General features: G+C 38.0%; 1 protein-coding gene and 1 long non-coding RNA gene across 2 annotated transcripts; one reads left to right on the plus strand and one right to left on the minus strand.

Annotated features, from left to right (window-relative positions):
* Positions 1-20,705: 20,705 nt before the first annotated feature.
* TDRD15 (tudor domain containing 15) lies at positions 20,706-28,755 on the minus strand. Its single transcript, XM_057427688.1, has 2 exons — positions 28,678-28,755; positions 20,706-26,717 (listed from the first exon to the last, which is right to left on the minus strand). Exon 2 carries the CDS (start codon positions 26,710-26,712, stop codon positions 20,809-20,811), a length of 5,904 nt encoding a protein of 1,967 aa, XP_057283671.1. The 5' UTR covers positions 26,713-26,717; positions 28,678-28,755; the 3' UTR covers positions 20,706-20,808.
* Positions 28,756-29,754: 999 nt separating this feature from the next.
* LOC130609047 (uncharacterized) lies at positions 29,755-54,378 on the plus strand. Its single transcript, XR_008974705.1, has 3 exons — positions 29,755-29,810; positions 40,830-40,915; positions 54,266-54,378. It is a non-coding gene; the product is annotated as an uncharacterized LOC130609047 (long non-coding RNA).
* The last annotated feature ends 14,907 nt before the right edge of the window (positions 54,379-69,285 follow it).

Raw genomic sequence — 69,285 nt, forward strand, 5'->3', positions numbered from 1 at the left:
CTCCATTCTTGTGTGGCTTGAGAGCTGCACAATCCAATGTGGTTTTCAGTCTAGACATCAGGCAACCACCGATTTGTAAGACTGATATTTAGGGGTTTTTGCCCTTAGAGACTATTATACATAGGTGTCAGAGGTGACATTTTTGTGTCCTTTTTGCTCATGGCTTATTTCAAGGGTGGTTGATCAGGAGACTATGCATTAGTTTTTTCACACACATATATGTGTATATACATATATACACACATATATTAAAAAAAAATAATCCAGAAAATGTCGACTTCTGCATTACAGGTTTTGTGTGTGTGTTTGTTGTTTTTTTTTAACCTCTATTCCAATCATCCACCTTACAAACTGAATTATTTTCCTTGTTTGGGAGAGCAGAAACTCTGAAGTGCTGCAGTTCATGTACAGCTGTATTATATTTTTCATGAACAGTAATGACTTGCATAGGCATAACACTATTCAACCCACAGAACTAAAAAAAAAAGAAGTGGTATCACCTCCAGGTGCAGACATGATAAATGCTTCAGCAGGTAAAAACAGTAAATAAGGAAAGCAAAATTCTAAAAATGTAGCTGAACCTGAGTGAGATGTTTGTTAAGGTGAACTGCATGTATCCAAGCTGAAATTTGAGATGTCTTGACTGTTAAAAGTAAAAAGGGGCAAAAATGACCTAATGATTACAAAATATTTTAAAACAAATGCAATAAACATTTATGGTAATTAGTAGAAGGAAAAATATTCCTATAATTTCCTATCCTAGATTTAGGAGTATTATGGTATGTGATCTATACTCACAAGTGAACTTACCTGCCCAACTTTTAGGGGCCCATATCCCAGATGGCATTAGTAGCTCTGAGCATTCACAGCAACCAGCAAAGTGCTACGTACATAAACAACAGCAAATACCATGGTGGGATTTGTGCCTGAAAACATCTGTCCTCGGGGCTCAGGTGTTTACACCTCAGTTTATCTCATGCTTCTTTAGAGGCATGCAAGGAAAGTACCTAGTCTAATCTGGAAGCTGACGCACCCTTTGGAAGAACACAGAGTGATTCATCTCACTGGAAGACCTGAACAAGCATTTAAAGAAATTTCACTGGCAAAAATCTGTATACCTGGGGTATTACATAAAGATTTTAATGAATGTACTTGGAAGTCAGTGTTTAATTCCAATCTCCTAAAATTCAACTTTTTCAGAAAGGTCTGTGAACTGAACATTAGTCTGAGAGCCCTAACCGTCCAGCAAGGTAACCAATATGTCACTTTCTTTCATAATGCAAACTTAGGAGGAGAAATATATTTGTGAATTATTCAGATTTTGCAGCAATGGACCATATAGGTACCCAAGAGAGATACTTTATGTCAAAGAAAATTGAGATTCTTACTTGGAACCTGCCTTCCAGCTAAACAGCTCTTCAGTTCACCAGTAAGGACTTTACCCTTCCTTTACAAAAGCTAAATAGAAATGCCAAACTGCAGCTAGCAAATGGTATTACTTTATTCTATCTCTGCATCACACAGTCAAGGCAGTGCCTCTGAAAAATAGCACAGATCTACTAAGCCACATCCTCTTAAAACATTTAACTTTCTGCAAAGTTTGACCGTTATTCTTTAGGAATAATGGATGGGGAAAAAAAGCCCTGTGCATTGGTAACCCGTACAGTGTGTTGAACTGTAGGCCCAGCAAAGTCAGCATATCACAGAATCACAGCATGGTTTAGGTTGGAAAGGACCTTAATATCATCTAGTTTCAACTCCCTGCCATTGGCAGGGACAAGGAAAACCGCTCTAGGGAACTCTAAACATCATCCAGAAGACAGAAAATTTGCATACAATGTATATACTGTACTGCCTGTCTTTCCATATTGTTATTGCTAAGCTCTTTACTGTTTAAGCTGTGTGGTAGGGTGCTTGTCAGTCTCTGTTGTACCTGAAAATTCATGTAAACAAACAGCATTATGAAAAATCCCTAGATTTTCCCTGAGGCATTTTTGCTGTTGCTGGAAGCCTGAAGTCACTGTGCAGTCAGTCCTGCAAAGATCCCCCATGACTACCAACTAAGAGGGCATAAGTCTGGATGCTGTGACACTGGAATGCTTCAATAAAAAAACTCACAAAACAGAGCTTCGGGAATCAGCATCTATTAGCACGTTTGAGAAATCTTTTTATTTCTTCTAAGGATTGGGAAAAAATTCATGTCTGTCAAACTGTCAATGTTCAGAAGAAACTGCCCCTGAGCATACACTGTTAGTCAGCAGACAGATCTAGCAGCGAGAGTCCTTCTACTTTATCATGATCCACTGACAATTCACACAAAGATGCTTGCCTCCTCCAAGGCTCAAGCTACAAGGAAACTAATTACCAGGTTGGATTAAATAGATAAATGAATAAAATTGGACATATTTTTTTCACTGATAGAGGCTGGAGGTCAGACTCAAACAACCTAAGGCATGCTAACACCTAAAAATGAGATGGTTAGATTTAGCATGATGATTCAGATTTTATCTTAGGCTCTTAATGCAAAGCTACTTCTGAAGAGCAGCCATCATAGCCTGCACTGACTATGGAGCCTTCTAGAGCTGGACAGTGACTAATGAATTTTCATGTCTAACTCAGGGTTACATACTAGAGATAGGGTACAACTACCCTAACTTTAGGCATCTAAAAGTCAGTTTTATGTCTCTAGGCTACCCCTGTAGTCCACACAGAAAAGCAGGACAGTTAAATCACCTTCCAGGAGAACTGTTCCACAAGATGAAATATTTCCTTAGATGTGCTTATTTGTCTCCACTGGCTTAAGCAGGTAATTTCTGAACGTGCGTATTCTAGAGAGATGAAAGTCCTCATAGCTGGCTTAATCAACTTCCCATCAAGTTACATAAGTGTAATTTACATATATAATGCATAGTACTATGAGAAAGATGTCAATCATGTGCAGACTGGACCTTTATGAGTATTACATTTGTCTATCTATTTACTTGTGTCTGATTTTTTATTTTTTTTTAATGTGAACCTAAAGAAACAATCTGTGGTTTGCTCAGTTGCCAGTGAAGTTCTGTATTTCCCCAAGTATATCACCCTGAGAGAAATCCTGAAATTCCTGAGATCAAAACTCATGAGAAATTTCTAACTTGAGAAAGAAAAGATAGGTATTTCCATGTATGAAGCTGTGACTTTATCCCAGTGGCAAGTTTAAATCAATACTTCAATGGCCATGCTGTGGCTTTGTTCCCTTCTTCCCCTCTACCTCACCCAAATCAAGATCCCTACTGAAAGTCACTGTCTTGCAGCTTAGTTTTCAAAACTATCTTATGTCACAGAATGACTCACTTTTCCTATTTTACAATTTAGGTGTATGACATGTAATATTATACCATACATCATTAAACATATGAAAACATGAATATGTTCTACTTAGAAATCTTAACCATGAAATGAGAAACCATCATTATCCCAGTTTTCAATTCTGAGATAGGCAATAGAGAAATCAATGTGGAGACTGCTTAGACATGTGTGTAAAGAAAGCAATATTGTTTTATTCACAGAAAACCCTTGAAAAGCTTCCAAGGACCTTAAAAAAAAGTCTTGCTTCTAGTTACATTAGATATTATAGGACCAGGAGGAAGAGAAAACTGTTTGTGCCATTATGAGGATATCAGTAAGATCAGCGTAAAAATGTTCCCATTTCTTCAGGACTTATGTCCCATGACTTAAAACAGCTGTAAGATGAATTTGGTGATCAAGGAAGAGTCATTCAGTCCATGTTTGCAGGCTAGCCTGGCACAGAATGAAATACGGAATCTGCTTTGAAAATCTGAAACCCTGAAACCTCAGAGTAAATCTGAAAGGATCTGCAATGCTCCATTGCCCATCCATCTCTGTGTCCTTGCTCCCATTAGTAAAGCTTCCTCAGGCAACTACCTGGGAAGCAATGCAGAGACCTGTATAAACTGATTATATAGCCAATATTTTTTATATTGGCTGTATTACTGTCTGCTAACAAGAATTTACACAGACCCAAGCCTTTCTCCTATGCTCACATTTTTCCATGACTGCTCACTGCAGACCATGTGGGATACGCTCACACTGAATGCTATTACAAGCTGCATGAAAACTGGTGGCCCTCTGAGAACCATCTCAAAACATACACAGTGCCTTTATAAAAAGAATACATTTCTGGTCACTCAGGAAGCCCAAACAGGCAGCTGTAGTTCTTCTAGGTGCTTGCAAGAACCCCTGGCCATCTTTGAGGCTGCAAGACAGAATAACCAAAATCTTTGTAACATACTGTAGCTATCTCTGACACAGACGTGCACAATGTGAGCATCTACCACTGTCCCCCTCTCTGCAACTCCATTACCCAAAGGCACTTCTATCAACAACTAATGTAGATGCGCAATTCTTACCATGCAGAAGCAGCCTGCTCAACAGAGTATGATGCAGCCAAGCACTCTCACCAGCTAAGCTCTTTGGGGTGGTCAAGAAGTGTCTTGCATCCATTGAGGAAGAACAAAATTCTATGAAAATCACACACAAAACATTCTTTGCATGCATACATGCTGTTGTTCACATCTCACACCTAATATCAGGTGTACCTTGTTCTTTACGATCCAAGAAGAAAAAAAGAAAAGCACACATATCATATATGTGTATCTTTGTAAATATAGATCAGAATGTACTTTATGTGTGAGTCATTTTTTGTCCTGTAATACAGGAAATAATAGCCTTCCCAGAAAATGGCATCATGCAGATTTCTAATATTTATTACCCCAAGTGAGATGATGAAGTTATTTTTGTTCTCCACACAAAAGTGGGCTCAGTGAAAACTGTGTGCGAGTTGCCTGCATATTTGTGTTTTGAAAGGTTATTGATGTGACTAGCCGGTAAACTGTAAAGAAAAGGCTCCAGCAGTTTCTTGCTTTGAATTCTTCCTTGGTGCAAGCACCAAGAGTAAATACTGGAATGGGAAAAGTTAAAACTCGTAAATGTCCCAGTTACACTCAAAAGGAAAAGAATTAAAACCCTTACTTGTTGGTGTGCTATGCAGTTCTGCAACATTGATTTTATTCACACATAGTGAGCAGCTGTTTATTGAGTCTGACCCTTGAGGGGACGCGAAGAAACACTGAAAATGAAACTACTCAGAAAAAGGCAGTTTTCCTTTCCTGTTTACTTGATAGATGTTTCATATTAAAAAAAAAAATAAGGAAAAAAAAATCAAAAAAGAAAAAAACAGAAAAAGAAGGAAGCATTTCTTATATAACAGTGACTTGCAAATCGTTGTTTCAAATATTAGCATAATTATTTCAATACTTCTGATGTTTTCCCCATCTTATCCTCCAGAACAATTGCTTTCACTAAAAATGAAAATAGTGGAGAAGCTACTCCTGTTATTGTTCAGGAGATTGTAAAATAAAACTAAGCAATGCTGTCCTTTATTAAAATGATTTAGTAACCAGACTGTCTCACTTTTTTTATACTGTCTTAAATGCTACTATAAACCAGCCTTAAATATGTCATTCCTATTCTGTTTGAATGTTTTGTCAGAATAAAAATATAAAATACATAATGGATTCAAATAAAGAGAGACTGAAATGCAGTGAGCACATTAAAATCCCTGCAGATCTGATTTTGTAGGTAGGGAGGAAGTCTGGGAAGTTGTTGCCTGACTACTTTTAGCTAGACTCCTGCAGAATCTCCCTTACTTAATACAATTCTCCTTGAACAATACCATTATAGGAATGCAAAAATTTAAATATAAATTTAATAAAGCAGCATCAACTGAAACTTTAATTATATTGAAGACAATAAATGTACAAAAAATGATACCTTCAACCCCTCTTTCTCCTTAGGTGCTTCTAACCAGCCAGTGGCAAAAGCTGCACAGCTGAAAGCGATTTCCACAGCCTCCAGTTCTATACTGATTCAGTGTTGGACAATTCACCACCACAAGAGAAAGGTAAAATCAACTTGAAATGGGAGATGCCTATACTTTGAGGAGAATTCAGATTTAAGAATTCCCTTTCCTTTAGTTTGTGTTGCTATAGATTCAGTTCTCGTATATATGGCAAAAATTGAAATCCTAAGTCTTTGAGTGAGAGTGCTCTAGTGAATGCAGAAAAGAGAAATCTACTTTTCCTGAAGCACGGTGTGATAAAATCGTAAACTACTGTGAAGATGCTACCAGCAAAACTAGTGTTTGAACCTCTGGAAAGTTTAAAGAGCCAGGTCAAGGGGACTCAACAGAACACGGAATCCAAGATACAACCAGAGACAGAGCTGTTAAGAGGTCTGAAGACAGTTCAAACAAGACTGATAACATCAGAAAAGCAGCTTCTAGATCTTTGAATTAAGACTGCTGAATAAATGCAAAACATTACTTTCCAACAGGATAGTCATCACAGGAGTGGTATGAGAAATGCTAATTTTAATTTAAGAAAATAAGTAATTGGCATAACTAGCTCAGAGTTAGTGAGAAATTTTTCCCAGTGTGTTAACTTTCACATTACTGCAGCAAGACAAAAGATTACAGGTTTTTTTTCCTCCTTTTTAAGCTACCTAAACTGGAGGTCAAATGTTTGGATAAAAGTAAGTGCATGCAAATTTGCCTTTTCTTGGAGGTAGACTATCTTTTCCCATTATATTATTTCTAAGTTTTATGTTAAAGTTATAATGCTCTTAATCTTCTCCTCTGTGATATCTACAGGAACAAGGACAATGGTAGAAACCTTCAGCCTGAATAGCTCAGCAGCTTAGGCCAGCACATTCATTGACCAAATGGAAATAATGTCCACGACAGTCTACATTACTCTGATTTATTTCAACAAATCTCAAAAGCTGTATTAAAAAAAAAAATGATCACAATAAGGGGTTTAATATTTTTCTACAATTAATGCTCTTCTTTGGCTTAAGAATACTGTCCAATCATTAAATATGCTCTGTCAACCTCACTGCCTTTTAAAGAATCTGTTGAAAGTCTTTTCCTCTGACACACACAGATGAAAATTGCGCAAATTTAAAAAGAAAGGAAAAGAGTAAGCTACACATCCAAACCTGCTGATTATGTAACATTCCACATTTATAAATTAGACCTCAGTACAACAGAGCCTCACCTTGAAGAACTGTGAACTGCATCATCATAGAAGTTCTAATGTAGATAAGAGGATTAACCCTACAGATGTGAGCACGAGCTTTCCTCCACTTAGCATTTCACACTAATGCTGGCACCAAATGAACTGCTTTTCACATACTACGGTATGAGGGAGCAATTTTCAGCTCTTACTTTAAGGGCTAGATCCTCTTCCTTCTAACAATGTTGAACTATGTTTTACTGGACAAGTGGTCCATTGAAAGAGAACCTGCCCTAAGTGTTAGACACAGAATCATAGAACAGTTAGGGTTGGAAAGGACCTTAAGATCATCTAGTTCCAACCCCCATGCCATGGGCAGGGACACCTCACACTAAGCCATATCACCCAAGGCTTCGTCCAACCTGGTCGTGAACACCACCAGGGATAGAGCATTCACAACCTCCCTGGGCAACCCATTCCAGTGCCTCACCACCCTAACAGGAAAGAATTCCCTCCTTATATGCAATCTAAACTTCCCCTGTTCAAGTTTTAACCTGTTACCCCTTGTCCTATCACTACAGTCCCTAATGAAGAGTCCCTCCCCAGCACCCCTATAGGCCCCCTTCAGATACTGGAAGGCTGCTATGAGGTCTCCACACAGCCTTCTCTTCTCCAGACTGAACAGCCCCAACTTTCTCAACCTGACTTCATACGGGAGGTGCTCCAGTCCCCTGATCATCCTCGTGGCCCTCCTCTGGACTTGTTCCAACAGTTCCATGTCCTTTTTTATGTTGAGGACACCAGAACTGCACACAATACTCCAGGTGAGGTCTCACAAGAGCAGAGTAGAGGGGCAGGATCACCTCCTTCGACCTGCTGGTCACGCTCCTTTTCATGCAGCCCAGGATACGGTTGGCTTCCTGGGCTGCAAGCGCACACTGCCTGCTCATGTTCATTCTCTCATTGACCAGCACCCCCAAGTCCTTCTCTGCAGGGCTGCTCTGAATCTCTTCTCTGCCCAACCTGTAGCTGTGCCTGGGATTGCTCTGACCCAGGTGTAGGACCTTGCACTTGGCATGGTTAAACTTCATGAGGTTGGCATCAGCCCACCTCACAAGTGTGTCAAGGTCCCCCTGGATGGCATTCCTTCCCTCCAGGGTATCAACTGAACCACACAGCTTGGTGTCATCGGCAAACTTGCTGAGAGCGCACTCAATCCCACATCACTCTACAAACAGCACTAAAGCCCATGGGTTTATCATTAACTACTTACTTCTGGTTTTATTTTAAAACTCTCTCGTTATTTTTTCTAATGATTCATAACTAACTCCTTACACTGCCAAACTGCCAAGCAGCAAAGACCACCAATGGACTGAAGTTAAAAAAGGCAAATTCATAACAAAACTGAAGTTGAATATTTCTAATAACAACTGGTCAACTAGCCATTCTGTATGATGTCATGTGACAAGTTTAAATTCAAATGTAATACCTTTCCAAAATTAATTCTGTATCTCAAGCAAAAATCAGTAGATTGATGGGGATAATAGAGAAAAAAAATCCTTAGTCCTGTACTGAAAACTGAAGCCCAGACAGACCTACCTGACCTAAGGCACTCCAGTTCTTTTCAACAGCACACAAGAAATGAATGTGACCTAACATCATATCTAGATGCAGTAGTAACCCCAGAATAGCTCACTGGGTACCTACTCACAGCTTTACAAGTAAATGCAGGTTTCATACAAAATCTAGAGCAAATCAAAATCTGTTGCAAACTCCTTAACTGCCCAGATACCATGCACTAGAAATCTAACTACTAGATCATAAAAGCCCTTTGGGATCTTTAAAACTGATTTTCTAGTATTTATTTGTTTAGCTTTCTTTTTCCTTCTTTTGAAACACTGACAGCTACCATTTTTCTACCAGAGCATCTCCTTTCATTCTACAATTCCCTCTCACTGCTACAGACATATACTGCATCTGTCCCAAGGCCAAAGGCAGATGTCACTCAACCGGGCTTGAGCCTTAAGTCCACTTTGTTTGAAAATGAACAGTTTTTAAATGTGTCTGCTGAGGGGATATGACAGAAGAAGCAATAGGGTTGGCATCCCTCCTTTTGCTCAAAACCCTTCAGGATGAAAAATGGGGAACAAACTAGGCACATCAGAGTGCAGAATACTGCTGTAATCTCTATGAGACCTCTCTGCTCCCCATTCCCACTACAGCCTCATTCCTTACCTGCCTGCAGCTTTCAATGCTCTATCACGTAAGATACTCACATGCACCCTTTTAAACTATGTCTATATGGATTTTTTTTTAATCTATCTAAGATCACCTCATCCACACTTTTTGGGGGGTAAGCTTCTGCACAAACTAATCTGATTCACAGTTCCAGCCTTTCATTGCCTTTATTCACTTACAACTCAGCACCCACATATACTCATCCCTTCACAACTAAATACTCTGCAGCTGAAAAATAATACTCCTGCTGATCAGAGAGAAACAGAATGGTTTTATGTTCCTACTGAAATTCTGCAGCCAGATTAGCTACAGGGCAATGGGTCTTCACCTCTTTGTGTGTCCTCTTCATTGCATAAAAATAGAAAGATGGTGGAGCTCCAATTAAATAGTCTTCTTCTCCTCCATATTAATAAATAGCTAGCCTGGAAAACCAATTTCCTCCATAAATTTGCAGATTGTTACATATGACACTGCCTATTAGTATTTGCATTTAGAGACTTCCACTTATAAAAAAGCATGCAATTATGTCTTTGCTATTAACTATGCTACACAAAGATAAATGCTGTTTAAACCTGCTGTAGATTCTAAAGGCCACAGAGTTTTTGTAAGTAGGTCATTTTAAATGACAGTAATTCAAGATTGGTCAATTCCCTGCCACTACAAAGACAAATCAGGCAGATAGAACATATTTAACTTTAACAAATTCCATCATTGCGTGAAACAATTCAGCATTATGCTGCTAAATCTTACACTATATGCTTCTCTTTTTTCAAAGAATTGCCTCCTCAGATCAGCCTGGGAAACTTTTCATTGACAGAATTATCTGCAAGACCACCTAAAAAATAAATGGGATTTTTTTTTTTTTCTTTTTGAGGAAATGGCTTCTTATGCTGATATCTTCTTTTGTAGCTTCAGTTTAGGAAAAGTTAATGCAAAGTCTCCACCTGGTGGCCAATCGCATTTGGGTGAAATCGAAACATCTTGCTACCTGGTCAACACAGTATTTTCATCTCCATAGTCAACCTATTACTTAAAATTGGTTGTTACGGTTAAATAGGAAAACAAAACAAAACAAAAAACCAAAGCAAACAAACAAACAAAACCAAAAAGAGATTTCAGAATCTATCACTAATCTACTGACTACACAATGCTATACATAGGTACCTCCCTGGTTTGTAATTTTGCAGATTAGCACTCTACTGGCCATGCTGAATGATGTGGTAACTTCAATTTAAGAGGTGATATCTTTCCAAAATCTGTTCTGCATCTCAAGCAAAAATGAGAAGACTGATGTGGGCAATAGGAAAAAGTGTCAGTGTCTTGATACTTAGTTTTGATACACACAGTACCCAAGGAGACCAAGCATGCAGAGAAAAATGTGGGGAAGGGCTTAACAGGGTAGTATGTGATACAAAATTAAAAACTCTATTTCCCATCAGAAATTGAAAAATTCATAGCAGAGGTAGAGGTAAGGAATGGGACAACTGAGCTAAGGAAAAAAAGAAAGGTAATTAGAGGAAGATGACAGTTCATCAAAGAACAAAGCTCAGTGTGGTGGGTTGAGCCCAGATGGAGCCAGGTGACCACCAAAGCGGCTCTGTCACTCCAGTCCCCAGCTGGTAGGGGAGAGAAAACACAGCAAAAATCCTTTGGATGCCTTTTGGATAGTGAGAGACCATTCACCAATTACTGTCATGGGCAAAACAGATTAAACTTGGGAAAATTTAATTTCATTTCTTAGCAATCAATTTCTTAGAATAGAGTAAGATAATGAAAAATAAAACTGAATCTGAAAATACCTTCCCTCCACCTTGCTCCCCTCTTGGGCTCAATTTCAGTTCCAATTTCTCTACCTCCTCTCCCCAGCAGTGCAGGAGGATCGGGAATGGGGATTGCGGCCAGCAATTCATCACACACTGTCTCTATCATTCCTTCCTCCTCAGGGGAGGACTCCTCACAGTCTTCCCCTGATCCAGTGCGGAGTCCCTCCCACAGGAGACAGTCCTCCATGAACTCTTCAATATGAGTCCTTCCCACGGGCTGCAGTTCTTCACCAAATGCTTCAGCATGGGTCCCTTCTGTTGATGCAGCCCTTCAGGCACTGACTGCTCCAGTGTGGGTCCCCCGCAGGGTCACAAGTCCTGCAGCAAACTTGCTCCATGGGGCCACAGCTCCTGCCAGGAGCCTGCTCCAGCATGGGTTTCCCACAGGGTCACAGACTCCTTCAGGCATCCCCGTGCTTCAGTGTGGGGTCCTCCATGGGTTGCAGGTGAAGATCTGTTCCACCATGTACTTCCACGGGCTGCAGGGGCACAGCCTGCCTCACCATGGGCTGCACCACAAACTGCAGGGGGGTGAATCTGTTTCAGCACCTGAAGCACCTCCTCCCTTTCTGCATTGACCTGGGTGTCTGCACGGCTGCTGCTCTCACCTGTTCTCATGCCTCTCTCCCACTGAAGTTACACATAAGTTTTTTCCCTGTCTTAAATTCATTATCCTAGATGTGCTACCACCGTCACAGCTGGGCTCCATCTCTGAGCCAGCTAGCATTGGCTCTTTCAGACATGTGGGAAGCTTCTGGCAGCTTCTCATAGACGCCACCCCTGTAACTTCTCCCCCTCCCTCCCCCAAAAAAGCCCCCAAAACAAAACCCGTGCCATGCAAACCCAACAGATTCAGAAAATGAATCTATCAGTTACCATAGAATGGTTTGGGTTGGAAGATCACCTTAAAGATCATCTAGTTCCAATCCCCATGCCATGGGCAAGGACACCTAACACTAAACCATGCCCCCCAAGGCTCTGTCCAAACTGGCCTTGAACACCGCCAGGGATGGAGCATTCACATCTTCCCTGGGCAACCCATTTCAGTGTCTCACCACCATAACAGGAAAGAACTTCTTCCTTATATCCAGCCTAAACTTCCCCTGTTTAAGTTTTAACCCTTTACCCCTTGTTCTATCACTACAGCCCCTAATGAAGAGTCCCTCCCCAGCATCTCTATAGGCTGCCCTATAGGCTTCAGATACTGGAAGGCTGCTATGAGGTCTCCCCACAGCCTTCTCTTCTCCAGGCTGACCAGCTATAGGTTTACTGGGAACTTGCGTTTTATGAATGACTGCTCAGTGTGTTGAATGAGCTATCTACAGAGATGCAGCTCAGGAAAGACTACACAGGCAGAAGTCCCTCCTTAGACTCCACATAAAGTGCCTAGTTCTAGAAGGCGTAGCATTTAGAATAGATTCGCACCCTCAGTTTTCCACAGCCAGTTTCTAGACCATTTTAAATACCACATTGAGAGGTGAAGACTTTTCCCAATACAGGAAGCCCTGGCATTCCCCAAAGGTTTCTGTGCCTGGGACAGGAAACCCAAAACACAGCTAGATGCTAGATTTAGAGCTGTAAATTTTTTGTAAGGCATTTGTGTAAAGCACAAAATAAGGCATACCAGGTTTCAGTCAACTTTTCAGTCTGGCTATAACAGCAGACTCCACAGCCCACACCACAGCACAAGGCAGATGTTTCAGAATATGCCCTAAATGCCTCACAAGTCCCATGGAGAAATGCGTAAACCAGCCAACCAGAAACACTGAGTACAAGCACCTGAGATGCCACTCTACTTTAACCAGCTTATGCTGCAGGTAGGTTCCTCCATCCACTCATTCACATCCCTACAGCTCCTAATAAAATGAGAGGTCAAATCTGTCTCATACACTAATGCCCTTTATCCTTTAAAACAGAAAAGGAGAATACACTCTATTATGAAGCAGTTCGGTGCATTCAATCCCAGTGAAGGAAATGCAAAGCTAATTCTCTATTACAGACCAAAGTTGTTCGTTTGTTTTTTCTTATTTTTAATTTCTTTCAGATATGTGCTTTAATCCCAGAACTATTAGTTATTTGATCTCTCTTGCTGAAGGTGTCCTGCTTTGCAGAAAAGGATCCAAGATTAATTAGGAAAATAAAGGGTGTAAAACACAGGGAACATGACTGGATCATGGAAGTCCAAGTGTCTGTTCCCAGAGTTGTTTCATCAATGAGTGTTTCATATAAAAAAAAGTAAGAATTCCTTTGAGGAGAAATTGGAGCATAGGTTCTCCCCTGCCCAAGAAATTGCCTAGCTCCTAGACTGAACTCCTGTGGCTAAAGAGAGACATATCACAGCTCTTTAATACTTTTTGTACAGTAAAACAGCTTCATGGGGGTGAGCAGCAAGCTTATAGCTTGAAGGTGGGAAATGAGAGATGAAGCTTTGAACCCCTGGAGGCAGAAGACGGCTTAATGCAAAAGTAAGCAAAATTCAACATTATATGGAGGAGATCAATGGCTCCATGGCTTAAAAGAAAATGAACATAATTGAAGAGCTTGATCATATATTATGTGTTAAGTTCATACTCCTATGAAATCAGGGTGATTAAACACGAAAGAATTAATCAAAATCAAAGTCTGTCAAACAGTGTTTTCTCTCAACACCATGGTATTCTTTTAAAGTAAAAAAAAAAAAAGACTAAATCCATTTAAACCCCACTTTTATTCTTATTTTTTTTTTAATGATTATTATTTTCAGCAAGATAAATTTTACAGAACTAGGTCCAGTTATATTTCAGGATCACCTAGTAAGATTCCTGATGCTTGCTGCTCACTCAAATTACATCACAATCATAAGTTTAATTCCTTCACTATTCAGATCTGGATGTGGCAGTCCTAGAAACATTCCTATTAAATTTGCAGGAACCAAGTTAGCTGTCCTTAAAGTCAGTTCAGAGCTGAATACATATTTTCATTATTTGTTTTCACAGTGTTTATTATTATGTGAAAATTGATTTCTGAAAAATACAAAAAAAGGTATTTTCAAATATGTCTATGAAATTTCATTAATAAATAGAAATCTACTGGGCACTAATAGCAATGTGCATTTTTAAGTGCTCTTGAATAACGGCCTGAAAATAGACTATGTATCTACAGAAATCAGGAACTTGCCACCAAATATTTTCTTACATCAGAGCTTCCCTAAAACAGCATCCCCAACCTTCTTCTCCTACTCTGTTTATTCTAACGTTTTGTCCTTTCTCAGAAAAAAAGCAGAGAGATCATGACTTGAAGGAAACTTAAGAGGGGTAAACATCCCAAAGACAACTGCTGGAGCGATGCCAGCGTGCAGGGAGTCACTGGGTGTCACTGCAGCTCACTGGATTCACCAAAAACAAGCAGTAAACCGGTAAGAGCTCAGAGCAAGGTGGCTTCCAGAGGCACTACCACCATACAAACACCTCCTAAGTGAATCCAAAGAGGAGTTAAGCTAATATAACTGCTTTCACATCAAGCGTTTCCTCCTGCCCCACACATGCTGAGGTCTATAAAGCATTCCCAGCTCTAACTGGAGCAGCTTTCCGAGTCTCAAGTCAGCTGGTAAAGCTTTCTACAATAGCATAGCTGTCATTTTGGGGGACTCCCTACTCCCTCAGGAGTATGCAAAGTGTATCCTGATGCCTTTGCCCTGGCAGACTGCATTGTCTCCCACTTACAAACAAGTCCTTGACTTTCCGAGTACAGTCTTTCCTCCCCTCTTCTCATACCTCTACATATTTCTATAGCACATACACTCTACAATGTCTCCATTGAAGCTCAATATAAATTATAAAACATAGCTGACAAAAGCCTTTAATACCTATGGCATGGAGTCTAAGATCAAATAAAACATTCATGGATCATGCTGGAGAGCAAAAACACTTAAGATCACTGACCCACACCAAATTTATTGTTAAGCATTTCTACAAGTCATATAAACAGGCGTCTTAAAATTCACAAATTACCTATGTAACAGATACTTGCATGCCTCTAATTGAAGCATTTCTTACAGAAAGACTGCAAAACTGGGACAATGAGTAGGTGAGCATATATATTCTCAAGAATAGTTTATCCCTTCAGATTTAATCAATTAGCCAACGTATGAGTACTCCTGCACACTGTCACAGACAGCTGGTGAAAGAGACAAGTACACTGGTGAGTCTTCAGCAAAGGAATTACAGAGAAATGTTAAACATCTGGGAGAAGAAGGGAAGATCAGAGGACAGAAGAGATGAGGCAAAAGGAGAGAGTTAAGCTTCTATTCGCAAAGCCACTTCTGAGTTATCTAAAGGGACATGAACCACCTGGCAGGCTGACAGGCCTTCTCTGTACCTCAAGGTACACAGAAGGAGGAGGGTCAGCTATGAAGTCAGACAAGGTATGTCAGGACTTTATCCAGTTGTGTTTTGAAAACCATCAAAGATGAAGGCTACACAATCTCTCTGGGCAACCTCCTGCAAGGCTTGACCATCCTCATTCTAAAAAAGTTTTTCTTTCCAGTCTCAAGCTCTCATTTCAATTTATGGCTGTCTGTCCTCACTACATTTCATTGCATTTCTGCTGATCCATTCCTCCAGCTTCTCCCCCTGGACTGCAGCTTGGGATCCTCAAGGTGTATCAGCTGACCCTCTCAACTTGGTATAGTGTGCAAACTTGATGAGCAAGTACTCCATTGCCTCTTCCAGGCCATTAATAAAGATACTGAATAGGACAGGACACAAGAAAGTATTCCACTTCTTAACAGTACTCCACTTCTGAACAACCTCCAGACAGAGCATATCTCTTTAACCACTATGCTCTGAACCCAACTATCCAAACAGCTTTTTACCACTTCTTGACCCATCTAGAGGGTAATATTCTATTCCAGATGCAAGAATATTATGGTAGAATGTTGAAAGGCTTGCAGAAGTCACTGTAAATTATGTATTCCATTCTCCAGGAGTCGCATTCCCTACCCTTATTTCTCCTGGTTTAAAGTTTTCCACACAACAGCAGCTGACTTGTTGGCATAGAAGCCCTTTCCTCACTTTGTCAGGTGTATCCCATCTTTGCCCAGCAATCCTCAATTATCAAAGAGGATCTTGCTGCCATAAAACCAAAATTCCCGTCAATAACATCAGCTGCATAACCAGGTATTAATCCAGAGGACCAATCTGCTCCTCCCTCAGACTCTTCTCCATAAGGACTAAGAACATCACCTGGATCACCAGGTATGAGCAAAAGGTCCTGACAGAGCACTAAGTCTCTCAATTAGCCAAGGCTTTTGATAGGAACTGGGAGGCTCATGAAAACTATTCAGCAGTGAAGATATCATGTGAACACAAACAAGATTATTCTCTTGCTCTGGTATTGGAAATTGCACATAAGAAATTACTTGTGCTTAATTATTTTGGTAGAAAAGTAAACACCAAGTCAGATAATTTTCTCTAGGAAGCATATAAAGTAAATGAAAGGTAAGCAGCCTTGTGGGGTACAGGGCTGCTGACACCTACGTTACTGCAGAGTAATACCATATAGGGCCCAGGCTGCTTACTACTGTCAGAACTACCAAAATCTAGGCAGGGATGCAGGACCAATGACCAAAAAGTAATTTGGGATGGGTTGTTTACATGGGAAGAGTGTGAGAAAAGACATGAAGGCACACAGGCAGCAAAAGGGCAAGTTGAGAGGAGGGGGGAAGAATGAGGTTCAAGCACCACTCCCACTGTAGAAGTGAAGTAGTCCAGACTTTGGTCTGCAGCTAACAAAGCACATCCAAGAATACTTATACAGTCTTCTGCAGACATTAAGGGTAACTAAAAGCATCAGAGGATCTTTTGCATTCTTAAGTTTGCTTTTATGGAATAGATTATTTTTTGTTAGTTTCTATGAGCTCTTCTTCACACTCAACACTCATATTTAATATCCTATCTTTTTACTACAAACTTTAAATATCTTTACACACTAGGTTCGTACTGACACCTAAACTTCTGTCTGAAAGCCCAAACTTCTATGATTCCTGGAATATAAGAACATTCAATAACTAGTCAGCCATTTCAGAATTACTGAGCTACTCATCCCATATCTCCAGCGAAGCCTTTTCCTTCTCCCCCTCTCTTTCTATAGGAATCCTTAATGATCCCAAATTTCCTCCTCGCAGACTCACTATTTCTGCTGGCCAAAGTCTGAACACATTTCTTTCTGGAGACAGTATAAGGTTACTCCTAAATCGGCCAGAAAGGATCAGTGAAATCAGGAAGAGATGCTCTTCCTCTAGTGAGTAACACTGCATGTGGTAAGCTACTAAAACTCAGACATCTTATTGTACAGTTACAGTACCATAAAGCTCCCTCAGGAAAACAAAATAAAAATTACATACACACATCCCCTGTCCCATGTGTCTCAATCATACCACCCCACCAGTATCAGGTGAGCTTTATGAAACATTGTAAAGTGCCAGAACATTAGAAAAACATCTAAGTAATAATTTTAAGTAATATTTTTAATCTAGTTTAAATCTTCAGCAATGCACATCTTTAAAAATAAATAATGGAAAATGTTTCTCAAACTAACTGCATACAAATCTAAAAGTGTTTTAAGTAATGGTACTATAACAGCGCCCCTATCTGGCACGTAAGGCCTGGCTGCCTTCATAGACAGTACATCTGACCAGCACAAAGCAGACAAAAACTATGGTACGCACCTCATCTAGAAAGCTGTATAGGCAGAAAGCTGATGCCATTCATACAGCATTCAAAAGCTAACCTTGATGCAGCACAGGACAAATAAAATCCACACCACACTACTACCCAGAGGGCAAGGATTGTTGCTTGGAGCTATCCCACAAAGAATGCACTCATCTAGCTTGAGATTTTTCACAAGGTGTTCACCAACCACAAAGGTCACAGAAAGCTTCAAAATATTCTGAGTAATTTAGGTATGGCAAGTTACACATGGACTATAAGCATTTCATTATTCTTGACAAAAAAGGCAGAATACTGAATACATCAATATACACAAGAACATTTTTAATTACAAACAAATGCAACCAGTTCTCTATCATTATCATGGATTAAAAAAGTAAAAATAATCAATGACACAGTATAAACAAATACAGAAATACATTTAGTAAATACAACCAAATGATAAGCAGTAGTTTCTATTGAAGTTTTACTAAATCATAGTAGTGTTTTTGCTCAGAATTATACTTGCACAGTAACAAATAGGGTATCACACCTAAACTTCCAAATCCTAAATAAATTACATTTTTTTTTTCAACTAGATTACAAGTATAGCCTCTTCTAAGAAAAATTATGTTACATCTGAGGTTGGGGCAGGGGAAGTACACACCAGAGAAAGGCGACTGGGAAAAAAAAAAAAATCCATAGCCAGACATCCCAGCAAAATAATCTAAAAACCGTAACATTACCTTGCAATACACTTCTGAAAATCCATGTCAACAGTGGCAACGAGAGACATTCTATATATTTACAGGTGCAGCACAATCCTGAAAATACTTTCAGTTATCTAGTTTTTACCTTAAGCACTTTGGGTTATCAGACCTTCAGCAAAGGAAATACTTTATTATTGCAAGATAGACTCTACGAGTTGAGCACAACACACACATTCTTGCAAATAAATCTAACATCTGCAAATTGCAGAACGTAAAAATAGTACACACAAAGCTATTTTTTTCTTAATCATCATTTTTAGGCGCCGTTTTGTAACATTAGTCAGTTTCTACAACTATACAGAAGTTAAAGCACAATATACTTTACATTAGTGAAAAAAAACAAAACCAAATCAAAAAAACCTAATATAAAATTTGCCAGTCCTGTTCGTGTAATATTAATATATAACTTGCATTTAGGGTACCCGGATGATCTTTAAAAATAAAAGACACCCAAGCACCTGCTGTTACAACTGAATGATAGCCAGAAGGTACAATCAGAGTTAATGAACTCTTAGGTGTCAATGCCTCTACATGAAAGTATTACCTGACATTACAGTGAAGGTAGCCCAGTGAAGTACCTAACATGCCAGGTAAGCTTGTAATTTTAACTAAGAAAAATTTAAAATTCTGCAACAATAAATTAAAATATTGCAATATAAAGAAAAACATTAATCACAAATGGTTACAAAAAAAACTCAATTTAAATCAATACATTAATGTGACTTCCGATACTTTAGCTAATATTATCTTACGTATTTTCTCATTTACTAATGGGCATCTTTCACTTGTATACAGAACTAACTTTGTAAAGATCTGCTGTCATTGTCTTATTTCTTACTTATTCAGATTTCCTGGACATGTCTCTCTCCTTTAAAAATAAAAGGGAATCCGTTTTCCAGATAAAGCTTTCAGGTTTTCACACGAATTAAATACATCATGATATGCAGGGCTAGGTGTTCCTAGATCTTATTTTCAAATAGAGATGCATTAGATATACTGTCTATCATTAGGGCTGTGTTATTTTTCTCATTTAAATTCAAACAATCACAGGGCACAGAAAGAAACCCCTTACACTTCAGGCCTCTCCATGCTTATCATTGTCGCAACACCTGAGGAAGGAGGCAGGGGGGAAATGTAAAATTAAAAATAATAATAAGAAAATAATCAGAGAAACACCTAACAAATTCTTGTAATTTCAGAATGGTTACTGAAAAACACTTACTGAGACATATGCAGCATACCACCACTTTTCAGTTCTGAAATTTCCACCTACTACAAAGAATTAAACAAAAAAAAAACAACCAAATAGGCTCTAAATATTTCAAGATATAAATGGCCTAAAGCACAGAGAAAACTTCCTGTCTTCATTTTGACAGGTGGGGAGGATGGAGGAGAGAACAGGGGCACACTCAGCAGAGAAAACACCCCCAACTGCGATGCAACTCACAACAGCAAGAGAGCTCTGAGACAGGTCAATAACACCTTTGCATCAAGAGCTAAATGAAAACCACCTAATGGGCATCTCTCCCATAAATGGGGATCCAAGGTTTTGGCTTATCGTTTAGCAAACATTCTCCTAACAGGAGCAAAGATACTCATAGGGAAACTTTGTAATTAGGAACAAAGAGAAGAGTAAAGCACTCTGACAGATGTTTGCCAAAACCATGATTGTCTAATTAAATAAATATGTCTAGAGATCTTGGAGAGAGAAGAAAAAAAAAAGTACCTGGAGTAATACCTTTTTTGTTGTTGGTGGTTTTTTGGGGTTTTGGTTTTTTTTTTTTTTTAGACGAATTGACATAGTACTTCCCTGACTGCAGTCTACTTATTCAGATCTTTTGATAGTATCTTCACAAACTGCCTTTCCAGACTGTGGAGCGCAGAATCACAAGTCTCATCCAGTGCTTCTGGTAATATTAAGTCATTCTACTTATCACAGTGCTGAAAAAAAAAAACAACTTCTTCACAGTATTGTCCACCTTTTGCAGCTTTTCTTTCAGTGTTGTATATGAACTCGCATCCTTTGTTAATGATATTCCAGCACCCACTTTACCAGATTTCCTTATTCGAAACTTCATCACAGATAACCCTATGGTTTGGGTAACTTTGTTTGTTTGTTTGACTCTTGCTTTATTTCTGTCAGCAAATCAGAAGTTTTGTTATAATTATAATCTGGTTCATAAAGGGAAGCACAGTAACTAGGATTTGGATGCTTAGCCTACAAATCTGTTTTTTCCGATTTAATTCTGTCAACTGGAATAAGACAGCACCTACTTCTAAAGCAGGCTGCATGGCCAGCAGCAATTAAGGCATGAGCTATATTGTTCTCCTTGTGCAGAACATCCACCTCTAACTTCATTTCAGAGCCATAGTGTTTAAAATGAAATACCAGACCAGGATTACTAACAAGCTCCTGAAACAGAAGTTTAGCTTCATCACTCCAGTATTCCCCCTTGGCAGGAACTACATCATGTAAAGAGCAAGAGTGTGCCAAGTGTGGTAAATAAGACAGACTTTTTGTTATGACTTTAAGTTTATGGATATCAGAGTAAGGGATGCTCTTCAGAAAGCCATAATCAATAAATCTAAGAACAACAGACTGACTTGTTACTTCACTAATTTCTGCCCTGTTCCACTGTGCTTCCAATCCAGACTTGATCAAGCAGCTAGCACCAGGAGCCACAAGTTCTTGTGGCAAAGCTGGCAAGTTGTCAGGAAGGTCAGAGAGCAGCAAAGACAAGTTTTGCATGCAACCAAATAAGCTTTCAAACTGGACGCAGAAGTTTGAAGGATCAGTAACTGCAGTTACAAACCCAGGATACCTTCTGCCACTCAGCAGCAACCATGTGATTGAATTTTTTTTGAATGATGTATCACACTCCTTACAATCTGTAATACTGGATTTTTCTGGTCCAACAATAGTCTGACAATGACTTAATAGGGTCTCCAAATACTCCTGAAGCAGAGTTTCCCCTATTAAAATATCTACTTCCCAGATATGAGAGCATTCCAAGTATCTCAAAAACAAGATCCTAATTCCATGATCCAGGAGTGCATTTACTACATGGACAAACTGATTTTTCTTCATTTTCTTAAACCAAACCCATTTACAAAACACAGCTTGTTTAGGAATACTTCTAATCTCATCACTGAGCATCTTTGCATTATATAATGATACCATCTCATACCTTCCGCAATCCATGAAAAAAACTAGCATTAGCTTCTCTTGGACAAATTTCTTTATCACTCTTGACCGATACCACTCCAAGTTAATTTCAGATTTTGTCATGCATTCTAATCCTTCTTCAATGTCATTCACTCTAAGCAAATCACTTCTCTGTGCTTCTCTGACAAGCAGTACATTTAACTCATGCAATACTTCCACATTTCTAAGTAACTGCACATGAAATTCTCCACTCTCTAAAATATTAACTACTTCTGCTCCTTCTACCTGTCCAGAATTTACATATTGAGGAAGGACATTTAAGGGTGTTTTGAAAGTATTTTTCATCCTAACAGACTTAGTTTTGCTTTGATCAACTAAACCATTCCTAGACCTCCTATCTTGAGGATTACTGCTAGTAACCAGAATCTGGTTTGGCCTATTTTCCTGGTTATGTATTGGTGGGTTTTGCCACCTTGCCCTGCATTTTTTCTGCAGAAGGTCATTAGACACAAATTTTCCATCACAAATTACATCTATTTCCCATTGCTCTCCATGTTGCTGTAAGAACTTGCAAATGACTGGCTTGTTATTTGTTTTGCTTACTAAACAGGAAGTAGTTTTGTTAGTCCAGCTTTCACTGGGAACACTTTTTACTCTGCTAAGGAAACAATGAACACTGAGCCTTGGCAAAGTTAAGAACTTTCTCTGAATCCTGCAGATTTTTGAAGGACTTACAATCGCTGCATTACCATAGTCAATGAACTCTATCTCAACAGAGTTTCTCCATTTCAGAGCTTTAATAACTGCTCTATAGTAAAAACAATCAGTGTCATGCTCTGCAACAATGAGGTCCCCTAACATGGGCTCATCTAAGCCACTTTCATGACCCATGTTCTTCATAGTTTCATTTAACTCTTTTGCTAGTTGCACTATTAAGTTTTCATCCTCTGCAAACTGAACATAGAAACTTGATGGACTATTCACATGAGAAATATAACCCACTACTTCAGAATTTACCCGAATATCACGTTGAGGAAGACTGATTAATTTAGGTACATTTTCATTACTCCTTTCCTGCTGACCTGTATAATTCGGTCTTTCATTATGAGATCTGGAGACAGCATTTACAATTGCTTCTTTTGAATTTAAAACAGGCTCTCCAACCAGAGGTTCCTCTCTGTGCTCCGGAACAGCACTGACAGTATTTCTATGAACTGGTTCTTCCCTGTCCTTTGAAGTTGGAGGTTCTGGGGACCCATTACCCAACTTTTGTGTGATACATGCAGCATTCTCTTCATCTCCAAGATTCTGTCCAGTATCTGTCTGACAGTACTCACTACATCCGTGGCATTTCACTTGAGTTTTCAGTGCAACTCTTTTAGGATTTTTAGCAGTTACTCTGTTACTTTCTTTATCATCTTCCATGTGACATACCACTCCTCTGTTACTTCCAATACATTGTTGTGTATAATTTTTCAGTGCCAACTCTTCCAATACTTTTTCTTTAATTCTCTGACTTACTTTGAGCTGTCCATCATACAACTCCACAAGAATCTGTCCATCTGATTCTCTGGATACAATTACAGCCTTCAGCAGTTTATCAAGAAATGTTTCCTCAAACCATCTAGTAACTCTTGCTGGAATTTTTGTCTCCCTAAGATCTGACAGACAACATTTAATAGCTTGCATAGGTGTGACTATTAGGTCAGTGGCAAAGTCTGGAATAGGCATCAACTGGTCTCTCTCTACCATACTCTGATTTCCAAAATCCACAAAGTCAGCACATAAGTAGGATGTCGATTCCACAGGAAAAGCCAAAGCTCTATAAAAGAGACCATCTCCAAAATATCTGGCTATACATAATTGCGTACTGCTGGTATCATATTTTGCATTATTTGGCATTTTACTTATGGCACTCACCTTCTTCATCAATGTCTCTAGAGTTTCAGTGTTTCTATTAAGCTGGCAATAGAATTTTGTGGGACTATGTATGTGAGTTATATAAACTTCCTCCTCATCTCCAACTTTTAAATTAAAAGATGAGTAGCAAAAACTGTACAGAGAACCCAAAGATGCAAGGTTTCTCAGACCAGTATATTCAGACTGACCGAGTCCACCACCCAGTTCTCTGAAGAATTCCTCTGCACTAGTAAATGGAGTCTGTAAGTCAACTATATTGCATAAACAGTTGGGGCTTACAAGAGCAAGAGCATAAATTATACAAGTCAGAGGTCCTCTAGAAGCAGAAATGAAGTCTTCAAAACATCTACGCATTTCTTCAGACCAATTAAGCGAATCAGTCTGTAAAAGTACATTTTTAAGTGCACATCGAAATGCTTGACTTTCCAGAGTAAGGAAATCAGGAAGAACACCCTGAAGATCTTTAAGTAAAACTCTTTCTCGATAACCATAGTCTACAAATATCACATCAACTTCATCTGTGGATACTTGCTGCACAACAGTTGCTCTGTACCACTTCCCATCTTTGGGACATTTAACAATACAGGCAAGCTGTCCAGTTCTGTAAGGACTGGTATGCTCTTCATAGTAAGTCTGGATTTGTTCCATTAAGTTATTTAGCTCTGGCAGTTTGCTTTGCAACTGGCATGAAAAATCTCCTGGAGAAACAATGCAAGAACACACCACTTCAAAAACAGCTCCTGGTTTAAACACAAACTCCTTATAAAATAATTTTTCCTCATGTACCGATTTACACCTTTCAGCAACAGCATCTTTTCCAAAACAGGACAGCACAACAGATTCTCTTGGCGCTGAAGGCACACTTAATGATTTTTCCTTATGCAATATCTCTCCATTTCCAGATACCTTATTTTTACGAGTATTACATGTGCTCTGCGCATTTAGTTTTTGTTTCTTAATTTTGTAAGAATTCAGTGCTTGACTTTTTTTTGCTGAATTTTGAGCAGGATCTGGTGCCCTTGCCCAGTATTCAGCATATCCAGCTTGAGCCATACATGTGGCAACATTTCCTTGCTTCAAACCGTTCCTGTAATGCACATTAACAATATACTTGTTGTTTTCCTTTCCAACTACATGAAGTAGCAACGGCGTATTAAACACAGTATCTTTGAAGAAATCAATTTCCTTTTGAACCCATACCTCATCCACAGGAAATGTGCAAGCAAGTGCACAACACACAGCTAAAGATGGTAAACTGGAAAACTCAGGAAGCAATGTTTTCACATCATAACAGGGTACTGTATCTGTATTTCCAAAATCCAAAAAATAAACAGTAATGTTTACATGAAGTACTTCAATGACAACACCACGATAATAATGCATGTCTTTGCTATACCGGGCACAGCACAGCACTCCAGGCTCTGGGTTTTTAAGGACCATTTCATCAGCTCCACATTGGTTATATGTGGCTGCAATATTTTTCATCAAGGTTTGAAATTCATATTGATATTCACAGGTTTGAATCCAAAAGTTAGATGGATTTATGACATATACTACAAAAGCAGTGTGGAAGGAATTAATTTTCATTTCTACCCTTTTGCAGTGGCTTGACAAAGAAATATCCCTTTCGGGTAAGCAGTTTTTTGTACATTTATTTTCAGTACAATTCTTTAATGAACTGTACCTCTCATAACACGGTTTGTAGTTTACAGCAATACTTGTGATTTTTGCTTCTGGAAGTGAGACACATGAAGCAAGTGCCTCGTTCAGGTTTTCTGACTGCTTAGCATGAATTCCAAGGGTTTGTTTTTGCAGCGTAATATAATACAAGCATTTAATGTCATTGAATAAATCAACACGAACATACACAGAAGTTTGTGCTATCAAGGCCTGTGTAAGTTCTTTCAGCTGGGTTTTTATTACTGTTTCATCCTGACTATCAAAACAAGACAGTGCACATGGAAATGAGATCACAGGTAATGCCATGAACTCTACTTTAAGTTTCTGAATGCAACTAGATGGCACAGCTTCAATATTGCCAAAATCCATAAACCAGACTTCCACATAGTCAGAGAGAAACCGTTTTATCACTCCTCTATGCCATTTCCCATTTTGACTTTTGGCAGCACAGAGTAGCCCTAAACTATCAAAAGATTTTGTATTTTCTGTACTAATAGCTTCATAGTATAAATGCATAGCTCCTGTCAAATCTTCCAGCTCTTTCTGCCATTTCTGTATCTGACAGTAAAATCTATTTGGGCTAATTGCAACAGTTATTCTTACGTTTTCTTGACTGCCAACAGGTAGACGTGGAAAGAGATTACCTGGAACTGGCCAAAAATCTGTCGATTTCTCAGAATTACTGAAAGTAAGCAAATCCTTGACTGGAAGCTTCCGTTGTAACAACTGTGGCACTCTATTACAAAGCATTTCTTGGGGAAATGCTCTTAACATTTCTACAATAAGACAAAATGAATCCACATCAATAAATTTTCCTAACTGCAGTTCAAGAACATCACTAATTATCTTTGGCACTTCTAGAATAAACACCTGGTATGGCATAACAGCTTTCACATGACCTGTAATCTGTAATCCCACCAGAGATGAAAAATAGTTAATGGCTTTTGGACCCCATTTTTCTCCAAGAGGAAGTACGCTTGCAAAAACACCCAAAACCACCTTTGGAGGCAGTTTAAACAATTCATCACAAGCAGAAGCAAGATGTGTTTCCTTAACTACTAGAACTTGCCCAGTATCTATAAGAAAAACCTTAGTGTTATTCTCTCTCTTTTCCAGAACTCTTCCCCTATGCCATTTTCCTTCTGTGTCTTCCACCAAACAAGATCCACCAACACTGATCTTATCTTTTACTTTGAATACACGCTGAATTTCATTTTGTAGTATGTAATAGCCAAGTTCATATCCTGCCTTGTATTGGCCTTGGAACACTATAACCAAGCATTCAGGATGGCATTCTATGCAAGTTATCTTCAGTTTCATATCTACTGTGTTTGGTGAGGGAGTCAGAGATTCCATCCTGTCTGCAAAGAAAAGGAGCAAGATCAGCCTCATAATTTTCCAAATTTTTTGTCATCTAATTCCTTACACAAAATTTGTGTATGCTTTAATAGCATATTATTACACTTCCCGTTAAACTGTATACTAAGTATTTAACAATGTCATGTTTTATGCAACTGGGATACACTTGAGAATTTTCTTTGTAAACACATGTTCAGGTAACATCTGAAAAGAAGTACCTCTGGACTTGTTCTTGTGGCTACAGACCAATTTTATCACTTGAGAATAATTCATAATCAAAAAACTGCTCCCAGAGGAACACAGAGAACTAAGGATTATATCAGAAAACAAGCGAAGGCAGACAGTCATAGACAGGGGCAAAGGACGTGCAAGAATGCGGAACAGGACAGGACAGATGACTAGGAAGATAACTGTATTTCTTCTCCAATAAAAGTACTTCTGCTTGAAGAAACAAAAGAGTGGAAAGCAATTAATGTCATTTACGTAATCTCTGCTCATCTCACAAATATTATCCACATTCAGTAAACTTAACTGCACATCACTCCAAAGAAGATCCAATTAAGTATTTTGTTGCACTGGACTTGTTACAAGTTTTGCAGGAGCTTACCACAAAAGTACTTCCAGTATGCTTTACTCTCTCTTTATAAAATGTGAAAGATCAACCCCTATTTACCCTGCATTTTCTCTGTAAATCACCTCTTCAAATTAATAGTATCTTCTAGCTCTGTGCTTTACTATTTACATAATCTGGCTGCCTATACATTATCAGTTATAGCTGCAGCACATTTTACGCTCTTGTACTTTCAAGGACATACATTATTTAAGTCCAACACTTCTGCACCGTGCATCAAGCAACAATTGTGCCAGGTGTGTTTTGCACCATCTCAACATTCAGGTTGAGATGTACCTTTAAACCCTTCAGTTACTTCTCTGAACTTCATCTATAATCTGCTCTTGAAGATCAGCTTTCAGTTCCATTCCAAGTTGTCAGGGGATCTGTGATTTCACATTGTTTAGGCATGCACAGCACTTCTACAACTTATCCAAGCAATTCCATTAAATAAATCATTGCTCTAACAAAGTAATTACAGTTAGACACCTGTCAAATGCCAAGACAGTGAATGAACATGTAAGGATAGGCTGGACAAAGCATATGCCTAATACATGAATTTGTGCATAAAGCTGAAAGTCAGTTTCAACTAAAAGTTCTTATGACAAGATCTCTCTCAGCCTGCAAAAAAAAAACTTCAACAGAAATGCCAAAATAGTTTTTATTGCAAGTATCCGTGAATTATGCTAGTGATTATATAATCTGTCCTCAGAACATTGATCCCTATCGTTCTATTTACACACACATACAAAAAAAAAACAACAAAAAACAAAAAGCAGACTCAAACCACTCCTACTGTAAAGCTTACCAGAACAGAACATCTCAGGCAGGAGGAAGAAAGACACGTCTTCTCCAAGAAAACCCCAAACCACCAGCTACCCCAAAACACCTCCCAGTAAAAGCAGTACCAAACTGAGGTCTGACAAATGCCCAACTAATAAGCGCCCTTATTTTTCACTTTTCCTGTAATAAAATAGAAAACTAAATTTGGAGGGGTGGGGGACAGTACGCTAATGGAAGCAAATAGCCTTCAAGAAAGGATTCTGTCTGCCTGGAAAAAACACCTGATCATTACAGAGGATCAAACTTCTGAAGGTGCACCACTTATGCTTTGGGCACCTTTGCTTCCCCTCCCCCACTACTGAAACAAAGCCCTGGTTGCAGAAACAGTAACAAAGGAAAAGAATGTGTGCATCAACATTTGCTTGCTCCTGGTCACAGGCCAAAAAACAGCACTGCACTGATACAGCATCCTGGTTTCAGCTGGGATAGTGTTTATTTTCTTCCTCTTTTAAACCATGACATAGTCACATTTCTACAATTCACAAAATCATCTTTTGCTTTTTACTCACCTATATACCAGTTTAGCCTTAATTCATTCAGAACACACCTCCAGAAGCCTCAGCCCTCCTGTTAACAACTCTGCATCTAAGGAAAGATGATAAAAAGAAAGGGGAAAAGAAAAAAAAAAAACAAACAACAAAACCCACCATTAAAACGTGCTTGAACTACTTCTGTAAATCCTCCTTCTGCCCAACAAATACATCCTAGAAGAGTTCCTCACACCCAGTTTATCTAGAATGTTAAGACTTTAAAAATAAAGCGTAACTACAAAACTGAATGCACCTTCTTAAAACTATGGTAAGACCATTCTTTCTTCACAGTAGCTCAAAAACCACGCCAATCAGAAGCACACTACACAGATAGTCTACCAAACACCTGCTAAGCAATAGCAGTCACATAGTTGGTTTTTTTTGTTTGCAATACTTCGGACATCCAAATCTGTACTCGATCATGTATTGCTAGATATAAACAAACTTACTACATAATAAAAGGGCTTTGAAATACAAACAGATACAAGACGCAAGTAACAGTTTAAAGCATGGGCGCTGCTCCACAAAACGGCTGCTCAGACGGGGGCTGTTTGACGCCCAAGGCATCCTTCTCCTGAGAAGAGCCAGGCGCGGAGCTGTGCTCATGTCCACATCGCGGGGACCGGCGGGCGAGAGCCGCCGCCGCCAGGCGAGACCTGAAAGCGAAGACCGCCACCCTTCAGCAGCAGCTTCCTTACCACGCGCAAGAGCGAAAGCGACGGCTGAGAGCCACAACCGCCAGAGCACGAGTATTCTTCACCACCAAGAAGCCGAGTCGGACGGAACCCAGCCACCCCTAGTACCTCCTCTCTCCCCGAGCGGGCAAGATGGCGGCACGAGGACCGGCTCCCGCACGCGCCGCCAGAGGCTTGTGTAGAAGACGCAGCTCAAGGTTGATTGGTGGGAACGCGACAACAGCGCCCGGCCAATCAGCACGGCCCAAGGGCAGAAGTGTTAGGTGATCAGCCTTCACATAGGAGTTGTCAGTGTAATTAGGCACAGTTCCTTAAGAATGAACTTAAATAGTGCCATATTTCTAGAGGGGAAAGATAAGACCAAATCCTTTATGTTCTTGCACGATTAAAACCTCAGACTGAAATCTAGAACCCAAGGTAGGTGTCTTGGCATCCTTTGCAGTGTAAAGGAGGAGTGCTGCCCCAGAATGGCAGCTCAGAAGACTAAGGTACTAGATAAGAAGCAGTCTTGAGCTCATGACTACTAAATATTACAAAGCTGTATGGGGTATGGCTGTGTTTTCCCTGTGATGTAGGCTTTACTCCTGAAGGCAGAGTGCTACCACTGGCTTTCTTTAAAGGCAGCAAGACATACATTTTGTCCTATTCAAATTACAGTGGTGATGGCAGCTGTAATATAATAATCCTATGGTTAAAGAAGTCACATTCTTGCAGCATGAGTGAATTTAAGAAAATGTGTACTACTTCCCTGCAGCATGCCTTAACCATGGATGGTTATGCATGGTGGAATGCAGTGTGTCCCTTTTGTTTGAAGTTGTGCTGCTGTGGGATGGATGGGGGGGGAGGAGGGGGTAGGGAAGCAGGGAAGGAAGAGAAAACAGAAGGCATAACCAGGCAGCCTGTCAGGGCTGATTGATTTTTTTTGAAGGAAAGAAGAGCTTTTTTGCTGTTACGCCTTTGTTACAGAATTTCTTTGCAGTTTATATCATTTCAGACAGTACAGGAATATGTCTCTTCTGACACAGTGGGGGTGGGGGGGTGGGGGGGGCTGGTTCATCTTTTGTTTACTCAAGAGTAGTACAATTTTTAATTATCTCCTGCCCTGATTTCATATCTACACTGGAAAGTGTTAAGTATACATAAAGTACTGCCAGATCTCAGAAGTAAGCTCCTCCAATAACATCTGAGACATGAAGAGTCACTATAGGCCATTGTAAGTGTACATAGCAGACAAAAGCAGAAATAGCAGTGTTGTATTAACCCACAACATCTCTATAGTGTACTTCAGAAGGCTTGCAAAACGTATTCAGTGTTTACATTTGAATTGTGAATATTTTAAAATATTGGTGAAGCTGCACATTCCACATTGATTAGTACTAAATCTCAACTGTTTTTCCCAGCTTTGTTTACTGTGTAAGTAGTACAACCAAATCTGGGTTTTCATCTTTTCCATTTTATTGTCTTTACAAACTTTGTGTTGCTGTTACTCCCACAAAAAGCCATGTGTTCCTTCCTTGTCGTTGTTGTGAGGAAGGCATTAAATATTTTTTTCTGTTTTGTCCAGTATGGAAGGTCAACAAACTCCAGTTTATATTCCCTAAAAATAAAATACAATTGAAAAAGAATTTTGATATGCAAGGCCTTACTCTCGTAATGAATCTCGACTAAGACAAAACTTCTAAAGTGAGCCTCGAGTTGTTTTTGTCTACAACAGACTACTGAGGAAGGTGGTATTTCTTCATGTTTTCCAAAATAGGACTCTATCTGAGAAATCATTTCTCATCACTGAGGATTGATTTCTCACCAGGAAAATGTTGCTAGGACTCCAGTATATTCCTTAAAAACAGTTAATAAAAACCTGAACATTTCACAAAAAAACTCTTCTGTGCTCATGGGTGAAGTGTCTGTTCATAACCATTTTTATTCGGTAAGGGATTATGGTCTGTTTCTGAGTTTGACTACTTTCAGTACACTTCCACATGAAATATCTTGTGGAAGAATGGATACTAGTTTTCCTTATAGACTCAAGAGTAGTAAGTGTAAAGAGAGTAAAAGTATTACGCCACCACTTAAGGGAGTATCATAAATGAAGCTCTACTGCCAGCTGTCTGCCAGGAAGTGGAATGTAGCACTGTGTAAGTGAGCTCCTGTGCTGAAATTGGATAGCAAACAACTTATCCCACAGTTCTAGCTAACTATCAACACTTCTGAAAATTGATTTTCAGGAGAGGGAACATAAGACAAAGCTATCACTTGTAAAAACTGAAGGGGATACTGAATGGATGGCTTTTAATAGCACTGACATTCATCTCCCAGTCTAAACAGCAACAGTAGTCTGCAGCCTTCTTAAAATATTATTGGCAGGTGATAAATAGTACTTGTTTTGATGAATTGTTTTGAAAAAAAGGGAGAAACATGCAATCTGTAGGATACCATTTAAAGAGAGGAGAGGAGTTATCAGCATCTTCTCTTCTGTTTGAGTTATAAAATAGAAGTGAGTCTCACTGAATTCCTTGGGGAGAGTGAGGAGAGGATTAGGTAACCACCACCCTCCGAGGCAGGCAAGAAATACAGATTACAAGAGGATCGGATTCTCTCCCCAGTGGAGGGTTTAAGGCTTAATCTTCTCCTTAGTGCTTCTTTTTTGGGTGGCTAAATGTCTGAATGCTCATGATGCTAGTTCTATGCAGTGTATGCTTACTGGAATGAATCCCATTCTGAAGCACTTGACTTTGATGAAGAATGATGTAGAAATCATAACTGCTTTGATTTCATGGGGAGAGAAGGAGAATTAAACAAAGCATCTCCAACCTTCAATCCCCACGACTGTTCTATTATCCATCCTTTGTGTTGTTGAGATTGTTTCTGAATATTAATATCATAAAAATGTTACTTAAATAGATAATCATTGCACTTTTTACTTTTTAGGGAGGACAATCTGTCATACCAAAGTACTTTGAAATTGTCTCCTATGGGATTTGATTAGGTCATGACATGCTAAACTGGATGGGCAGATTAATTTAGACTCCCTGGATTAGTTCCATCCCTCTCCAGTTTGAGTCTTGTGGAAACCTGAAAGTACATAAGTGGTTTTTGGCTGCCAGAAACATTTTTTTATTGCATGTAATCAAATTGCTTTTCTGAAAGAGACTGCAACATTTGCTTGTAATATCATTTGTGTTTGTCTTTTAAATAAATAGCTTTGAAAAATACATGTAAGACAGAGGTAGAAATGAGTGACAATGGCAGAAATACAGGACATTTCAAAGATCTAAAAATGAACAGTGAAAGCACCTCCACCTAAGATAAATCTCACAATAAAAGAGATTTTTTTCCCAGCTTAGTTAAGCCCATATTTATTGTTTACATCTGTGTCTCTTCAGAACTTTTCACACTACAAAATCTCTATAACTCTTCCTTTTTTTTCTTTTTTTTTCCCTCTGAATTCAGTCCAGAGGGTTTGCTGTTTTTTTGATGTAGTCAAACACTTTAAAAACAACGGGACTCAAAATAGTTATCTCAAAACTTTTTCCTATTTTGCAGTTTTTCCTATTTTGCCTTTCAAAGTCTCTTAATGTGTCCTTAGTTTGTGTTTCTGTTAACTTGAAAGATAGCCACTAGGTGTCAGGAACAACCACAAGATTAGCTGGATGCTTGGAAAATACACTTGTGTTATTTTAATAGAAGGAAAAAGTGTAGAAGCAACTAATTCAGTCTGACCTTCAATGAAATATGGAGCGGTATGTACTGAAGAGTTTCGCTAGCAGGTCATCACATTTATCACACAATCTGAAACCACTTTAATTATTTTCAGGTAACCTGCACTAACTCTTGAAATATTTTCAATTTGCAGTGTCTGCTTACTCAATACGCAGACAAAATTTCATTTCAAATGTTTTGCTAGATCACATGTCTATCTTACCACCACTGTCATTTTTTAAATTATGTTAATACCATCACTTATATGAAATTAGTCACTAAATCAACAATTCACATGTACAAAAGCAGAGGGTTGAAACAGCTTTTACAAAATACTTTCAGCAGTAGGCAATAGATCTGTTGCTTCTTAAAATTCACGTTGCATGTTTCAGTGGCAGTAAGTGTCAGAGCAGAGAAAGAGATGCCCATTATGTTGGAAGACATGCTCATTTTACAGGTGAAAGAATGAATTGAGACTTGTTGAACAGGGACACAAAGCAGAAGGTAGAATTTCTTTTAATAGAGGCCTCCCAAAATAGATTCTTTTTTGCCATATACTACACCAAACCAGTACATCTGTGCACATACAGGTCCAGACCTGGTATTAGTGGGTTGGGTTCCTCTGCTGTGCAGTTTGTATGATGCTGTGTAGTATGGTCATGCCGACTATGTTATCTTAAATGTCAGGCACATAATGCAGAAACATGCATAAGAAGACCCTGCGCTGCACTCTTACCCTGGGTACCTGCATCTGATGTGTGGGATGAGAGAATGTTAGGGTCCGTCTGCATTAGCAATTGCTGTGGCACAATCAGAGTAGATCTGTAAAGTTAAATTATTGGTGCTGGTGACCCAATATCCAACAGGGTTTAAGGGACAGAGGATTATTTAAGACTAGCTCTAGTGTAGCAGACTGGATGTCTACTAGCAGCTGAAAAGTGTTTTTGAGTTTCATTCCAAAGAATTTGTTTGTTCACTGTGGAATAGGTCAGCAGTGCTGATCAAAGCAGGGTAAGTGGGAAAGGTAAGGAGATTCACCTCCTGTTCTTCACTAAATGTAAACTAATGTAAAAGCACACAGAGATAAGCTAGACTTGGGCACCCTGGGTAAATTCCCAGTTCTTCAGCTTGGCAGTGGAAGAGCAGGGCTAGTGGAGAGGTTGAATGACCATACAGGAAAAGGAGAATAAAATTTTAATAATTTCAGTTCTTTGGATTCAGAGTGTACCATTTTGCACAGCAAATATTTTTAAAGATGTATAGATCAAAAAGGTGTTTTGTTTTGTTTCATTGTTGGTGGTTTTTTTTTTCTGAATTCTGAGATCAGTTTATTCTGAGGGGGAAAAGGAAGTTGCATATGCAGTAGCAATTCTGTCATTAGAAATAGTGAATAATATTTCTGATGAGTGGTGGAACAAACTATTGCATGTATTGATGGTGAGTGAGCTCATTGAACTGTGAGTCATGAAGTCACAGGAACTAAAAGGTGGAAAAAGACCTGCTAAATCATCTAGTTGTCCCTGAAGAGACAAACTGAATGTTCTAATAGGTTCTTCACATGAGTCATTTCTATCATCCAAATCGATTAACTAAATTCTGGCCCCAGCCATACAAAGAGTATGTGAAGAAAGACCCACAGCCTCTTGTGGAATTTAGTGAATACCATGAGTGTCTGCAGAGGATTGCATTTTGGATTATACATATCTGACAGCACTTTTGTGGTCTTAATTCACACTTAAAACTTTAGCAAACCTATTTGTGAAATTTTACACATTCAAGTAAAAGTGAAACTTCCCACAGTCTCAAAAAAGAGGTTTTGGGTTTTTTTCCCAAAAACACTGTCTGTGCATGTTTCCACTGGATGCATAATGTTTAAGGAACATACTCTTACCTGGAATCTCTATGCACAATTTTCATTTAAATGTAAAAACATAATCCAGAGAGGAAAAATACAGAAAGGAAAAAGTTTCTTCATCTCATAGTTCAGGTTTATTATCTGTAACAGGCTTTTTTATTTAGGGATGTTGAACATCTCTATTTCCCACTGTAGCAGTGCTCAGCATCTTTTTGAAGCTGATGTCTATGGTTTAAGCTAGTCCCATGTTTGTTTGATTTTTCTTAAAAGCCTTACAATGTTAGATTTGACTGTTATTCATTATATCCATCTTGTTAAATATTTTACATCTTGTCTCTGTTTACAAACAGGAGTTCTCTCAAACTCTTCTAGCATTTGATGTTGGCCATTGGTATTAAATTTGAAATCATAGCACAAACCGTAGCAATGTTCATTACAATATGTGCTTCCTTTTCATACTTTATGCACAACCTGTTCTTTCATACTAGTACTCTCAGATGTTTATATGGATGTGTGTGGCCTTTAGCACTACTGTTTTTAATGAATGACTAAATCCTACCTTCAGATAGGTAAAAAAAGGTTGTTGTGTACTAACATACCTGCATATACAATTTCATACTTTCAGAGATGAGTTTAGAAATAGATTTGAAGGTAAAATATCTTAAAGCTATTTTTCTTGTAAATTTTATCTATTCGTACAACATAAAGCAAAAATATTTCTGTGCTGTGTTCCTTCAGACAATATACTAGGAAAGTATGATATACTGCAGCAGTTTTAATTGCTGTGGGGTGCTGATCCATCCTTGGAATTGAAGTACAAGATTTTTTCATCGCATGCATTAAAGAGACAAATACAGGCTGAAAATCACATGAGCACTGGAAGAAAAATTTGTCCTTTTGGAAGGCAATGACAAAGCTCCCATTGAATTCGCTGGAGCAAGGATTTCACTCCATATATGTAAGCAACAAGAAAAGTGTTGTGTTGTTACTCATACTGTGAGGAAAGTAAAAAACAGCTTCTATTTGGCTTTTCAGTGTTTGTACTGCAGATTGGTTTTGATTCTCACGTCCACTAAAGCAAAACTGATACATGGGTAGTTTTCAATTAAAAGTTTTTCTTGGACTGTCAGACTTGCACAACTGCATCCATGTGCCTGTAAGCGTTTCTTTGAATTTTTCATCTGTGAATTTGATTGTAGGATCAAGATGACAGTACTATGATTAAAAGATAAAATGTACTCAGTAGCATGATTTTTCATTTGAAATTCACTCCTGCTTGGCACAGAGCTTGGCCACATTCAGAAAATTATGTAAGTTGCACCTCTCGATCCAGACTTTGTGCTAAGCTCTTTTCCCAGCATTCAGTCTGCCCTTAAGTTTCCCCTTCTCTGTCATGTAAAGTGGTATTTCTGGGCAGTTGGAGATTTCTGCTTCATATACTTTATTTTTACTTGCAGTCTAAGCCATGTAAAACACATTCAGGCCTTGTACATTGTAGGTTTTTGGTATCAGCTCAACTGCCTTAATGCAAAACCTGCGTCTCCTTACACTCTACACAGATGTGCTATGAGGTTTAACAGTGCATCGTACCTCAGTTTCAAAACAGCAACATCTAAACCAGGGGCTAAAAAGGATGAATAAACATAGTTCCAAATATTACCCTATGGATTTCCATATAAATTCTTAGTACATGTTTTTTTCTATACAGATTTCTTTATACAGTAAGAGGGAATGTTCTAAACTAAGGAGTTACAAGGCATGACTTGATGTTGTTAACAAAAAGTGTTTCACATGTATGTTAAGAATAGATTTCAAATACTGAGACAGCCAATCATCTTCATGAGTAGGGTGCCCCCCCAAGGGGCAGTTACGCACAGCTAATGTACAATCCATGTATGAACAAAATTAAATTAGCTCTCTAATTCCCACACTGCTGAACATACTTAACACCAAAGTGCTGGTACTCATGTGTTACCTAATGCATGATCTAACCTTGAAATACTTAGTGTGGTGAGACCAGCATTTAAGATAACTAGTACACACTTGAGTAATAAAGGATGATGACCTGCTAAGATTGCTACTGGTGTATCTATCTACAGCATACAGAAGTAAATATGAGCTCAGTAAAAAAACCCTCACATACAAATTATGTTTATAGAGATTTTTTTTTCTTCTTGTCTAAAGTAAATACAGTCCTGATAGCTTTATTTAAGAGCACAAATTACAAATGTTTTGTATTTAATGAGAATCTTATTCATATGTAAATACAATAATCCTGAATCCTTCCTTAATATCTTACTTCCCAAAGAATGTTACTGTGAAACTGAAGTTTATGCTTCAGACAGTTTTGTAGGTTAAAAGCTGAATAAATTATTTAACTAAGTTAAAATAAAACTATGTTTCTAGTTTGAGTTTAATCAAATGTTATCATTTGTGAAGCAGGTTGTTAAATTTTTAGTAGATCTGTAATATGTACGTCACAATTCCTCCTGACAATCTTCCTAAAAAGTTATCTGTTAATTCCTGCATCAAGCTCCATAATCTATGGATAAAACTTTGTCAATTAAAACCAAGACACAAAAAAATAGAAAGAATGCTTCATTAGCTCTACCCTTCTATTAAGAAGTTATCTCAAGGCTAAATTTAGATGGTTTGTGAAATTTGCACATATGTTATTTTCGAAATAAAGAGGAAAATTTACCCTTATGGAAGTCAGTGACAGATTGAATCTGGAAAAGTCTAGATTTTTTTAGTGACAGATTTATGTAAGATTTCAGCAAAAGGGGACAATTCTTCTGTACAGACTGTTCATTGTCATAGTTTTGTCATGAGTCAACAAAAAAACTTCCTGGGCATAATTATAAACTCAGCTTGGGTCAGGAACTATTTTACAGTAGGTTTGGATGCAGTGACTTTGTTTGGAGAGTATGGAATTTTAATGATGAGGGTGCAACTGTATTATGCCAGTTGAGTAAAGGGCAGAGAATAATCCCAGATCCTTTTTGGCACACCTGGGGCACAGATGTAGCCTCTATGTGCTGATTTCTAAGAAGCTGACTTCATTCCCACTGAAAGGGTACACAGTGACTTTCCTAGATACTTCATTGGAAAAACTACATTGTCACTTACCTAATGTAAAAGAAAGGTTATTAAAAGCAGAAATTACTCATTCTCCATCTGCAGAGAGCACACCCCTACCCATGTTAGAGAAGAGATTCAGAGCAGCCCTGCGGAGAAGGACTTGGGGGTGCTGGTGGATGAGAAAATGAACATGAGCCGGCAGTGTGCGCTTGCAGCCCAGAAAGCCAACCGTATCCTGGGCTGCATCAAAAGGAGTGTGACCAGCAGGTCGAGGAAGGTGATCCTGCCCCTCTACTCTGCTCATGTGAGACCTCACCTGGAGTATTGTGTGCAGTTCTGGTGTCCTCAACACAAAAAGGACATGGAACTGTTGGAACAAGTCCAGAGAAGGGCCACGAGGATGTTCAGGGGACTGGAGCACCTCCCGTATGAAGACAGGCTGAGGAAGTTGGAGCTGTTCAGCCTGGAGAAGAGAAGGCTGCATGGAGACCTCATAGCAGCCTTCCAGTATCTGAAGGGGGGCTATAGGGATGCTGGGAAGGGACTCTTCATTAGGGACTGTAGTGATAGGACAAGGGGTAACGGGTTGAAACTTAAACAGGGGAAGTTTAGGTTGGATATAAGAAGGAAGTTCTTTCCTGTTAGGGTGGTGAGGCACTGGAATGGGTTGCCCAGGGAGGTTGTGAATGCTCCATCCCTGGCAGTGTTCAAGGACAGGTTGGACGAGGCCTTGGGTGATATGATTTAGCTTAAGGTGTCCCTGCCCACAGCAGGGGGGTTGGAACTTGATGATCTTAAGGTCCTTTCCAACCCTAACGATTCTCTATGATTCTATGAGTCTATGAAGCAAGCATTTTCAATTTTCCTAGAATCATAGAATGGTTCCAAACCAAATTGATTGGAAGCTTAACTGACATTTTTACTGCAATTTTCTTTGTTACATGGGATAATGCAAGGGACTGGAAAAGGTAGGAGGCGTTTGAGGGTCACATTCAGTCAAATGGTCATAGCGGTTCATTGAAGTGATTCGTTTTCTTTCATGTGTTCTGTGTCAGGGTGATCTTTCAGCTGAACAGGTCAGTGTGGTCTGAAATTGAGCATTATCTGTCAATCTAAGCCCTAAAAGTGTTTGCTTTGCATAATTCTTATCATTCTCTGCCCCCCACACCCCCACAAAGAATTACACAATATGCAGTACCTCTAAAAGATCTTCTGTGGCAAGAATAGACAGCAATACCTCTAAAAGATCTTCTGTAGGAAGAATAGACAAGCAAGTACAAAATATAAGTAATTGACAAAATATGAAATTATTCAAGAACTACATACACAAGCAGTACATATCCAGCAAAATAAAATTCAGAATGTAAATTTTTATTGAATATAAGCAAGTTTATAAACATAGTAGCTTTGAACTGGCTACCGTGGGTTAACAGCAGGAAAGAGGCAGTTGCACAGACTTCGCCATGGATTATGCAATCATAGTGGGGACCTTAGGCATATGCTTTACTTGCTATTCTGCTCTGACATCCATAGTCTTCAGATAATGTGTTTGGTGCTTGCCTAAACCATTCTCCACTGCAGTCACACCTTCAGTTGCAGTGACAGCTTCCATCAGAGAAAATCTGCTGTGAATTCTCACAAAATAGCTAGACTGACAGCCGAATTAGGTACCAGGTTCTTTGAGTCTTGGCATTTTTGGGACTCCTCCCCCAGCTCTCCCCCCACTTTCCCCTCCTCTCCCCCCCCCTCCAAAGAAAAAAAAAAAGGAAAACAATTAAATACATGTTTGAGAGCAGTTAAGACATTAGTAAAACTGAAAATCAAGTATGAAAATAACTTTTTTACAATCAGGAACTTGCTAAGAGCTTTAAGAGATTAGGAACATTTTCTGTTAAATGAAAGAAAAACAGCTTTAGTAGGATTTTGTTCAAGTTTTAAATTTTTCTTCAATACCAATTAATACATTTCTGTCACATTAACTATGAACTTCTGAGACTCATTCAAAACTCTGTCCTGATCTTTGTCCTTGGATTTGACACTGACAAACCAGGAAATTTCAGGATCAAAATGTACATAATGCCCTCATACAGATTTTGAAGTTGCATAAAACTTCAGAGCTTAATGGGTTTGAGGTTATCTAGACTTTCTAGATTTCTCTCTTAAGCAAGTAAGTCCTATTTTTCATCTTAAATGCCAAACTGTCTTCATGGTATCTTTTCTCATTTCTTTTCTCAGATGCAGATTAATGTTTCGTCTCTACCAGTACCACATTAAACTTAACATTTATTTACCGCCTTATTTGCCTTAGAATAAGAATAATCATGTAAATGCTTTTGAAATCACAGGTGTGGAGACAGACCCGTCCTGATAAATTTCTTTTCATTTGGAGTTTTTATATATATTGAAAAACTCTATTTATACTTGGAATTCAAATGGAAATCTATCTGACTTGAGTTTTAACTGAGGGTTGGGCCAGTCCTGTGGTACCAATAGTTCTCTTAAGAGCAGTTTGTCTCACAAGGCTTCCACCTTCATGAGCTGAGTTGAAACTGTGCCTCAAATCCTATAGAATTAACTACAAGTGATACATAGTACCATGTAAAGTGGTGACTGTTGTTTTCTATCAAATTAAAAGCAATCTTGGGATGGGCAGATCCAACTGCAATCTTTGTTTCCCGCTACTTCAGAACTGAGGAGGACTTGATAGTTGGCATCCCTTAAGTATGCCTTCTCTAGGAAAGTCTCAGTGAAATTCATAGCTGCTTCTGAAGTATATATTTCTCTGTTTTGTTTGTGCCCAGATATACTGAGGCCACATTTCAAGAGTGAGCTAACACCTGGTAAAATAGTGACTTGAGAAAAGGGCCTTTGCAAACAAGCCCTAAAGGTAAGAATGTATTGATGATTTTCAAGAAAAAAAATCATTTTGCAGACGAGTTTCACAAACAGGTCTACAGAAAGTTGGGTCAAGGGGAAGGATGCTCATCTGTGTGACTTCTCATATGAACCTTTCTTGGAATCAGTAAATTAAGTCAGATTCATGGTAATTTCACGGAGTAAATTACTGAGGATAGCCAGTATATCTGATTTTATGACAAAGCAGAATAAATGAAGATTGCTCAATCTACAAAGCAACACTTCAAAACTTGAATTTGGTAAACACACACTCTGTGTCACTATGAGCTAACTCACACTAAAAAGTGTGTGTATCTAGAAACTACAAATCCTGAATTTATCTTGAGGACTGCTAAGTTGCTATTGCTTGTAGATTTTTGCCATGCAATTAGTGATGACATTAACTACATTCATTACCTTCCTTGGCCTTGGCAACCACTAATTTGCATTTTTGTTTTTCTGGGTCAGAGATATCAATACTGTCTTTTTATCATTCATTTAATTTGTTGGTTTTTTAAAATCTTTGATTACTGAGACTGCTGGTCTAAGTCTCAGACTACTAAGTAATTTCTGTTAATTAAAATGTTTCTATTTTATCACAATCGGGTATCATGGAGCTAAGAAACATAGACATTGCCCTAAAGAATTTGCATATCGATATCATGACTCCGTCCTTGTATATGTAGATGCTCCTTGTTCATGCAGCTTATCCTACTAATGTCAGATGTCTTGGCCTATATATTTAATTGCCAGTATTAATTCCAGGAGTCAGAATAATGAAAGAAACTTAATTTAATCAGTTTATGATGGTACTGAAACCTGGAAAGGTTAGAGTTAGTGGGTTATTGTTTTTTGGACAGTGAACATTTTGCAAAAGAAGAGGAAGCAACATTTTTAATATGAAGTAATAATAACCATGCTGCCAACAGCTCTGTAGCAAGTGACAATGAATGCTTGCAGATGACTGTTCTAATTGTGTAGAGCCTATATGTCAAGATCAGATACTTCTTCCCCCAGCATCTCCAGCTATATTATTTACATATATGTTATTTCTTTCACACTATCAGAGTTACTGCAAACACAGAAAACCAATGCATGTCCAGTATATTTCTGAGTGCTTCTCTGAAATGCCAGATTTTTGTGATGAATTGCAATGCACTGCAACTGTATAACACAGACATATAATTCATTGCCCAAAATCTACTCCTGCCTGTGCCAGAAGACAATTTAGAAAGATGGTGACTGGGAGGAGAAGGCTTCAATCAGTTTATTTGAAAATCTGGGTAAAGATAAGCAGAAGTATTCACGGACAGGCGCAATGTCCACTCCAGGAACAAGTGGTGTTCCTCAGTAGTTGATATTAGGACCAGCACTGTTTAGCATATTTACCGGTGGGATTGAGTGCACCCTCAGCAAGTTTGCCAAGGACACCACTCTATTTGGTGCAGTCAACACGCTGGAGGGAACGGATGCCACTCAGAGGGACCTTGACAGGCTGACAGGTGGGCCAGTGTGAACCTCGTGAAGTTCAACAGGGCCAAGTGCAAGGTCCTGAACATGGACTGGGGCAATCCCAGGCACAGCTACGGGCTGCACAGAGACTGGGTTGAGTGCAGTCCTAAGGGAAAGGACTTGGGGGTGTTGGTGGATTAAAAGCTCAACATGAGCCAGCAATGGGCACTTGCAGTCCAGAAAGCCCATTGTGTCCTGGGCTCCATCAAAAGAAGGTCGAGTAGGTCAAGGGAGGTGATTCTGCCCCTCTGCTCTCGTGAGACCCCACTTGGAGGATTGTGTACGGTTCTGGTGTTCTCAACATAAGAAGGAAATTGACCTGTTGTAGTGAGTCCAGAGAAGGCCAAGAAGATGATCAGAGGGCTGGAGCACCTCTCCTGTGAAGACAGACTGTGTTGTAAGGGATTGGAACAGGTTGCCCATAGAAGTTGTAGATGCCCCGTACCTGGAAGTTTTCAAGACCAGGTTAGATGGGGCTTTGAGCAACCTGGTCTAGTGGAAGGTGTCCTGCCTGTGACAGGGGGATTGAAACTAGGTGATCTTTTAGGTCCCTTCTAAACTGAACCATTCTTTGATTCTTTGAATCTATAAGTCTATGACTCTATGATTCTAAGATTCTATGATTCTAAGTTTTTAAGATTCTATGAATCTATTCTATCATAGCATTTCTGTTCCTTATCTTCAGTGACTAGTGTTTCAGTACGTCACTGATCATCACCCTATGTACATGTCTATCACATGATAGGAAAGAACCTCAACTGTTTCCAATAAGCAGCAGATAAAAGCTGGCCACTACTGCAGGCATACGTAGCCTGCTGGTTCTGAGACCTGAGGGAAGCAGAGGCAGTAAAAGCAGACCAGATAAATAGTCACATGAGGCTGTTACAGCCTTTGTCTTCAGCATAAGCTGCCTTCCTCTAACCATGACAGCGATTGTTACTGTCTTTCACAGAACTATTACTGTGAGTGGAGCTTAAAAGAATAGCCAATCTGTTTATTTTCTTTAGATTGCTTAAGGAGAAGAAAGCAAGCTGTGCTTTTATGGAGATTTTAATATGAGCAACAACCTGTAGACATCATTCCACTAGTCTTAAAGCACCCTTGTAACATCTTAAAATTAGGGAACAATCATGAGCCAATTCATTGTAAATTTAGGTAGGAAAATGTTAGTGGTAACTGATTTTATTTTCATAGCATACTAGGTCCTGGGAAACCACATAAAAACAATCACACAGGACTGAAAATATAAGGGGGGACAAATACAATAGGATCAAATATGCAGAAAGGTGAAAGTCACATAAATTGATTTCACTGAGAGGTTAGACATTCAAGAAAGGTTAAAAGGAAAGTAAAAAGACATGAGAAAATCAGGTTTGGAAGAATTAAAGACAATTTTAGAAGTTTTAACTATATCAGGAATAAAAGGATTTCTGATAGTGTTTTTTGTCTATTTGTAGGAATAGAAAGATAGGCTGCTGATAATCATGCAGAATAGACAAAAAGTCTTCTAGAACTATTGTTATTTTCATTTTTTGAAAGGATATTAGGTGAATCTAAGGTAAGGTCATGCCCAAATATTTTCCACTCCAATATTAACTAATGGAGAAATTAGATGTCAGCCATTATAACCCCCTTGGCAAGGGGTTTGGACTTGGTGATCTCCAGAGGTCCCTTCCAACTCTAACAATTCTGTGTTTCTGTGATCTGTGATAATGCATACCTTAAAATGAGTATATAGGTGTAACTTCTATCCAAATGTGTTCTGTTTGGGTTTTTTGTTTTTCGTTTTTTTTTAAGATGCCAGAGGGGGGCTCTGTACTTTTAATACTCATTTTAGTAAGTCTTTAGATACTTCTTAAGGACTGGAGGAAAGCTAGCATTGTGTCAGCAAGTTCCCATTTCTTTATGTAGACTGTAGCAAGGTTTCAAAATAGTGTGTAATAGCTTCTTGAAATCAAGGTGAGGAGGTGTGTACTGGCTAAAGGGGCTAGAGTTGCCTAGAAGACTTGATTAGACTTGATTAGACCACATGCAGTGCTTCATAAGTTAACAGTCAGTGGCTAGAACAGGGAGTGACTTGATAAAAAAGACTTGCAGAAAGGGAACTAGTAGACAAGCTGAACGTGTCAGCAGTATGTCTCTTCAGCTATGAAGGCCTACCTTATAAGAAGCTGTAGAGAGCAGCAGAGTAGCTAGGAGGTCTAAGGAAGTCATTATTCCTCTATATTGAGCACTCTTAAAACTGCATCTGGGATATTGTGTCCAGTCCTGATCTCTAAGGTATAAGAAAGACACTGGCAAACCGGAGGAAGTCTGGAGGGAAGCTGACAAGATGGTTTGGAGTCTGGAGCACCTGATATATGATGTGAGAGAGCTGGGTTGTTCAGCCTTAGGAAAAGAGAGTTGTAGGGTGATCAACTACCTAGGTTGGAGCCACATGCTTCTCAAGTGTGAACAGTGGAAGGCCGGGGGAGATAAAGTTCAGCAAGGGAATTTCCAGTTAGATAACAAAAAAGAACATCTTTCATAGGATGGCTGTGATCAAATGATAGCACAGGTCTCTCAAAGAGGTTGTAGAATCTCCATCCTTGGAGATTATTCAAAAATCAGCTGGTCACAACCTTAAGCAATCCGATATAACTTTGAAGTCTACTCTCTTTTGAGAAGCAGATGGACCAGATGACTTCCTGATGATCCCTGCCAGCCTAATTTCTTGTATGATTCTGTGATATAACCAGTAAAGTGGATCAGCCATTCAATGCTAAATTTCCATAATTTATGGACTTTCTTTCACACAGTTTGGATAATATGGTTTTGTTACTGCCACAAATCAAAATATCCATTTATAATTGCTAAAATAATTTAACTTCTCATAGAGAAAAAAGGAAAAAAATTAAACTCGACTACACAAATAACACAAAATCCCTCAAAAATATGAAGGAAATGTAACGTTAATGGCACAAATATACATAACATTTCATCTAAGTTCATATCAAATATAAGAAATATTGGGTGGTCCAAATTTGAAAGATGCAGCTTTTGAAAACATTCTCCAATTGTCTCAATTGGATGCTTTTCAACTTCTGTAATGTCACAAAAATGTTTCTGTATTCTGAAACCATTTTAAAAATGTTTCCTTTCAGAATGAAAGGATATAGGTTAGTCTTGAAAATGTCTCTTCACCTTGAGGAGCAGTAACTCTAGCAATACTCTAGTATTGCTTACAGCATAGCCATTCATGTTGGTGCTTTTCAATTAAAATAAGCAATGAAATATATTTATAGCTTATTTTTACCAAAGCTCTTAAGTGCTTCAGGCATCAATTGTTTTTAACTACCATATCCATATAGAAATGATAAATAACTGCCTGTCATAGGTATGGGTTCTTGAAGAGGAGGTAATTTGCTTTTGGCCCTTTCCAGTAGCAGTCTGTTGCCTGATCCTTTGTTAGGGTGCAGGCAAGGTTTTTTTACTGTCTTCTGTTTATCTCCTTCCTACCTGGGGATGAAAGAAATGTGCTGAACCTGTCTGTGTGTAATGCTAGAAAACTGCTAGTGGGACAGAAGCAAAACTGAAATCCAGTTAAACCCTGTCAGTCTTATACATCAGCACATGTCTGAGTCATGAAAGAGTACTGAGCAGAACCACCTCTGTATCACCAGCTGTCTTAAGAAATTAAATGGAACCTATTCCTTGGAAGTAGAAAGACTTCAGTACCAGTTTCCTGTAGCGTGTGGTGATGTTGTGGGTAATTAGCAAACATCACAGTGACAGCTCTGAAAACTGAAAAATGGACACAATAATAATGATATTTTCATAAATTTATACATCTTCCTGGTAACACTGAGACCATTATGTGGGAGTGGAATATAAGCTACTTGTTTTCTGTACTACATAGTCAGGAGTGTGTGTATTTAAGCGTTGCCAATTAGTGTATAGTTGCTTACTTGATTATCTCACTTTTATGGCTAATGTTATAATTCTCTGTAGATATTTGTCCTCTTTATAGTTTTGTCATCCAGTGGAGAATGAGATGAGAGGAGTACTTACAAACTCTAGTTAATGGTAGAACAATGAAACTTTTCTAGTTCAGATTCATGGTTCAGATTAAGTTTCATTGAAGAGACTATGACACATATCTCCTGATATTTCCTGTCTACTATGTGGACTTGGAGAAGCTCAGATAGGTTAGACTCTGTAGATGCATGTACAGTGTAGTAGGTTCTTAGCCGAAAAACAACTTTGACAAGCATTCTTGTGAATTTTTTCAACTGCAAGACCTGTGCAGTATTTGTACAGGGAACAGGAGTCTTATCAATAGTGCTGACTCTACCACTGTTTATCAGTATTGTGCATGTGGGTTAAAAGTGGTGTCAGTGAGTGAACAAACTAAAGCCTGAAACCAGTGTCTGCCTGTGCCTCCTGTTTACCACAGTTCTTATCAGAGAAGTTATAAAGAAGCTGTTCTATCTGAACCCATTTGGATTATAAAGAAGTAACAAGGAATACCACGGTTTAATTACTAAGATCCCATATACTTGGACTTTGCACGTAGCAAATCTCTGTTGGCCGCAACCTTTGCACAGCACAATAAATTTGTCTGCTGCGTGACAGTGAGCTCATTGAGTTAGTAACAGAAAAACAAAGAAAAAGTTTAAAGTTAGTCATGTAAAAATATTCTTAAATGCAGAAGGAACCACTGCTTTACAGCAAATATATGCTATAAAGCGTATATTTGAATGAAGAAATTATCTTGAGAAGAAAAAAGTCTTTGTCGTTTAGTACTGTTAATGAATCATAGCTTTAAAGCGATATTTGAATTTTAGTCAGACACAGAAGTCAGATATAAACAAACAAAAAAAAAAGTATCTTTTGGCTAGAAAAACAATTTAATATGTGCCAACTGTAATACTAGATGTACTCTGATACACTTCATGGAAAAATAAAACCAGATAAGTAATTCATATTGTATGTAGTTGTTTACACCTACACTAATTTTTTTTCCCCTGGGAAAAGCAGAAAATACACATGATATTTTCATAAATTTCCCCTTTGCAATTTTCAGTCAGGTAAACAGACCTATAGTTTTAGTGTTAAGAGTTGGAATTTTTAAGGGAACTGGGCCTACAAGAGAATTATTTAAAGCACCCAGGCAGCAAAGTACAAGTGACATTAATGGGGTTGCTTGGAGTAGTGACATAAATGAAAAAATCTAAACTGGAATTCCCATTAGGTGTCTTTATGTAACCTAAGATTGTTTTAACACTTTTGGAAAATTGGGTATAGCCACTATTCTATTTTCGATGGTTTTAAATGCTTTAGGTTAGAAAAAGAAATGCAAGCTACTTGCAAATATTTTTTTTTCTCTCTTTTTTTTTTAAAAAAATCAATCCAGGTGTAAATTTCAGAAATGCTCATATTTTGTTAATTCCCAGTGTTCAAACTTATCTGATTATTTTTAACATGCGTGTTTTACAGGAAGATGGTGTAGAATGCTGCTCATGAAAGTGCATTGGATTAACACAAAGCCTGAATTTCATCCATTTGCTTTCAAAGGACAAGGTAAAGAAAAACCTTTGGGTACATGAAATTCAATGCAATTAGGATTGTAGGCAACTCAGTTCATTAGAGTTGTTTATATAAATCTTTTTTTGGCACCTAAGATATTGCTTATAATTTTAGTGAAAACTTAATCTGGTGCCAAAATATTTTATGTTCCCTGAAGCATCACCATCTTGGCTTCTCAGTGCTGCTCTATCCCTTAAAGCTGTTTATGATTTACAAACAAGGCATTTCAATTTCAGCTCCTTTGGAAGGTCAGTTCAATCAGAGGTCTCTCGACACCTCTAACATACATTTACTTCAACACAAAGTACAGCCGTCACAGACAGTTTCATCCAAAATTGCAGCTGGAGGAAGCATCAGACTGGTGTATAGCAGTCTAGAGAGTTAAACCAGTTGCCCAGGAAATGGAAGTCAGGGTTTCCAGACTCTTCTCGGTCCATACATGTTCTATCTGATTTTACTCAGCTTTCGTGTGACTGCTCTATCCCTTAGCTGATAGACAAAAATGCAATGTGAACCAGTCACCACTCCTCTTACTAGATAATTTAGTAAGTAAATTTGAAGGACATCTTATTTTTACTTTTACTCAGATATTTTACCTGTGTATTTCATGCTCAGTCAAAATTCCTACCTAGATAAGAAGTTCTGAGCAAGAAAAGAATACAAGACTAAGCTTTGTTTCTTACCAAAAGTAACAATAAAAGTCTAACACCATCCTTTTAATTTCTGGGAAGATTATAATGTTAGTTATACTGATTCCTTGAATTAATCTCTGTTTAAAATGCCACTTTCTGAGAGGTAATGCTTAATCTTACATGTCCTTTAGTGGAAGAGACACTGTAACCTTTCTGCTTTCCAAAGCACATAAAATAAAAGCAAAAAAATTAAAAAGAAACAACCTAAAGAAATGAAAAAAAGAAGCAATCAAATCATTGAACAGTTGAAGAAGTAGAGAAATAGCTAAACTTTTCCAGTGACAGCTGACAGTGTTGCAACAGTAAGAGGAGATACAAAATGCTCCTTTAGCTTATTCTAGCTATCTATTTCTATTATGAGGTAGGAACAGGTTAATGAGAAGTAGGTCGTGACGCAGGTAGGCACTCAAAAATGCAGTGAATCACTTCAGATAACCTAAAGATATAACTACATTCACTTTTTAATATGGATCCAGCATGTGCTTCTAAAGCAAACCTCTCTCTTACTCTGCTCTGATCCACATTACAGAGCTGTCTTGGACTACACAAACTGCATTCCTTTCAAATAAGATTAAACCAGAGCACTGTAAGCTCTCCAGTCCTAACTTGCGTTGCCTGTAGAATTAGATCAAAACTAGTCTGAAGTCCACAAAAAGTGCATACTATGGCTCCTAGGTCTTTGGCAGAAACAGTTATGCTCTCCATGTCCACTCCTTCTGAACTGCAGTGTTTCCTGGTGAAGGTATAGTAAGATTAATGCCCAGGGATTATTTAAAAATTAATATGAAGTTGTTTCCTTCCTCAGCATTTGCTGTGCACTTACTTTTTTTTGTTTTATTTTCCTGGTAGGAATGTGTTGGCCGTTCATTACCACATCCATGGTTTCCTCAGAATCTATTCTGCCTGGGTCAGCATAGAGAGCAGTAAGCAATATTGAGCTCTCTCACAGTTTTCATATGAATTCTCAGAGAAAGATTGATCAGAAGAAAGATACACAGAAGCCAATGCAAAACCAGGCAAAATATGCCAGCTCAAAATAATAACCTCATGTGACAAGATAGGAGACCAGTGTCAGATAATTGCTGACAGTGGGCAAAGTAGAGAAAAGCAAGCTTTCCAGGCATGGCAATGAACTGGCAAGAAAGGCAGTTTTCAATGGAAATTTAAAATCTATGAGCCAGACATGTTTCTGTAATCAGAATATCCTGTCACTTAGAAAAAGGAAGCTAAAATATACAGACAGGCAGAGATTTGGACTATACTGTTAATCCGAAAAGGTATGAATTTATGTAGCTTTGAGGAGCAGCAGATATAAAGTGCAGACAGATCATAAGTGTTGTAACCAAATGCTGGTCCATTTCAGAATTCCATGACTGAAATACTATATTTATTAAAATAAAAATAAATAAAACCTAAATATTAGCATTCAACTTTCAACTCAGATATATGCTCAATTTATTCTGGCTTTAGAAGTTATTCCATGTCAGCTAAACTGATCTAGCTGTTGACATACAGATGCCTAACCCTAAGGAGATGTAAGCTTAACCTGACATTGAGAGTTTCATTTGCTGCAGGCTAAGAGTGAGCACATGGAGAATTACTCTGTAACTTGGCTGTTCGACTAAACCTTTGTTCTTTTCTTAGTGGGTAAGCATTCCACCATATGAAAAAAAAAAAAATGTAGCTATTTACCTTAAATATTATTAATTCTATTCTTTGGGGTAATAAGGATTGATAGGTTTTAAAATTCACTATATAGCAGTGGGGATGGTTCATGACCTGAATGATACTGAGCTGCAAAACCCAAGATTTTGAACTATGAAAACTAGTTCTGCAACTTTTCCTTAATAAATGATACTTCCTTACACCTCTTTGTAGATGAATGTTGTGGCACTTATTGGCATTCAGAGAAACAAATGGTTAATGGTGAGGATAGCAAAATGATCTTTGGAGAAACAGTGGCCACCAAATAAATGTTTAACTAAAATAAATTTGCCCTAGATTTCTTTGGCAAAATAACCAGGACCCTGAAAAGTACACAGAAAGTTTCCCAGCACTTTTCATTCCCATTTCATGGAAACAATATTTTAAGATTAAAGAAAAAGAACCCCATTCTCAAACTACTTTGATTTGTATTCGAATTTGTTCCTGAGTTTTCTGTCTTTAAAAGGCTTTTAAAAGCTCACAAAATATGTGATGAATTTTAGTTTAAAAGATTTGAGTTCAGTGATGTTTGTGGTTTTTGTTGTTTTTTTTTTTTCTTCTTTTTAAAGATATATCTTTAACTATAAATATTTATGGCTTTCAAATAGTGTTGGAAGTGCAAAACCACCACAGGGAGCGTCCACGGCAACATGGTGCATGACTGCTTTTAGCAAGAAGGAAGTAGCAGAACTGTGAGTCCAGTGGATCCTGCCTTTAACTTTGAGCCAAAATCTCTTTGCCTGCTGTCACCCATCCTGTGAGTGCTTTGAAAGTCTCAATTTGAGCATGTTCTGTGCTGACCCTTGTTGAAATTGGAGATATATGATTGTGCTGATAATATAAAGACAGAGCAACCAGGATCTTTTGGCTTAACCTCTTCTTTTAGCAGATTTTTTTAATGGATAAGCAATGAGGGCTTAGTGGATGGAAGAGCCTGCCTAAGGTGAGCTCGATTTATCCCTGTGAGTGAAAACTCAAAGGATGAAATCCTGGCTCTCTTGCAGTTGATGGCAAAACTCCCTTTGACTTCAATGGGAGTAAGTTTTCTGCCAAAGTGCACAGAATATGTAAGCACACCGGCTTATTAATAAATGCACAATAACACAGCAAGCCAAAGGCAGTATAAATACTTAGACAGAGTGTGATTCAGTTCAAATGCCAATAGCAGACTTAATTCTGGAATCTGTGAAGGATCCAGATGCCACAGGTACAGTCTCTCACGTTCAGACATCTGGATTCACTGATTGCTATTTAAAAGGAAATAATTAATAAAGTGGCAGAGTGGTGCTATATATCTAATGGCACAGGACTTTATAGTGATTATGAGCTGGTTTTCACTGTTTAAGTGAGAGCTGGACTCTTTTTGTACAGTCCTATTCCTCTATGATTCTATGATTCCATCTTTTACAAGAGAAAGTGAAAAATAAGAACTGCAGTTAACAGAGTACCTATGAAAGTGTCAGTAAATACTGAATTTACAATTTAAAAACATGATACAAGATAATGATTTTAAATAATTTGCTTTACATTTTATAAATATATCCACAAATTACTTCGCATTTGTGTATATGTTGCAGTTAGAAACGAGTATCCCACTATTGGCTGCTTTATACAAGAAAACAATTTGTGGTTTTGTAGATTTGATTTAGTATGGGGACATCTTTCCTGTATGGAGTAAAACTGGCTGGGTGCAGTGGTCTGTTCATTTTCTCTGTGCCACAAAAGAACACCTCTGCTAATTAACTTGATGCAAATGAGAAAATTTTCTGATGTAATATTGAATTTGCATGTTACTTTTCAGTGTCTCTTATCAAAGAGGAATCTTGAAATCATTCTTGCTGCTTGTAAGGGCCACAGAAAAGATACTTCATCCTTTAAAAGACAGATAGAGGAGAGAGAAAGAGGTCTTTTACATAAATTGTTTTTACTGAGGTTTTTAATCCTGTATTTGGAGGACTGGTGACCCTAACCAGGGGTTGCAACAATCTTTTAACAGAGTTCTGGTAAGCCTGTGAAGTAATCACCTTTTGTCTAATCATTTCCACTGCCATGTCTTATATAAAAAGTATTTCCAAGTCAGGAAAGAACTTACTTGGTAAAATTTTTTTTTGCACTCATTTTTAGTTTACGAAAACTATTTTTCCCAGATTCTACAATCATAAGAAGACATATCATATGTATGTATAACAAGACTGCTACTTGAAATTCACACGTCTGTTTGTGAAACTGAGCTTGGGGCAGTTCTAATTTCCATACTGTATCTATAAAACATGAGAAATGCTGGCATCCTCTCTATTCTAGTTTATCGTCAGAGGTTGAATCTTTACACAACCTGAATAGTAGTTTACAGTTAATTCATTGTCCTTGATGAAAGCCGTACAATTTCCCTTACAGTACTGTCTGAAAGGTATGGAGAAAGGATCCCGTTTCAGATTATAAAAGGCAATTTATATTTTATTTAGTCTCCCAAGTAGTAAATGTCTTATCATTGGTTTAGAAAGAACTGAGAATGATGACATAAACATAGAATGCATGCACGAAAACAACATAAGATATCTATGGAGCAGTAACATAATCTCATAGCATTTCTTCTAAGGAGGAGTAATAAAAATTTTGACCATGTAAGAACACCCAGAGGATGAAATTCAGCACAGTTTATGTAACTGTAAACACACAATCACTAGGTTCCTCTTTTAAGTAATTCATAAAAGTTAGACTAGGTTAGATGTGCAAAGTGGTATGAAATAACTCCTAGGTAATAAAGGTATTTATAATTTTGTTTAAGCAAGACTTAAGACTCCTGAGGGATGTATTATAAAATTTCTTAAGGCACCAAAATAAGAAAATAAGAACTTTGAGATTTCATAAAAATCTCTTTAGACTTTGGAATTTAGGAGAGTGCATCTTATAAGTATGTATAGCATTAAAATCTGAACCACTTGTCCAAGATAGCTTTATATACAGTGGAAAGAAGTAGGCATGTTTAGCACAAGTCACCTCCTATATTTTAGATTTAACTTTATAGAAGGAGATGAGATGTACCTAGAGGTTCCTTTTTCTCTCCTGTTAGGTATGGGAGGAACTTGGGTTCTAGGTGAAATACATATATTTGTATTAAAAATGTTTTAACAGATTAATCTAGATGGTCAATTTATGATTACAGAGTGAAAATAATTCCACTCTAATTCCATACCTGTATGTATATAAATGCCATCAAAATGTTGTCTGAGGATGTAAATCAAGAGAAAACAAAACCAACAGCAAACTGGAGGTGATTTAACATAAAAAGTCTTCTGAAAATGTGGAGTTTTCTGGTGTTGGGTGTCCATCTACAAGCCTAGGAAGTTTTAAGTAGTTGAAAGTGAAATATCCACACATTAGGAGAATACCCTCCAAGATTAAATAAGGATAGACTTCACAGACAGGGACAAAAGTTAGTATCTAGTGTACACCTAAATGTTTTTTGGAGTGAGGTGAGTAAATCAGTAATTTCCCACTGAATTTTTTCTATGCTCTCCTTTACTCCTTTTTCTACTTGTGATGATGTAATTAAAGCATCTACTTGGTTTGTTGGCAACAAACATTTTGGTCCCTTCTCTGCTTATAAAAGGATAACAAAAATCATACTAGTACTTATCAGAGGAACTGACAGGCTCATAGAGAACATCTTTTTTAATCCTTTCATTTGTGCCTGTTCCGTTTTTTTTGCTCATCATGAGGAAGAGAGTAATTTGAAAATGGGAATTTTTATTTTGTTACTCCTGTATGAAATTCTGATATTACATCATTTTCTCTGGCCATAAGGTGCATAATGGAACTGACTTGCCAGTAACTGGTTATCTGTGGATGAACTCTGTTTTTAGCAGGTACTGGGGAGATCTACTTTTACTCTAACTAGAAGATCACAAGGATGCATGACACTGAGGAAATTGTGGAAATACATACTTTAAAAATGAGAAAAGTATAAGAAAGAAAGCAAAATGAATGGAAACTTTGACATAGCACAGCTCGCAAACCTTATCCTAATAGAAAAGGTGTGGTATGGAAATCTTGCATAGGTTTTACTGAATTGAAAAATTAAGAATACTTTGTCTCCATGTAAGTTTATTTCACTATGAGCCCAGTGCAGCCACCTCCCCTTCTAAGAAATAAGCTATAATCTTTTGTGAATTTTTATGTGCCTGTCCTCATATTTCAGTGCTGAACATTATTTCCTCACATCACTATTTGCTTACTTGTCAGCTCTGGAAACATCATCTGCTGTCTCCAGCTGAGCTACATAGCAAAGAGTCAGCATGGAAGCAGTGGTCATATTTGTTAGCTTTGATTTATCTATGTCCTCAGGTTGTGTTTTTGTCAAATGACAGCCCTGTAGTTCATCAAGCCAATGTCAGAACAAGCAATGTTCAGAGACTTCAGGAATGCTTAGTGCATTTGACAAAATCAGTATAGAAGGAACAATAATAAGGCATTTTGTTATCTAATTTTTTTAGGACACATAATATCATAGAATCAACTAGGTTGGAAAAGACCTTTAAGATTGTCAAGTCCAACCATTACCCCAGGACTGCCAAGTCCACCACTAAACTGTATCACTAAGGGCTCATGGAACATACTGGTGGTGCCACATAAGGGTGGTGAGACCATGTCAGCTGTAAAGTAGCCTGCCCTGATATCCCTTAAACTTTTTTCTATCAGGTCTTGCTCGTTTTTTATCTAATAAAAGAGATTCTGTCAATCAATCATGTCATGGCAAACTCTCCCATATCAAAATAATATTTATTTTTTCTTTTTTAATGCCTTTATTATCTGTTACGTTAACAAGTTCATGCTGAATTTCTTTACCTTTCTTCTTTTCATTCCATATATTTCAGTCTTTAACCCCTTCCTCAGTTAGACTGAGCTCAGCTTGACGCATATCTATGTAGTACAGACTGCAGTGCATGGAGATGATTTTGAACTTGGTAATAGTGGTTCTGCCCTCAAGCACAGTCAGAGCAGGGCAGAGCTCACTGTAGCTTCACTGCCCAACCATTCACTCAGCTCTTAAGGTGGGTTTTGCTGCGTTCTCTCAGCTTTGTTACCATGACTGATAACAGTCTAAAATTGTCCTTCCCCCTATTTTACTGTTAAAAAACAGAATTGATACTCAGGTTGAACCAATATACTAGAAAACTGTTAGCAGCTTTACTGATGCAGAAAGAATTGATAGAATCATAGAATAGTTAGGGTTGGAAAATAATTGATACTTTACATGTTTTTTAATGTCTGTAATTGCAAAAATGTATTGTACTAAAATGAATACAAATTCAAAGACAAAGCATTTTTGATGACACTGCTTACTTTCTTGGAGATATTCCATGGAAGCAGCTACTGCTGTTTCCAAGAAGCAACTGTTCTGAGCCTGTGCCTCTTTCCAGGTTTTCACGTGTATTCCCAGTCAACACAGGGCACGCATTTCGCAAACAGCAAAATGGTATGTCAAGAATTATTACCTTTAAACAATTTCAGATACTTGAGGAAATGTCACCATTTTGGTCAAGAACTCTGAGAACTAGTTTACACCACAGTTTTCCAGATACGTTAGTAAACACAATGCATCCCATTAGTACCTTTAAAAATCCATCACAAAAAAGGATGAAAGGTATCACTGAGTGGCAACAAGCTATTAGTGTAACAAGGCCAAATGTTTTAAAAAAATGAGGTTCCCAAGTTTATATTTAGTATTGGAAACTAGTAGCCTGATTTCCACTGCAACTAACTTTTTAATCAACTTTTTAAAATTTAATGGCGGCTACCGCGTTCTGAAAAAAATCTCTGTGATCCTTATTTAATTGGTTAAATATGCACTCATATTTAGCACAGTTAACAGCCTCATTTTAATTATTGCCATTTTTCAAAATCTTGGCTCAGTTCTTTTCCATCATTAACTTTTATGACTCTATCTATATCAAACACCAACAAATATGTAACTTAAGAGTCTCTCTCTTTTAACTCTGTTCATGATATCATGAGTTTTTCACTGTTGAATTTATGCCTGTGCTTGTGAAATACAATGTACATGTTGCCTCCCTACATCACTTGGAAATCATTCTTTGGCTGACATAGCTAACTGTAAGCCAATGGTAAAAAAATGTTTAAATATTCATAAGATTTATCATGGCTAGTGACAGAATAATAGATTAATAGATTCCCACTGCAAATATGAGGATAGTCACTACTTTCTACCTGTAAAGTGTCAACATTCATTAACAACATTAAGTGCTTTATGAAGCTCTTTGCATGGCCATCATATTGCCAGAATTATAACATAAAGTTCAAAGAGAGTTTGATGAGTTCTGCTGCCATTCATCCATTCATTAAAATGCCTTCTATTCCTTATAATCCTTTTCTTGCTACAGAATATCACAAATTATTAAGCATATTCTAATAAAGTGCAACATAATGATTGGTTGTCTTAATAAAAAGCCCCACTGTCGGGAATTTTTTAACGAGTATTTTGGGAGAAAAGCCAGTAAAGGGCAAAATAGGACCTGGCAAGGTGTGACTGACAATAGAGGTGACTATTCCTCGTGCTGAAGAAAGTTGGAATGATCCATGAGCAGCTTCTTACAATGTTGAAATCTACGTCCTTGGGTATGATTCTCCTTAAATTCGTTCCACCACTTATTCCAGCCCCTTTGGCATAGTTAAGAGGAAGTTATTTTAAACATTAAGTAATACTTTGGAGTGTTTAATAGAAACAGTGCTTTATATAGGTGGCTGCATCAAAAGGAGCGTGACCAGCAGATCGAGCTCTACTCTGCTCTCGTGAGACCTCACCTGGAGTATTGTGTGCAGTTCTGGTGTCCTCAACACAAAAAGGACATGGAACTGTTGGAACAAGTCCAGAGGAGAGCCACGAGGATGATCAGGGACTGGAGTACCTCCTGTACGAAGATAGGCTGAGAAAGTTGGGGCTGTTCAGCCTGGAGAAGAGAAGGCTGTGTGGAGACCTCATAGCAGCCTTCCAGTATCTGAAGGGGCCCTATAAGGATGCTGGGGAGGGACTCTTCATTAGGGACTGTAGTGACAGGACAAGGGGTAACGGGTTAAAACTTAAACAGGGGAAGTTTAGATTGGATATAAGGAGGAAGTTTTTACTGTGAGGGTGGTGAAACACTGGAATGGGTTCAAGGCCAGGTTGGATGAAGTCTTGAGTGACATGGTTTAGTGTGAGGTATCCCTGCCCATGGCAGAGGGTTTGGAACTTGATGATCTTAAGGTCCCTTCCAACCCTAACTATTCTATGATTCTATAGGCAGAGTTCTTGGGAGCAGGCTGACTAACTTGGGGTTAGCAGATAGTTTAGGAGAATAATATTGTCACACTAAATTAGATACCTCCATAAAAACTGATATTTTCTACCACTTCTGGTCATTGTGGAAAAATAAGTCTGTTTTAATGGTTTTTTTGTGTTATAAAAGTATGGATTTTTGACTGAGGTGTGATGAGGCTAATTTAATTTGACTAAAGATTTTAAGGGAAAGAATCTTTCAAAGAAAGAATATATCCAATTGCAGAGCAGTTGCTCTGACAGAACCCCCAGATTTATTATGATTGCATGCATTTTTGCATGTACTGGTAGCCCTATAAACATCATTAATTGGAGAAATTATGGAATCTATATGAAAAGGGATAGTATCCATTAGGCATTCTAATTTCCATTGATAAACTGTTTTGGGTGCCTTTGAAAATCTTGCTTTTTGTCTTCCTCTCTGTTTATGCATTCCTTGACATAATCATGCATCTAATAAAAACATAAAATTGCAATACTGGGCCTGAGTATTTCAGTGTCATAACAGTATAATAATCTGTAGTTTTCTGCATAATTGTCAGCCATTGACACTAGACACAGTTCTTATTTTAGAAACAACATTCCTGAAATCTTTGGTGTAGGTTTTAGAGGGATTTTTTGTCTTTTTGATTTTCAAAAGCCCGTTAGTGTTAGAATCAAAATACCTTCTGATGTTGCAATGAGGGGCTTCACCTTTCAGAGTAATGTTTAATCTTAGGTATAAATGTACTCAAACAGAAAAGTTTTTCTTTAAGAACTCTTTAGTTTTAGTCTAAGAAGTAGCCACTGTGTATTTTCATTGTTCTCTTAATTCATTTCTGCTTAACATAGTTCTGCAGCATTTCTGAAGTGTAAGATGGAAAAGGAACTATTGAAATCCTTAGGACCACAGTCCTGCCTGCTATCATGAGCAACTGTTTTCTTATGGTAGTCATCAATCTATTGAACTAAGCTCTAAAAATGTTTGGGTTTGGCCCCTTAGATACTACCATTCCTCTGCTAATGGTCATAGATTGACACGTAATTTCCAGTCTTCAGCCTTGATGTACTTTTGACTGCTTTATTTTGGGCCTGTAACAACATAATCCTTAAACTTGTATGGCATTTTTTTCTGCCTGTGGATTTACAGGGATTCAGCCATAGCCTTCAGACTTTTCTAGGATAGAAGTATCAGGCTGCTTTTTATCCTCCTGGACAAAACCCTTTTTGTTTCTGTATTGATTTGAATAGTCCTTTCATTCCCATCTATTTTCAGTCCATGTTTTCTGCATGTGAGTAACAAGAAGTGCTTAGAATGTTCTACATGTACTCTCAGCTGAAATTATTTTCACAGGAAAAGTAATAGGCAATTGCTGTTACATTCTAATAAGTAACATGTAATACGTCCCTATCACTAGTACAAATGTTTTCATTGATAGAGCTTAAGATAGCAGCTGCTTTCCACTTATATCACAGCTCAGTATTCAGTTATCCTGCCCATAACAATATATATAAATCCTTCCTTTCCTTTTTTTTTTTCCCCAATGTAAAATTTTCTAGCTTAAAGCAGAGGTTACTCCTATCTGTTCTTAAGTGAATGACCTTTCCCTTTTTACTATAGAAATTCATGCTATTCCTAATGTCCTAGTTCTTGAGATAATTTGGTCCCTTCCTGGTGACCTTCTAACCTCTTCTGTGTTGACTGTAGGCTAGATCCACAGAAAGATACAGCAGGATTCAGTCAAAATTTTAGATTTGCTGGTTTTGCTGAGTACCTCACTCTCTCTGATGGCATTGTCATTATATCACCAAAAAAGTACCATAACAATTCTGTTTCTACATGTGCCCCAAGTTTTGAAGGTGAGAATTGAGGCTGATGTCAATTTAATTTTCAGACCAACCTTAACAACATCCTTCTATGAACTCCTTTCTTCCTATCCTTCCTTTGCTTTCTTTTTTTACAGCACTTATACCTTCCGTCTGGACTTCTGGCAGTTCTCCCTTAACCCTTCCAAGATTTAACATTTTTGCTGATCTGCTCCTTTTTCTTATTCATTGTTTATGTTCTGTTTCTTTTAGTGGCATTTTCTGACATAGTCACTTATCGAATTAGGTTTGGAGTTCTTCCTGTCAGGTTTTTTACTGTTGTTTAACATGGAAATTCTGAAATGGTATTGCAGTAAAGAAGTTATATTCTTCTTCCATGTACTTATCATGATCCTCTTTTTTTTTTTTTTTTCTTTCCCAAGAACAGTTCTCTTTTCATAAATGGTTGTTAGTGGCTGAACTATTCTCAGTTTCCTAGAAATACTAATAATCTACTTATTTTCCTTCCCTTGTCAGATCTTTACCCTCAGCCTTTGGAATAAAAGTACTCTGAAATTCCACTGGAAGAATCACTGAGAATAACACCACTTTCTTGAAAGTTTTCTCTAAACTGGCACAATCTAGATCTCTTCCAGTAAGAAACCAGCAGAATCATTGTTTTCCAGTGCAACTAAAAATTAACAGAGTGTTTTTCAGGCTTCCTCAGGTTTGTATTTCATATCCTTACTTTTAGCAAACATATCCTTCTGTTCACTGGATACACTTTGATAAGAAAATGTACTGACTTTGGTGGCTTTATAAGTATTTCTTGTTAAGATGCTTTGCAGGTTTGTATACTTGATCTTTCCTGTATTTGAGAGAAATCCCAGCATTTTTCCTCCCTGATATTCTTAGGTCCTCAGGTCATGGCATTCCATTTTATCTTGCAGTACTTTGCATATTATCTTCATGTCTCCTTGGACTCTACTCTCCCAAGCTACACCTACACTAGTAAACTAAACAGAACGATGGCAATTAGGCTTTACCTTTTTCTTACAGCTAAATAGCATAGTCAACAGACTGTTTTCAGCCCAGCCCACAAGCACTTTCCCAGATAATGCGGAGGCACCACTTGAGACTTATCTTAAGTCAGGAACCATTCCCAATACACATACTGCATGTGAGCTCCTTGTTTGGTGACATGAGAGAATTTAACTTGGTGGACATGGACTGTACCACAACCCCTGGACTCAGAGCCAGAAAGTGATCCTTTACCCATTTCATTTTTTTAGTACAAACAAACCCAGCTGTCCTCATTACCATTTTCCCCTGGAACTAGTTGAATTTCTGTTCTTCTTTGCCAGACATTTTCTGTTTGTTTCTTATTCTACAGGAAAATCTGTTTGTCAAATCAGTTTTTCTGTAGTAAGGGGTATCTTCATTTCTCTTCATGAAAGTTACTATCTGCATTTCTGGGCATCTTTAGGTGTGTGAATATTTCAATAGCCCATTCATTCTTCTAACTTCTCTGTTCCATCCCTATTTGAGCACCAACTTTTCACTCCTCAGATATCCTCTCCACCTTATATTCTACTTTTTTAAATGCTTAGCTTCATTCAGGTCCTGATCTAAAGATAATACACTTTCTAGATTTCTGGACCTACTCTCTCCAAACCATCATAACCATCACTGTCTTTGGACCCTAACTTTAGGGAAATAAGGAAAAAGAATATCATCCAAAATTGCCTATTTGCAGTCTGACTGCTGACCATTTAGTGTTTTAATGCAATCGTGCTTCTGTGCTGTGGCTGAGTTAGATGTCCATCAACAGTGACTGAAGGGAGAAAGCTTCCAGCACAGACTCAGCTAAGAGCTGACACAGAAATGTTAATCCTGTGTGTAATTTCATTTCAAGATAATTTTTTTACCAAAGAGTAAATTCATGGGAAAAGTTCAAACACTCTCCCAACATAGATCTCAGCTAACTGAAATTCAGCATTAGGCCTGATATTAATTCCATGAAATTGAGTAATAAAAGTTCTAACATCTGAATTTCTAAGCACAACTGTCTTTTCAAGGAACTGGAGAAGTTTTACATTCTTAGCTTCAGTCATTTCAAACTCTACCATCCATCATGAGGGAACCTGATTCTACGTTCTACATTCTTCCTTAATCTACATTATACATTCTTACTTGGGTGAATCATGAATTACTTCACTCAAGATACTGGAAAATAAATGTATATTGATGTAAGTCTGTTGAGAGCAAATTTTATGTGGGAATATAATTGACACTTTGAAATGTGTTTTCTAGCCGCACAAGAGTCCTGCCTCATGAATTAGTATTCAGACTAAAAGATGGATTTTTATAAAATATAAAGTAGACATTCAGAAACAGCTACACTCTTTCCCCAGCAACATCAGGTGGTAAGATCCCAGTCCAGCTAGAATAGGACATCCAGGAGATAATCTAAACCAAGAGGTACATAAATGAACTGACTTAAACCAGAGGTCTCCAGAGCTACCTCTGAATCATGTTTAATACTTGCTCTTGTTCAGTTAGTTTAACTTTTACATTCAGATTTATTGCCAACTTTCAAATTCACTGAAAGCAAGATTAAATAAACTTGGACATTTAGTATCATTTTTTCCTCAATGGGCTGTCTATCTTCTCTGACCTTCAGTTTCTGACTGAGAAGTATGCAAATCTCCTGTTATCTCCAAACACCATACATGTGTCCTTGATACCCAAAGAGTTGAAAACAAAATTCGATGGCTATATTTCAGGAACTGATTCCACATGCAAGCACCCGACAAATGTCTTCTAGTACTGCAAGAAAAGGAGTCTCTCAGTGCTTTTCATCTTTCTCTGTATTTGTAATTGGTTTGTATGCCTTTATCTTATCTCCTCTTTAAAGCAATTACAGTCTCTTTAGTCTCTCTCAGATAGATAGTAATATTTTCCATTTCTGACCTGCATATCTCTGATACTTCTCAGTGTCTACTACATATTCCTTGAACTGGAACCACAGGAGCTGAATAATAGCTTTGTTTGCTTCTATTGTTATTATTGTTACTGTTGAGAACATACCATTTTTTGCATTACTATAAAGCTGTTACAATATTTTGACACCGATTTCCATTCTCTTCCTTCATTATGTGCTTTGGTTTTTTGCCACTGGTACACACTGACCACAATTCTGAATTGCTCAAAACTATGTCCACATTCTCTGCCCAGCAAATCCTTACCATTACAGTGGAATACATCTTATCTAAATTTACTATCGGGACATTGTAGGCATGAAGTCTACACTAGTCGAGGAAATAGTGTAGAAGCCTTGCATCATGAGCTTACGAAATGGGCAGAGGGTTATTGAGGAAGCTCCACAGTAAAGCACTTTGAAGTTATAGGTAGTTTAATGCAACAGAATTGGCTATTTTAAGGAGCTGAAGTGTGTGTGATGAGAATCTGCTAGGTTGTTCTCCCAGAGGAATTATGGATGGGATGGTGGACTACAAAGGTTTAGTGAACAGGAAGGTGAAGAGATTATTTCAGCAGTCTGACACCAAAGGAAGACTTAGCAAATGACAAAGAAGTAAAGGTAACACTGGGATACCATAAGTAATGTGCTGAAACAGAGAAAATAATAGGAATAAAAAAAGAATAACACTAGAGAATAAAGTTCCTTAGGTGCAACTGTGGCAATGAAAAATCAAACAGAGGTAGCCGATGCAAGGGAAAAGATGGTGAAAGGTCAAGGAATAGAATGGTGAATGGTGGAGCAGTCAGCAGAGAAGTAGCTGCTGAAAGCATCAAATTACAGAGGAAGCTTCAGAATGGATCCAAATCCTCATACCAGATAGAGTAACATAACTAACTCCATCATTGTCAACCAATTCATTCCTGCAGATAAAGTGACTGCTAGTGCAAACATTTCTTTATGAAACCTGTCATTTTTCATTAAACTCTTTCATAACTGGCATGTTGATATGTTTGGATTTTAGGCCAAAAACATATAATTCAGAAATCGTCATTCTTGCCAACTAAATAAATATTTAAATGCTTTATTTAACTTGATTAAGCATGTTTTCAAACAACTTTAAAAAATTAACTTCTGGAAGTTTTCCTTCTGTTACTAAATAACATCTGAACTAAATAACATTTGAACAAAAGGACGTTCCCTTTTCTTTTGTGAGCCCCAGATACTATTGAAAGATGAACTTTAACCTATTTTTGCAGTTTATACTTTATCTTAGTGTTAAATGAGGTTGGTTTCATTTGAATGATCAGCATAATGAATCACTACATTGTTGATAGCAGAGACAATTGGACAGTCAGACACAAATACAAAACAAAATGCTCCATCTTCACTAAACCCTTGATGTAAAGGAATTTTAGCTTAAGTGGCAACTTTTTGCAACCCCGTATTAGCCAGAGAGACACATTTTTCAAAGATATTATGGACTGATTTTCAAATCCTCAGACCTCAAAACAGAATCTTTGTACAAAAAGAATTCAGTGCCTAATGTGAAAACCCAACCATATAATTTGATACTTCAAATTGGAATCATGTTACAATGTCACTGTAGCCCCTGGGACATCATCAAATGTGTAGGGAATGCCAGTAAGAGGTAGCGTGCTTATTTCCAATATGATTATTTCTGGCTGTATTGTGGCATTAACAAAAGTAACATGATTTTACTAATAAAAATGTACTAATATTGGACATAAGTTTCAACCAACACTTCAGATTTTGAAACCCCTTGATTTTGTCAGAAGTCCATATCAATCAATGCATGGATTTTGCATTCTACATGAAAAATCTTCGCAGTAAAACTCCTATTTACTATGGGAAATAATAGGGACAAGTTAGTATTCTGAATAAATACACTTCTTTTGTGCTCATTTATATTCCATATCATATTCTCATATTCCATCAAAACTGAATTTCATTTGCAAACTTATAACTCTTAAAAATTTGGATTTTAGGAGACACATTTTCATCTTCAGCAATACAATAACAAAAAAAAAACAACAACAAAGTCTCATCCTGGTTAGAAGACTGCTACATTTCTTTTTTAATCTCTTTAAAATATGAATCTGATTCCTATCAGTTGTATGTTCATCTAGGATGCTATATTGAGTTTAAAAAGGAATGCAAACAGAGGTTAAAAAGGCCTTTCTTAGAGGACATTTCTAAAAATCAAGAATTTTTGTTATCATTAGTAGAATTGTGCTGTTTAATCAGCTGGGTAAACTGAAGATATGGCAATGACACAATGCAAAGCCTCTTTAGGGATAAAAGACAGGTTTTTTTTCTCAAATCTCTGTGACTGTTGGCTTGTCCTAGAATTTAGAATCGCAACCACTACAATAACATTTTTAATTTTGAAAACATTTTTACCCTGGGAAGGTAACTGAACCCACTGCTCATTAAGGCTGTATTTATGAAGGTGACCAGAAAGGGAAAAGCCTTTGATGTCAGTACCAATAAGATGAATGACATGTCCCCTTCCTTCTAACTTTTCAGAGCCTCAAGCCTAACAGGTGCAGTTCATCATCCAGTAATGAAATTTATAACCTGGTCCATATATGGATTAAAGTTCAACCCCCACCTGACAGCCATATCTACTGTCACTTTTGTGGCTTCATACATTTCGTTATCATTCCTGGTAATGTCATGCAAAAAGTACTGACTCATTTTTATTTTTTTTTTCTTCCTTGTATTACATAAGTGCTTTAGTAAAATGAAAAAAAAATCTCTTTCTCCTCCTCAGATGAGACATTGGGCAAACCTAACTATTTCCTTAATTATCATGTGAAAGTTTTGTCCACAGAGCCTTCATTGTGGCCTTCAAGCAGCTAATATGTCACAGGGGGTGTCTTCTGCAGTATTAATTATCTAACATTAGGAGAAAGCTAGTAATCAGGGCTTCCTATGCTCTGCAAGGCAAGTTAGTCCATGTGTGGTTCTATTCCCTATTACTAATGTAAAGACAATTTTTTTTCCCTAAGCAGAACAGTGTCTTGAAAAGGCTTAAGAATGATCTAGTAAAATTCCCTGTAATATTATGTAGAAATTTGTGTGGCACAATGCCTATCAGTTAAAACTATCAGACTGATGGATCAGCTCAGACGCTGAATGAAGGTGACATGTCAGACTCTTTGACTTTGAGTGATTATTGAACAGCTCTCAGAAGCAGAAAGAAAAATGAATTTCTCAGAGTAGTGGAAAAATGAGCTCCCAAAACAACTGGAAAAGATTTAAACATTATTCCTTGGTGTATTTTTGAGCAGCAGAAGCCAGCAAAACCAGCAAGTTAGTAGTTCTATAAACGATAGTTCTTACTGTCAAAGCTTCCATTTATTTGAAGCGCCAAAGGCTAAGTATTTAACTGTAGTGTTGTCCATTTGAGGAGCACGGTCTTCTGTAGAAAATTAACATGTGACAGATAAATATTTGAAAAGAAAGAATAGAAAAACGAAGGAAACTGTTTGTATGTTGATGAACTCAGTTCATAAGTCTGGAAAACAAATTGGGTCTCTGAGAAGTGGCCAGATGCAGAGATGAGGAAAAGCATCGTAGAAAGCACAGTAGTGGTGTGAATTCATTTTGGGAAAGCAGTTGGAATTTTGCAGGCAGAGATGGCATCCTGTGTACATGAAAGCCTGTGAAGACAGCATGAGCTCTGGCAGTATGAAGGGTTGAAACCATGGGAAAAATGAAGCAAAGAGGTGCACAGATTTTCAAGTTGGAGTTTTCATAAACCATGATTCACTGAACCACTTATGTCATGACACTCCACTGGAGTATATGTTGGCAAGGCTGGCAATACTGGACCATTGCAACCTGGACAAAAAGGATGACAAAAACACCACTGGTTCAGTGGAATTTACTAGGACAGCAGCAGTTAATTTTGCTACAGGAAATCCCTGGATTGTCATTGTGAAAGCAAATAGGTTATTTCTTAGTCTTACTTTTTTGCAGATGCACTGAACATCTGTACCAGAAACAGTGTTATTAGTACTAAAAGAGACAGCAGAAGATCAGTCTTTTAGTGGTGAGTTTAGAAGGGAGCATTTGAGTGAAAAGTATGGATAAATAAGAAATTGGAATTAATGGGGTGGGGATGGGGGTGAGAGAGAAAGGGGGAGGTGGAAACATAAAAAAGATGCTGGTTTAGAAATATACTGAGCACTTTGCAGTGTCACCTTGTTGGTGAGAGACAATAAAGTAGAGGTTTGCAATGTCTTCGTAGGTATCTCATGGCAGAATTCAAAATTGAATTTAGAGATCCCAAACTGCCTCAGTTCAAAAGTACATTACTTTGTCTAGGGACAAAACAGAAAATGAAGGAACTGGAGAAGTTTAATACTTTGAAAGGAGTGCATGAATAAAAGGTTCAACAGAATCAGTACATTTTCTTGTTAGCGCAAAAGGACAGAGCCTTTGCCCAGGAATATTCTCAAAAGAACTAAATAAATATGTAAAAAGGAAACATTTTCCACTACCTACAAGGAGAGAAATTCTGGAGGAGATGGCTTATGCCAAATATTTTTCTACTCCTGATGCCTCAGCAGGCTTCTGGCAGTGGTTCTTAGACAAATAGAGTGTATGTTTATGCACCTCCAACACCTCCTTTGGGAGACGCAGTTTCCTCCAGTTGCCATTGGGTTATAGTTAACACCATAGGTGTATCGCCAGAAAATACAACCATTTTTCTCTGATGAGGGACATGCAAAGACCTAAACAGACGACACTGTGATCTGGGAAACATAGTGGAAGACTAAGACCAATGTTTCCAAGGAGCTCCTCAAGAACCAGAAGTGCTGGGCATTAATGTGAATGAGTAATAGCATTAAAAAAAAAAAAAAAAGAAAAAAAAAATGAACACTGTGTAGTGGGTATATTGGAAAGAGGAGAGGAGAGGAGAGGAGAGGAGAGGAGAGGAGAGGAGAGGAGAGGAGAGGGAGAGGAGAGGAGAGGAGAGGAGAGGAGAGGAGAGGAGAGGAGAGAGGAAAACTATTATGTTTGCAGCTAGGACTTTGTACTTCCAGATACATGTCCCAACATGCAGAGGAGTTGTTTCATTATTTACTTGTTCAGTTTTCTGGCTCTACAAACTTCCAGTTGTGCTACATAGTAGTCCAGGTTCATCAGAAAGGCTGCTCCCACCCAAAATTACATGTAGCCTTCTACTTAGGACATATATACATAGGATCAAACCCTATTAGAATCAAACCCTCACTCATGATAGCAAAGCAGGAAACTTGGTCAGCCGCTTCTCAAGCAAGTGCTGCTGTTCCAATGGAAATTCACCTGTTTATCAGTCATTTAAAGTACAGTTACCCAACCAGTTGCTTAACTCCATCATGTATGTGTGAGAAGGCAGTAGCCTGTTAATACTGCAGCTAGACTGAAGTCCATGAAGGACAGAACATCAAATGATCGTACCTTCATAACTGGTTGGACTCCACTGTATAAGGCCCAGAGCATCCTGATCTAGTAAGATATGTTTTGAGTGTGGAGCTGTCTAGATGACTTTTAGAGGTCCCTTCCAAACCAAGTTTATTCTATAAGTCTAAAATTGCTAAGGTTTCCATATGATGTCAGAGGTTTTCCATATCCATAATACCCATGCACAAATTGTCTCTCCATGCAAAATTAATTCAGCATATTGGAAGTATTGTCATACTTCCTATGTTTCATACTTGAGTATGTCTGCTGAATGCATGAAGATTTTGTGAACACACAGTCCATGCATATATGTGTGACAACTTCAATTTATCAGTCGTTCTTTATGTATATGAACTGCACTTGCTCTGTGTTATACACAGAATCTGTGCATGTTTTGTGCATATTCCATGCTTTTAATTTTTAGGTACAACCAACATATGAACATGCAGAACATCCTAAACCAATGACAAGATTGAAGAATGAGAGAAAGAAATGAAGAATGAAGAATGAAAGAAGGCATAATTGGCAAAATTCATTAAACATATGACAGCTCTAGCTAGCTTATTTCATCAGAATTAATAAATGCCCTACACTTTCCTCAATAAGCCATGAAATTTCATTTCAGAATGGTTAGTTTCCAGAAGCTGATGACATTTTTATCTCCTTTAGGGAATTTTCCCCTTACTAGGATTTCCTAAGGAAAAAAGGTGTGGAATGTCCAGAAATGGTTCCTCTCTAAATATAGTTTCATATTTGGTTTTTAGTATTTTTTAATATTGGTATTTAAGGTTTTTGAATGGAATGGTGAGCCAACTTAATGATCTCTTGGTACCTACTAATTCAACAATGTTACCTTATAATGGTGAGCACCAAGGCCCAAACTGTCCTTATTTCTGAACTTTGTGGACTAAAGGAAAAAAAAAAAATCTTAAGGAAAAAGAAAGAACAAAGCAGTCATCGCACATGGTCTTGATCCAAAGACACCTGGAGAACTTCTGTTTAAGGGGTTTGAGTTTAGATCAGGACCAAATCTGTGCAAATTAGAGATACACAGCATGTACCAAAGGTTGGAGCAATTTCCAGTGTAGAACATCAAGGAGTAGAGCTTGAGGTTTCTAACATCCTTTCATCATCCTTTCTCTTTTCAAATCTGCACCAATAAACTTTGCCTGCCTTTGCCATAAAGCATGAAAAAGATACAAAGATGTAAGACTTGCGATTTAGTCCACAGGCTTTAGAATGGTTCCATCTCCAAAGTCTTAATTTCACTTCCAAGAGATGCACTCAGAGGAGAGTGGACTTAGCCA

Source organism: Pezoporus wallicus, unplaced genomic scaffold, assembly GCF_028554395.1.
Source record: "Pezoporus wallicus isolate ANWC-B61680 ecotype Strahan unplaced genomic scaffold, APGP_CSIRO_Pwel_v1 contig_6464, whole genome shotgun sequence".
NCBI lineage: Eukaryota > Metazoa > Chordata > Aves > Psittaciformes > Psittacidae > Pezoporus > Pezoporus wallicus.

Coding starts and splice junctions, on each gene's coding strand:
- TDRD15 (XM_057427688.1), bottom strand. CDS start 26,712: ATGGAATCTCTGACTCCCTCACCAAACACAGTAGATATGAAACTGAAG.